At 43.5% G+C, this 72089-nt stretch overlaps 1 protein-coding gene and 2 pseudogenes across 1 annotated transcript; 2 read left to right on the forward strand and 1 right to left on the reverse strand.

The window, feature by feature from the left end:
- Positions 1 to 7672: 7672 nt before the first annotated feature.
- LOC106562679 (zymogen granule membrane protein 16-like) lies at positions 7673 to 10148 on the forward strand (annotated as a pseudogene).
- A 12855-nt stretch (positions 10149 to 23003) lies between these two features.
- LOC123739002 (zymogen granule membrane protein 16-like) lies at positions 23004 to 24280 on the forward strand (annotated as a pseudogene).
- A 12158-nt stretch (positions 24281 to 36438) lies between these two features.
- LOC106562683 (CKLF-like MARVEL transmembrane domain-containing protein 8) lies at positions 36439 to 38997 on the reverse strand. The gene is made up of 3 exons (XM_014127666.2): positions 38868 to 38997; positions 37260 to 37379; positions 36439 to 36999 (listed from the first exon to the last, which is right to left on the reverse strand). The coding sequence occupies exons 1-3, from the start codon at positions 38967 to 38969 to the stop codon at positions 36973 to 36975; spliced, it is 249 nt and encodes an 82-aa protein (XP_013983141.1). The 5' UTR covers positions 38970 to 38997; the 3' UTR covers positions 36439 to 36972.
- Between the last annotated feature and the right edge of the window lie 33092 nt (positions 38998 to 72089).

Genomic DNA, 72089 nt, shown 5'->3' on the forward strand with positions numbered 1-72089 from the left:
TTGAAGCTCCTCCTCCGGTCCCCCATCAGAGTTCTTGGGTATATGTTCATCATTGGCTGCACCGGTGGTTCCTCCTGGGATTTGCTGATATCTGCCAAAGAAATAAATATATAATTAAAAGTATATATTTGGGTAATTTTAGATATACAATTGCCTTTCAGGCAACTTCTCAAATCCATCTGATATCTATATCACAAGCCCAATAGCATGTTAATTAAGAATTCATTTCAATCACAAACTGACTCATTTCTATACACCATATAAACTGTCGTGTCTTTGGCTATGCCGGATTAAGTGATATGACATTCTATAAAATAATTTCTCTGTAATTAATATTACCTGTTTGAGCTAATCATGTAAATGTAATTAACTAGAAAGTCAGGGCACCACAAAAGACTGTTTATGGAGCTGTTATCTTCCGAATAAACTCTGAAAGACCTAGTAATATTTTACATCAATAGCAGTCAATATTAATCGTCACCTTATTTCAGTCTCATCTGAAAGTTGTAAATTCTTGGTTAACAACTTGGCTAACAAGTTGAATCAGCAATAGAAAATTGGGTTTAATTATTTATTTACTAAATACCTAACTAATCACACAGAATTACATATACACAGAATGCAAATTATGTCATACAGAAAATGTCCCTGGTGGACGGAACCTGTATGATGGCTTGTTACACAAAGAGAGGGGTTGGGCTTGAATGAAAGAGCGGGAAGACTGAGGAACAAAGGGAGAAGCTAAGCTTTCGTAAATACAGTATCTTATGCATTCTAAGTTACCGCCCATTTGGAAAAGGAAAAGGAAAATGCAATAAATATTTACTCTGAGCTGCGCTTCGGTAGGTTGGTCGTAGATGCTGGCCGTGTTGGCCAACAGAGATCTTCCTGTCCTCGGAAGAATGTCTCTGGTGGTAAATTGAATACGTTGTAGTATCTTCGTTGTGTGTTAGACTGGATACGTCGTCCGTCCTTTCCTAGCCCACGTTTACAGCTGCTGTTGCTAACTCAATGGCTAGGATGTCTCACTTCTTTAGTGAATAAGAGTTCAAAGTTCATACTGTTCACAACCAAAGCTCACGCTGAGGTTGGCTTAGTTCTATAGTTGACATGTTAGTCCTTTTTAACGTATGGACCGTCGTCCTATCGTACTCGGAACAGGAGGTTACATTTTCGTCAAGGGCTTATATAGTGGAGGGAGAGAAGGGTGTGTTTCATAGTTTATAACCCATGTCTCTTCACAGGGGCGAGCCACTGATTGAGCAGGGCTCTAACCTTATGAAAACCCAATTCTCTCATTTGGAAGCTAAAATTACATTTAATCTTATCACAAATAGTGTGCCTGTGTGCCTTACGGAACTGTTTCATCGTTGGTTTATTTTGTTTGAGTGTTCTCTCTAAATAAAGAAAGAAGATGAGCACTCTACCCGCTGCGCCTTGGTCTGTCCCTTACGATGAGTGTGACAGAAGCACCCACCAAAAGAAGACCAAGCAGCGGGGTAAGGAGCAAAAGAGGAGGTATCTCGAGTCATGGACGTGGGAGGAGATCCTCAATGGAAAGGGTCCATGGAGCCAGGCTGGGGAGTACCAGCACCCGAAGGAGGAGCTGGAGGAAGCGAAGAGGGAACGACGGAGGTACGAGGTGTTGTATCCTCCTATTCAGGAGTTGAGAGGCAGCCCCCAATTTTTTTTTTGGGGGGGGGGGCATAAGGGGAGTGTTGCTAGGTCAGGGGGGAACCCTGACCTAACTTCCCGGGCTATACGGAGGGAGCCATGGAGGAAACCAGAGCCAGTCGAGGAGTTAAGAGCGGATGACGACGCTGGATTCTGGAGAAAGGGACTGGTGGAGAGCGCCCAACGAAGCAGACGCACAGAGGGAGGAGCTAGGCAGCATGGCGGTATGTGCACTATGTCGCCCATAAGCACTCAGAGCCCGGTGCGGTCGATACAGGCTCTGTAACGTTGTCGGGGACAGCCAGCCGGCTGCCAGGAAAAAGTGCGCCGGTGCAGCGTATCTGGCCTCCAGTGCGGTCTCGGCCCAGGATATCTCACGCCTGCTCCACGCACGATACCCTGCATTCCCTAGCACAGCCCAGTTCGTCCTGTGCCAGCGCTTCGCCCTTGCCGGGCTAGAGTGAGCATTGAGCCAGGACGGGTTATGCTGGCTGTAAGTGTCAGACCTCCAGGGAGAATCCTGGGCCCAGGATATCCTACGCCTGCTCCAGGTATGGTGCTCCGCATTCCCCAGCACAGCCCAGTTCGTCCGGTGCCAGCGCTCCGCTCTTACCGGGCTATAGTCAGCATTGGGCCGGGACGGGTTGTGCCAGCCCTGAGCGCCAGACCTCCAGTGCGCCTCCAAGGCCTAGTACATCCTGTGCCTGCTCCACGCACTCTCCGTCCAGCGATGCTCCTCAGGCCGGAGCCTCCAGTGACGCTCCTCAGCCCGGAGCCTCCAGTGACGCTCCTCAGCCCAGAGCCTCCAGCTACGCTCCCCAGCCAGGAGCCTCCAGCGACGCTCCTCAGCCCAGAGCCTCCAGCGACGCCCCTCAGCCCGGAGCCTCCAGCGACGCCCCTCAGCCCGGAGTCTCCAGCGACACCCCTCAGCCCGGAGTCTCCAGCGATGCTCCTCAGGCCGGGGCCTCCAGCGACGCCTCTCAGCGCGGGGCCTCCAGCGACGCCTCTCAGCGCGGGGCCTCCGGCGACGCCTCTCAGTCCGGGGCCTCCAGCGACGCCTCTCAGCCTGGGGCCTCCAGCGACGCCTCTCAGCCCGGGGCCTCCAGCGATGCCTGCATCAATGCCTTCCTCTTGCAGGAACTGCTGACACACTCCAGCCACATGAGGTCTAGCATTGTCTTGCATGAGGAGGAACCCAGGGCCAACCGCACCAGCATATGGTCTCACAAGGGGTCTGAGGATCTCATCTCGGTACCTAATGACAGTCAGGCTACATCTGGCGAGCACATGGAGGGCTGTGTGGCCCCCCCAAAGAAATGCCACCCCACACCATGACTGACCCACCGCCAAACCGGTCATGCTGGAGGATGTTGCAGGCAGCAGAACGTTCTCCACGGCGTCTCCAGAGTCTGTCACGTCTGTCACATGTGCTCAGTGTGAACCTGCTTTCATCTGTGAAGAGCACAGGGCGCCAGTGGCGAATTTGCCAATCTTGGTGTTCTCTGGCAAATGCCAAACGTCCTGCACGGTGTTGGGCTGTAAGCACAACCCCCACCTGTGGACCTCGGACCCTCATACCACCCTCGTGGAGTCTGTTTCTGACCGTTTGAGCAGACACATGCACATTTGTGGCCTGCTGGAGGTTATTTTGCAGGGCTCTGGCAGTGCTCCTCCTGCTCCTCCTTGCACAAAGGCGGAGGTAGCGGTCCTGCTGCTGTGTTGTTGCCCTCCTACGGCCTCCTCCACGTCTCCTGATGTACTGGCCTGTCTCCTGGTAGCGCCTCCATGCTCTGGACACTACGCTGACAGACACAGCAAACCTTCTTGCCACAGCTCGCATTGATGTGCCATCCTGGATGAGCTGCACTACCTGAGCCACTTGTGTGGGTTGTAGACTCCGTCTCATGCTACCACTAGAGTGAAAGCACCGCCAGCTTACAAAAGTGACCAAAACATCAGCCAGGAAGCATAGGAACTGAGAAGTGGTCTGTGGTCACCCCCTGCAGAACCACTCCTTTATTGGGGGTGTCTTGCTTATTGCCTATAATTTCCACCTGTTGTCTATTCCATTTACACAACAGCATGTGAAATTTATTGTCAATCAGTGTTGCTTCCTAAGTGGACAGTTTGATTTCACAGAAGTGTGATTGACTTGGAGTTACATTGTGTTGTTTAAGTGTTCCCTTTATTTTTTGAGCAGTATAGATAACTCAACCTACTTACACAAAAGCAATTGTGCTTTACATTGGCATTTTATTTTTTATCAATAAGGTCCTACATTACATATTTGTATTACTATCAAATCAAATCAAATGTTATTGGTCACATACACATGGTTAGCAGATGTTAATGCGAGTGTAGCGAAATGCTTGTGCTTCTAGTTCCGACCATGCAGTAATATCCAACAAGTAATCTAACAATATGTTAATTGAACTATCACATTTTATAGATAGGTAGTAACAAGTGCCTCCGGGTATTTCACTTAGTAATGTGTATATAAACTTTTATTTATTTTCTCACTTTGTAACTTCTGCTGATATTTATCTGGTTAATCTGCAAAAAATGAAATCATATTGTTTTCCTGTAGTAACATGTACAGGTTGCCAGTGATTTAATGAAGATGTGAGTATTGTAACAGATTAAGAAAACGTCGGACAATAATGGAGACAAAAATGTTGGAATCTCATGTGCACATCTAGAATTAAATTGAAATACATGTACTGAAACAAATATTCTACAATAAAATACTGTAGGTATTTGAGCAAACCAATGAACTAACCATCCTGTTAATGACCAGATCCACTTGTCTTTTTCAGCGTGTTGATGTTTGAAGGGAAGGAGTACCTCTTGGTGTAATAAAACAACTGAAGATTGGGAGACTGATTTTGAGTGATTTTCGTACACATTCATACAATTTTGGTACATTCTTTTAATTGTTCGGTTGTTAGATTGTATATTTTTTTAATCCCTATTTCAGATCATTCATTTGTTACAATTCAAAAGAACACAATGAGTATTTTTCAAATCAAATCAAATTTTATTTGTCACATACACATGGTTAGCAGATGTTAATGCGAGTGTAGCGAAATGCTTGTGCTTCTAGTTCCGACAATGCAGTAATATCCTACGAGTAATCTATCCTAACAATTTCACAACAATTACCTTATACACACACAAGTGTAAAGGAATGAATAAGAATATGTACATTAAAAAAATATATGAATGAGTGATGGTATAGAACGGCATAGGCAAGATGCAGTTGATGGTATAGAGTACAGTATATACATATGAGATGAGTAATGTAGGGTATGTAAACATATAAAAGTGGCATTGTTTAAAGTGACTAGTGATACATTACATCAAGATGGCAAGATGCAGTAGATGGTATAGAGTACAGTATATACATATGAGATGAGTAATGAAGGGTATGTAAATGTTATATGAAGTGGCATTGTTTGAAGTGGGTAGTGATACATTTATTAGATCCATTTTCCATTATCAAAGTGGCTGGAGTTGAGTCAGTATGTTGGCAGCAGCCACTCAATGTTAGTGATGGCTGTTTAACAGTCTGATGGCCTTGAGATAGAAGCTGTTTTTCAGTCTCTCGGTCCCTGCTTTGCTGCACCTGTACTGACCTCGCCTTCTGGATGATAGCGGGGTGAACAGGCAGTGGCTTGGGTGGTTGTTGTCCTTGATGATCTTTTTGGCCTTCCTGTGACATCGGGTGGTGTATGTGTCCTGGAGGGCAGGTAGTTTGCCCCCGGTGATGCGTTGTGCAGACCTCACTACCCTCTGGAGAGCCTTACGGTTTTGGGCGGAGCAGTTGCCGTACCAGGCGGTGATACAGCCAGACAGGATGCTCTCGATTGTGCATCTGTAAAGGTTTGTGAGTGTTTTTGGTGACAAGCCAAATTTCTTTAGCCTCCTGAGGTTGAAGAGGCGCTGCTGCGCCTTCTTCACCACGCTGTCTGTGTGGTTGGACCATTTAAGTTTGTCCATGATGTGTATGCTGAGGAACTTAAAACTTTCTACCCTCTCCACTACTGTCCCATCGATGTGGATAGGGGGGTGCTCCTTCTGCTGTTTCCTGAAGTCCACGATCATCTCCTTTGTTTTGTTGACATTGAGTGTGAGGTTATTTTCCTGACACCACACTCCGAGGGCCCTCACCTCCTCCCTGTAGGCCGTCTCGTCGTTGTTGGTAATCAAGCCTACCACTGTAGTGTTGTCTGCAAACTTGATGATTGAGTTGGAGGCGTGCATGGCCACGCAGTCATGGGTGAAGAGGGAGGACAGGAGAGGGCTGAGAATGCACCCTTGTGGACCCCAGTGTTGAGGATCAGCGGGGTGGAGATGTTGTTACCTACCCTCACCACCTGATGGCGGCCCATCAGGAAGTCCAGGAGCCAGTTGCACAGGGCGGGGTCGAGACCCAGGGTCTCGAGCTTGATGACGAGTTTGGAGGGTACTATGGTGTTAAATGCTGAGCTGTAGTCGATGAACAGCATTCTCACATAGGTATTCCTCTTGTCCAGATGGGTTAGGGCAGTGTGCAGTGTGATTGCGATTGCGTCGTCTGTGGACCTATTGGGGCGGTAAGCAAATTGGAGTGGGTCTAGGGTGTCAGGGAGGGTGGAAGTGATATGGTCCTTGACTCGTCTCTCAAAGCACTTCATTATGACGGAAGTTTAGCTCAGTTACCTTAGCTTTCTTGGGAACAGGAACAATGGTGGCCCTCTTGAAGCATGTGGGGACAGCAGACTGGGATAAGGATTGATTGAATATGTCCGTAAACACACCAGCCAGCTGGTCTGCGCATGCTCTGAGGACGTAGCTGGGGATGCAGTCTGGGCCTGCAGCCCTGTGAGGGTTGACACGTTTAAATGTTTTGCTCACATCGGCTGCAGTGAAGGAGAGCCCGCAGGTTTTGGTAGCGGGCCATGTCAGTGGCACTGTATTGTCCTCAAAGTGAGCAAAGAAGTTGTTTAGGCTGTCTGGGAGCAAGACATCCTAGTCCGCGACGGGGCTGGTTTTCCTTTTATAGTCCGTGATTGACTGTAGACCCTGCCACATACCGCTCGTGTCTGAGCCGTTGAATTGCGACTCTACTTTGTCTCTATACTGACGCTTAGCTTGTTTGATTGCCTTGCGGAGGGAATAGCTACACTGTTTGTATTTGGTCATGTTTCCGGTCACCTTGCCCTGATTAAAAGCAGTGGTTCGCGCTTTCAGTTTTGCGCGAATGCTGCCATCAATCCACAGTTTCTGGTTTGGGAATGTTTTAATAGACGCTGTGGGTACGACATCACCGATGCACTTGCTAATAAACCCGCTCACCGACTCAGCGTATTCGTCAATGTTGTTGTTCGCCACAATGCGGAACATATCCCAGTCCACGTGATCGAAGCAATCTTGAAGCGTGGAATCCGATTGGTCGGACAAGTGTTGAACAGACCTGAGCGTGGGAGCTTCCTGTTTTAGTTTCTGTCTATAGGCTGGAAGCAACAAAATTGAGTCGTGGTCAGCTTTTCCGAAAGGAGGGCGGGGGAGGGCCTTATATGCGTCGCGGAAGTTAGAATAGCAATGATCTAGGGTTTTGCCAGCCCTGGTAGCGCAATCGACATGCTGATAGAATTTAGGGAGCCTTGTTTTCAGATTAGCCTTGTTAAAATCCCCATCTACAATAAATGCAGCCTATGTGGATTCCAGTTTACATAGTGTCAAATGAAGTTCATTCAGGGCCATCGATGTGTCTGCTTGGGGGGATATATGCGGCTGTGATTATAATCGAAGAGAATTCTCTAGGTAGATAATGCGGTCGGCATTTGATTGTGAGGAATTCTAAGTCGGGTGAAGAGAAGGACTTGAGTTCCTGTATGTTGTTATGATCACACCACGTCTCGTTAATCATAAGTCATACACCCCCGCCCTTTTTCTTAACAGAAATATGCTTGTTTCCTTATAGTATTTCCTTGATACTCCCTCCCAAAGTAGCCTAGACCAATTAGAAAACAATGTCTGACTTCTCTATAGTGACTGACTAAAGGTGTTCTTTGTCATGCTCCTTCCATCTAGAGCTGATGGAATGTTCAGCAGGTATAAATGCAGTTCTTAGAGGAAGCAGTAGACTAGAAGGACCTTGCAGAGACAGAGAGATAAGAAGCTTTCACAGGTTTTCACACACATCTCAAGATAGCACTGTGGGTAACTACATAACTAATTAAATTGAAAACTTGTATTCAATGTATGATACTAGTGTGGGAAATGTTATGAAGTTAATACTCATTATCTCTTGGTACTTGGGCACAAACATGTTGGCCCTTTTGCCTCTAAATTTAAATTCAATGATCTGACATTATTTTTAATAATTAGCTTAGCACTACAAGAGTGATTGTAGTAAACAAGAGTAGGTTCAACTTTTTAGATCTGTTTTATAACATTTCACATTCAAGAATGGTTTGTTGTTTGTTACGTCACAATTCAAAAGGTTATTTTCTTTTCCCTCCTAGAAAACACTGGTTGACCTGACAGGTAAAAGGACTTAGTTGTTTTGACAAACTACTATGAAAAACATTATTAACTACATTTTTTCAAGTTTTACCATTTAAAGTGAAATGGAGTGAGTGAAACTGACTGAAATTAAAGGTCTTAAGTATTGATGCCTCCCTTTTGCAGAATGTTCTCAATCCTGGTTGTCACAGTGTTCTTGGCTAGCTGCTTGGCAATGCGTGAGTAATAAAAATACAATTCTGAATGATAATGATAAAATAATAGCTTTTGTGCTTTCACCAACTTGTTTTTTCAGTTCGACTTAGGAGTTCTTCTTTGAGACAAAAGCTGATGGATTAAATCATTGCAGAATGTACTTTAGTTAATTCATCTGCACTTTATTCATAATGTGTAGATCTTTCAGAAATGTGTTGGTAAAATTAAAACGATGTATATAGAAATATGTATTATTAATATAGCAAATATAGTAAACATATTGCCCATGTTATTTTAGCCATCAAAGACCCGTACTCGTATTCCTCTGCGGTGGGTCAGGGAGGTGGGACCCCATTTGCTTCCTACGGTGAGGGACGCATCACAGCAGTCAGAGTGTGGGAGATCAACAACAACTACTACTACAACTACAACTACAACAGCAACGCCTACATCAGCGGGTGAGCAGAAACTGACACATGAACAGACAACACTGACTCAGTCCAACTACACTACCCAACACACACCACTGACTCAGTCCAACTACACTACCCAACAGAAACTCTTTCTTTCTTTCTTTCTGTATTTATTTATTTGTTGTGTTTATTACATATTCAGTACATGACCAAACAATAGTGTTATCGTATCTAACCCAGAGTACAATGTAAAATGTCATTCCTTGATATTCTCTGACGCTACATGCTCTCTCGGTCTGAATGTGCCTTATCAAAACACAACCAACGTGAAAAGCTTCCTCTGTTTTAGGTTCCAGCTGAGATACGGCTCCACCTGGTCCCCTGTGTTTGGTCGTGAAGGGGTGAAAAGCAGGAGATGGAGCTGTTTAATGATGAGTCCATCGTCGAGGTGTCTGGGAAGTACAACCCAGCAGACTACATCTGCAAGCTGGTGTTAACCACCAACATGGGGCGCACTCTGTCAGCCGGCCTGCCCAACCAAGTCTCCTTCAACTTCTACCCAGCCAACATGGGCAATGAGCTGAGGCTGCTCAGTGGTCGCTTCAACGGTGCCGGGATCACCTCCATTGGAGCCCACTGGGGATTGGTGTACATGGAAGGGGCTGGAAACAGTACTCTGGAAACAGCACTGGAAACAGTAACTCCTACTTCTTGAAAAAAAAGTATGTCTTGCTCTTTGGGATGGTATCCCGGATACAGATTAAGCCTTGTCCTGGACTAGTTACTTTCAATGGAGATTCTCCATTCAACATGCTTTTTAGTCCAGGAGTAACTTAATCTGGGTCCAGAAAACTGACCCTATATGTTTGGACGGATGATTGACATAGACGCTCACAGAACTGTTTTTCATATCACTATCTGATGGGTGCTTCATGAGAATTTAAACTGAATGAATTTAAATGTTTTGAATACTTTGGAAGTATTTTTGAGGTGATTCCTCACTTGAAGCAGTACAAAAATACTTCTAAACATTCAAATTCAATCAGTTCAAATTCTCATGAAGCGCCCATCAGATAGGGATATTAAAACAGTCCTGTCAGCGTGGGTCACAGACCACATGCGTTTTTACACATCATTTGAGGTTATCACAATTTATCACAACAAATTAAAGAATCATATGGGAATTAAAGGATTAATTATATCTTTGATTAATTGAACAATCAATTATTATGGGGAGATAATTGCGTCTCAGGGTGCTTCACCTTCACTATTTTATACACGCTGTATTAGTTATTTGTTGTTCCTTTTCTGCTACATCTGCTTATGGACATTTTAATAAAAAGCATTAACCCTTAACAGTGAAAAGAAGGTTTTTACATCAAACAGTTTGCAATGATTTCTCTCCTCATATGAATACAATGCATATTCCCCTTAATTACACCTGAAGCCTATGTGGTTTATGAACGCCTTATGAACCTGTCTTCGATAAAAATCAATCAGGCTACTGTGAGGTCTACCTGTGTCGATTCTAAGCTTCCTGGAGCAACCGGAAGTTGTTAAATACACCCTAAAGGTGTTTTGATATAACTAACATACAGATTGTGAAAATCACTCAATTCAACCCTGTGTAAATCCGTAAATTCTTGACGTAAAGACTTAAAGCTCAGGATTCTGTGAAAGCCTACCCCAATGACAAAATGTGTCGATTCTAACCTTCCTGTGCCAACCGGAAGTGCCTTAAATTGGGGTCAGAGTAGCTTTTTTGAAGGGTTAAAAAAGTCACATCTTTCAAAATCTTCATATGTGTGACTAGGCAACCCTCATGAATTGTAAATTAGTCATTTATCCCATCAGATGACAAAGAAAAGCTCTCCCCCCCCCACACACACACACACACACACACACGGACACACACACACACACGGACACACACACACACACACACACACACACACACACACACACACACACAGAGCAAGGATGGAGTGACAGTGTGCGGTGCTTAAAGACACAAAGAGCCTGCAATGGCATTAGCATTATCTCTAGGCTGTGCCGAGTTCAACGAGATGCCCCACTTGACCGTAGCTTGCTCGGTCTGAGCGCATCGACCTTAAATAAAAGTAGGCCCAAAATGAAGCCTGTCCCTAAATTTCAAGTGTTTTTGGGTGACAGCGAGAGAACAGTTAGGGTTACAAGCACAATTCCACCTCTGGAACGTTCCTGAGGTCCTCCCGATCTGTGCAAGCCTAACGGTGACCGTGTGGCATTAACCCTTAACAGTGATAAGAAGGTGTTTACATCAAACAGTTTGCAATGACTTCTCTCCTCATAGGAATACATTGCCTATTCCCCTTAATTCAACCTGAAGCCTATGTGGGTTATGAATGCTTTATGAACCTGTCTTCGATAACAATCCATCAGGCTACTGTGAGGTCTACCTGTGTCGATTCTAAGCTTCCTAGAGCAACCGGAAGTTGTTAAAAACACCCTAAAGGTGTTTATATATATCCAGCCTGCAGATTGTGAAAATCACTCAATTCAACCCTGTGTAAATCCGTCAATTCTTGATGTAAGGACTTAAAACTCAGGATTCTGTGAAAGCCTACCCAAATGACAACGTGTGTCCATTCTAAGCTTTCTACAACAACCGGAAGTTGTTAAAAACACCCTAAAGTTGTATTGATTTAACCAACCAACTGATTGTGAAAATCACTGAATTCAACCCAAGTGTAAATCAGTCAATTCTTGACGTAAAGACTTAAAACTCAGGATTCTGTGAAAGCCTACCCCATTGACAACATGTGTCGATTCTAAGCTTCCTGTGCCAACCGGAAGTGCCTTAAATTGGGGTCAGAGTAGCTGTTTTGAAGGGTTAAAAAAGTCACATCTTTCCAAAACTTCATATGTGTGACTAGGCAACCCTCATGAACTGTAAATCAGTCATTTATCCCATCAGCCTGGCCCTAAATTTCAAGTGCTTTTGGGTGACAGCGACGGAACCGTTAGCGTTAGAAGCACAATTCAACCTCAGGAATGTTCCTGAGGTCCTCCCGATTTGCGCAAGGCTAACCTATTCCCCTTAATTCAACCTGAAGCCTATGTGTTTTATGAATGCCTTATGAACCTGTCTTCGATGACATACCATCAGGCCACTATGAGGTCTACCTGTGTCAATTCTAAGCTTCCTGGAGCAACCTGAAGTGGTTAAAAACACCCTAAAGATGTTTTTCTATAACCAGCCTGCAGATTGTGAAAATCACTGCATTCAACCATATGTAGATCAGTCAATTCTTAACGTAAAGACTTTAAACTCAGGATGCTGTAAGAACATACCCCAATCAGGATATTTTTTTTACTTATAGCTTCCTGTGCCCACCAGAATTGCCTTAAATATGGGTCACAGTGGCTGTTTTGAAGGGTTAAAAAGTCTGATAATTTAAAAACTTCTTATGTGTGACTAGGTAACCCTCATGAACTGTTAATCAGTCATTTATACCATCAGATTTGCAAAAAAACTAACACACACACAGCTAGGACATAGTGACACAGTGTGGGGCTTAGAGACATACAGTGCCTGCAATAGTTACCTTTGTTCGAACGATCAAAGAACCGTCAGACCTAGAGCTCTGAAACTTTAGAAACCTGTTCTAGAGCTCAAGTAGATATTGCACGGTGAGTTATGTGGCTCTAGACGGTTCTCAGACCGAGAAACAGCCTCATACATTTGCAATATGTTGAATTCATTTTGACATCACGAAAATGGCAACATTTAGAAATATCCCAGAGTCGCAAGACTAGGTGCATTGAAACCGCTTCGGCCCATAGAGACGGACCCCAACGTTTCTGTCCGATAGCTCATTCAAGGACACCGTAGCAACGCCTGGAAAAAGTATATTTTCAGCAACAATTAAGGTCGTTGCTCGGGCACCGAATGACCTATCGAGCCGAAACTTGGGATTCGGGGTCGCCTCACATAGTCCAACACATACTGTCAGAGCTGGACTCACAGCTAGAACGTAACTATGTGTTTTACATTTTTATTATGGTTTAATCTGAAGGCGCTATGAATTATGGGCCTGCTCTGATATATGTGATAGTTGGCTTCTAAACAAGTTGGAAAAAGTGGGTTTGGTGTCAGATGGTATCAGTTTGGTGTCAGAATGATACCTAATTGACTGTTGGAGTCCCACTTCTCTCATGTCACCATCGAGTGATGGAGAGGAACCACTAGTTCATCGGGCCAGTCAATTTTGCATTTCTGCAGTATTTTTGAGCATGTCAAATTTGTGATGCTAAATGCCCATTGAAAAATATTGCAACAAATTGCAACATATTGTATATTTGCAAAATGATTCAATAGTGAAAAACATCACCAAATGGACATGATGAAAACATCACAACGAGCGATGGAGAGGAACCACAGTCACTGCCCGGCCATCCTGAGATCATCGGGCCAGTCAATTTTGCATTTCTGCAGTATTTTTGACCATGTCAAATTTGTGATGGTAAATGCCCATTGAAAAATATTGCACCAAATTGCAACATATTGTACATTTGCAATATGATTCAATAGTGAAAAACATCACCAAATGGACATGATGAAAACACCACAACAAGCGATGGAGAGGAACCACAGTCACTGCCCGGCCATCCTGAGTTCATCGGGCCAGTGAATTTTGCATTTCTGCAGTATTTTTGAGCATGTCAAATTCATGATGGTAATTCTCATTTTGGAAGTTTTTCAAAAAATCGTTAAAAAACATCAAAATCCCACTTCTCCCTCATCATACATGACAAATAGACCATCTAGGTTGATTAATGGCTTAACCTGTTATGGCTAGGGGGCAGTATTATCATGGCTGGATAAAAAACGTACCCGATTTAATCTGGTTACTACTTCTGCCCAGTAACTAGAATATGCATATAATTATTGGCTTTGGATAAGAAAACACTCCAAAGTTTCTAAAACGGTTTGAATGGTGTCTCTGAGTATAACAGAACTCAAATGGCAGGTCAAAACCTGAGAGATTCCTTTACAGGAAGTGGCCTGTCTGACCATTTCTTGAACTTCTTTGCCATCTCTATCTTTTACAAAGGATCTCTGCTCTAACGTGACAATTCCTACGTCTTCCATGGGCGCTCAGAGCCCGGGAAAAACCTGAATGTCGTCATCCCAGCCCCAGGCTGAAACACATTATCGCCTTTCTCAAGTGGCCGATCAAGGGACTGTGGGCTTAGGCGCGTGCCCTGGCCGCCCCCGTCTTTGTGATTTTTCCTCTGTTTGCCGAAAAGGAGATTCCCGGTCGGAATATTATTGCTTTTTTACGAGATAAATTGCATAAAAATTGATTTTAAACAGCGGTTGACATGCTTCGAAGTACGGTAATGGAATATTTAGATTTTTTTTGTCACGAATTGCGCCATGCGCGCGATCCTGATTTACCATTTCGGATAGTGTCTGGGACACACGAACAAAACGCCGCTATTCGGATATAACGATGGATTATTTTGAACCAAACCAACATTTGTTATTGAAGTAGCAGTCCTGGGAGTGCATTCTGATGAAGACAACAAAAGGTAATCAAACTTTTATAATAGTAAATCTGATTTTGGTGAAGGCTAAACTTGCCGGGTGTCTAAATAGCTAGCCCGTGATGCCTGGGCTATGTACTTAGAATATTTCAAAATGTGCTTTCACCAAAAGCTATTTTAAAATCGGACATATCGAGTGCATAGAGGAGTTCTGTATCTATAATTCTTAAAATAATTGTTATGCTTTTTGTGAACGTTTATCGTGAGTTATTTAGTAAATTGTTAGCAAATTCCCGGAAGTTTGCGGGGGTATGCTAGTTCTGAACGTCACATGCTAATGTAAAAAGCTGTTTTTTGATATAAATATGAACTTGATTGAACAAAACATGCATGTATTGTATAACATAATGTCCTAGGTGTGTCATCTGATGAAGATCATCAAAGGTTAGTGCTGCATTTAGCTGTCTTCTGGGTTTTTGTGACATTATATGCTAGCTTGAAAAATGGTTGTCTGATTATTTCTGGCTTGGTACTCTGCTGACATAATCTAATGTTTTGCTTTCGCTGTAAAGCCTTTTTGAAATCGGACAGTGTGGTTAGATAAAGGAGAGTCTTGTCTTTAAAATGCTGTGAAATAGTCATATGTTTGAAAAATTGAAGTTTTGGGATTTTTGAGGAGTTTGTAATTCGTGCCACGCTCTATCATTGGATATTGGCGAGGCGTTCCGCTAGCGGAACATCTAGATGTAAGTTAATAAAGGCCTGGAAGACTGAAGGAGCTTTATACAGGCCAAAAGATATTACGAGATACTCGTAAAAGCCTGTGGTCGTGGGAAAAGGCCGCTTTTACATTCTACAACTGCACGAATGCGCACCAGATTGTAGTCTCTCCTCAAGTTCAGTTTGTGAAGTACTGCACACCATGCATTTGTTTGATAATGGTTGAGATGAGGGGTAAAGGATAGCTGAACTTAACAGTGGCTTTTTTCAGAGTTCAAAATTCAAAGCAGGAGCGCAGTCCCCCCATCTTTCTTTTTAACAAAAACAAAGCTCGAGCAGGCTGTTGACGTAGAGGGGCGGATAAAACCCTACTGGAGGCTCTCCTGTACGTAGGTCTCCATGGCCTCGGTCTCTGCATAGGAGAGGGGATAGACGTGTCCTCCCGGGAGGGCTGCGTCAGACAGCAGATCAATGGCACAGTCCCCAGGGGCGATGAGGAGGCAGGCGTGTAGCCTGGGTCTTAGAGAAAACCCGATGCAGATCCTGGTATTCCTCTGGTAACTCCACTTGAGGTGTGTGGTCCAGACTTTCCACCGTAGTGGTGTTGACAGACACCACGAGACACCTTCCCTGACACTCCTGCAACCAACCCAGCAGTCTCCCCTCGGACCAGGAAATAACAGGGTTATGCCAGCTCAACCAGGGGAGACCTAACACAACGGGGTGCGTGGGGTTGTCTATAAACAAAAAGGTGATCTGTTCTAAATAAGTGTCATGGTTCAGCAGAGAAACGGGAACAGTGATGTGATGTACGAGCCCTGGCCCTATTGGACGATTATCCAGGGCTCGAACCGGAATGGGTGTCTAATCTAAAAGATTCCAGGCAGCTCCGGAAATCAGAGCTAACAATCAGAGCTAACGGGAGTGTGGGGCTAGGGTATTCAGGGAATTTAATGGGAAAACACTGTGGTTGAGCTGACAGAAAAGGAGGGGAGAACTTGCATCCCACCTGGGTTGGAGCAGGAGAATTCCCTAGCTTGTCACCTCCTCGCCTATTAGTGGATAGAGGGCAGGTTGGGGAGAAATTACCCCTTACTACACAATAGGAGCAGAGGCCCAGATTCCTCCTGCTCCTACGCTTTGCCTTAGGCAAACGTGCAGAGCCCACCTCCATCGGCTCCGGCCACAGAGCAGGTGTAGCCATGGGCTCCGGATTCCGTGCAGGTCTTTGGTCGGGACCGCAGGAGGTTGTCCAAATGAATCGCCATGCTGATGAGCTGGTCGAGTGACAGGTTGTCATCACGGCAACTCCACCTGTACCTCCTCCCGCAGTCCGCTGCTGAACACGGTGACCAGAGCCGACTCATTCCATCCGGTGGAGGCTGTGATATTCCAGAACTCCAGAGCGAACTTCGAGGCGGTCCTAGATCCCTAGCGTAGTCAGAGTAGGCGCTCACCCTCCTCTCGGCCCTGCACAGGATGACCAATCACCGAGTGGAAGAAGGTGAAGCGCTCGTAGGACTCGACCTCAGGTCCGCCATTTCACAGACCGCGGCACCCCAGTCCAGGGCCCTTTCGGTCAGTGCCGAGATGACGTTGGCAACCCTGTCTCTCCCAGAGACAGCCTCATTGTAGTGAGCGAGGTACAGGTCGCATTGCAGAAGGAATCCCTTGCATCTTGCTGGCGCGCCGTCAAAGCACTCCAGAAGGGACAGGGGTATTCCGGCTCAGATGGGATGGAGGCTGGCTCAGATGGGACAGAGGCAGGTAGTGGTGTGGTGGCTGGTGCTGGAACCGGTGCTGGAGACTGAAGGGACTGCACATTCCCCTCCAAACGCAGGATGGTTGCCAGAACCCTGTCCATGGCGCTGCCGAGTCTGGAGAGACAGTCCTTGATCCTGGACTGTCTCTATGATGGTTGACAGCTAGTCTCCATTTAGTAGGTTGGTTATTCTGTCACGCTGTATAAGGATAGGAGACAAGCACAAGAATACGTAATAGGGGGATTTATTTTATCCACCCAAAAGAGCGAGGTGTAAACCTCCAAATAATACATGGGACGAGACCCATAAAACAAGTGCACAATAACACGAAGCATGGAAGCCGATACAACAGCACAGGTGCTCACAAGACCAACGGACATGGTAACAATAACCAACAAGGACAATGGGGAACAAAGGGGGGACATACACTTCCGGTCTAAAGTTCTAGAACACCAACTCATTCAAGGTTTTTTTTTCTTTTACTATTTTCTATAATAATGTGTTTCTATAATAATAGTGAAGGCATCAAAACTATGAAATAACATATGGAATCATGTAGTAACTAAAAAAGTGTTAACAAATCTAAATGTATATTTGAGATTCTTCAAATAGCCACCCTTTGCCTTGATGACAGCTTTGCACCCTCTTGGCATTCTCTCAACCAGCTTCACCTGGAATCCTTTTCCAACAGTCTTGAAGGAGTTCCCATATATGCTGAGCACTTGTTGGCTGCTTTTCCTTCACTCTGCAGTCTGACTCATCCCAAACCATCTCAATTTGTTTGAGGTTGGGGGATTATGGAGGCCAGGTATTCTGATGCAGCAGTCCACTCTCCTTCTTGGTAAAATAGTCCTTACCAAGCCTGGAGGTGTGATGGGTTATTGTCCTGTTGAAAAACCAATGTATACGTCCATTGATTTCTGCAATTTTTTACCCATCTACCAATAGGTGCCCTTCTTTGCGAGGCATTGGAAAACCTCCCTAGTCTTTGTGGTTGAATCTGTGCTTGCAATTCACTGCTCGACTGAGGGACATTACAGATAATTGTATGTGTATATATGTATAATTGTATGTGTGGGGTACAGAGATGAGGTAGTCATTCAGAAATCATGTTAACCTCTAGGGGTGTGGGACGCTACCGTCCCACCAGGCCAACATCCAGTGAAATTGCAGAGCGCGAAATTCAAAAATACTAAATTCAAATATTTAACATTCTTGAAAATATATGTGTTATATATCAAAATAAATCTTAATTTCTTGTTAATCCGGCCGCCGTGTCAGATTTCAAAAAGGCTTTACGGCAAAAGCAAACCATGCGATTATCTGAGGACAGCACTCAGCACACAAAACATTATGTACAGTTACCAGCCAAGTAGATTAGTCACGAAAGTCAGAAATAGCAATAAAATTAATCACTTACCTTTGATGATCTTCGTATGGTTGCACTCACAAGACTCCATGTTAAACGAAAAATGTTTGTTTTGTTTGATAAAGTCCCTCTTTATATCCAAAAACCTCCATTTTGTTTGTGCGATTTGTTCAGTAATCCACTGGCTCAAATGTGATCGCAAGAGGCAGACGAAAATTCCAAATAGTATCCGTAAAGTTGATATAAACATGTCAAACGATATTTGTAATCAATCCTCGTGTTGTTTTTAGCCTAAATAATCAATATTATTTCAACCGGACAAAAGCTTCGTCAATATAAAAGGAAAACAAGAAAGGCGTGCTCTCAGTCGTTCGCAGTAACTAGCTCTGAGGACATCCCAGGGTCCACTCACTCAATGTTGTCAATCGCCCTCATTTTTCAGAATAAAGCCTGAAACAATGTCTAAAGACTGTTCACAACTACTGGAAGCCATAGGGAACGTAATCTGGGTCCTATCCCTTTAAATGGTGGATAGGCTTTCATTGGAAAAACAGCCATTTCAAGGTAATGGCACTCCCTGGATGGATTTTCCTCAGGTTTTCACCTGCCATTTCAGTTCTGTTATACTCACAGACATTATTTTAACAGTGTTAGAAACTTTGGAGTGTTTTCTATCCAAATCTACTAATATATGCATATCCTAGCTTCTGGGCCTGAGTAGCAGGCAGTTTACTTTGGGCACGCTTTTCATCCGGAGGTGAAAATAATCCCCCCTACCCTAGTGAGGTTAAACACTATTATTGCACACAGAGTCAGTCCATGCAACTTACTATATGACTTGTTAAGCAAATCTTTACCTCTGAACTTATTTAGGCTTGCCATAACAACTTATTGACTCAAGACATTTCAGCTTTTCATATTTAATTAATTTGTAAACATTTCAAAAAACCTAATTCCACTTTGACATTATGGGGTATTGTGTGTTGTCCAGTGACAAAAATCTCAATGTAATCAATTTTAAATTCTGGCTGTAACACACCAAAATAGGGGAAAAGTCAAGGGGTGTGACTACTTTCTGAAGGCATTGTATTTGTATTTTCCACTCCCTACCAAAGTAGCCTGACAAATTAAAAAACAACAGGGGTAGCCTGGGACAAGAATTTGGCATTGGCATTTTATCTACACCAGCCCACATCACTATGAGCGCTGCCAACTCCATACACACACACACACACACACACACACACACACACACACACACACACACACACACACACACACACACACACACACACACACACACACACACACACACACACACACACACACACACACACACACACACACAAAATCCCCAAACATACACCCTGACCCTACACCTCGTACTTACACACAGGCACTGGTGCTGACACGTAACACTGGCAGTACAGTACAGTGTTTCTTAACCATTTCTGTACCAGTGACTTACAAGACATGGTCCTCCTCCTCTTTCTTAGCCATCTGATGTTTAAAACAAATACAATATGAAAAACACCACTGGAGATACAACTCACCACTAGAACTGGGCTCTAGACATTTGGTTTGCCTCCCTGTTGTGCTGTCTATCTGTCTCAGCATCTTCTCTGCTGTCACTCTGTGCTTATTCTTGTTCTCTTTCTATCTGTCTGTCTGCTTCAGCCTTATACGTTATAAAAGCCAAGTTAACGACTTGGGCTATATTGTTCCCCTGAATGAACATCTCCCCTAAGTGTTACTATTACAGTGCTTTAAGCACCAGCTATCTGAGCAGCTCACAGATCACTGCACCTGTACATAGCCCATCTGTAAATAGCCCATCCAACTACCTCATCCCCATACAGTATTTATTTATTTATCTTGCTCCTTTGCACCCCTGTACCTTTTGTTTATTCCATGTGTAACTCTGTGTTGTTGCATGTATTGAACTCCTTTGCTTTATTCTTGGCCAGGTCGCAGTTGTAAATGAGAACTTGTTCTCAACTTGCCTAGCTAGCTAAATAAAGTTGAAATAAAAAAATTACAAAATAAACAGCGCTCCAGACTAACATTTTCCTCTGGTGTCACAACATTTTACAGTTGGGGGCACCAGCCCCAAGTAATCATCTTATAAAGTCATTATTATTGCTTTATTAAGAATTATAAATAATGAACTACTGAGGTATTCAAGTTGTTTCATCTAACATGTCCAAGCAGGAATGCGTGATGCAACCTAATCCAGTGATTGTCATGAACTTTGGGTTGACAACAGACTATAGTTCTTATATTTTACTGTCAAAGTAGGACTCCAGAATGTCCAGATTTTGTTCTTTTGTTGAATAGAGATGAATTACATACATCTTTATGTGAACTAACTACTGTACACTGACCAAAAAATATAAACGCAACATGTAAAATGTTGGTCCCATGTTTCATGTTTCGTGAGCTGAAATAAAAGATCCCAGAAATGTTCCATAAGCACAAAAAGCGTATTTCTCTAAAATGTGCACAAATTTGTTTGCATCCCTGTTAGTTAGCATTTCTCCTTTGCCAAGATAATCCATCCATGCGACAGGTATGGCATATCAAGAAGCTGATTAAACAGCATGATCATTATACAGATACACCTTGTGCTGGGGACAATCAAAGGCCCCTCTAAAATGTGCAGTTTTGTCACACAACACAATGTCACTGATCTCTCAGGTTTTGAGGGAGTGTGCCATTGGTATGCTAAATGCAGGAATGTCCACCAGAGCTGTTGACAGATCATTTAATGTTAATTTCTCTGGTATAAGCCGCCTCCAACTTCGTTTTTAGATAATTTGGCAGTACGTCCAACCGGCCTCACAACCACAGACCACGTGTGGGCGAGCGGTTTGCTGATGTAAACATTGTGAACAGAGTGCCCCATGGTGGCGGTGAAGTTATGGTATGGGCAGGCATAAGCTATGGACAACGAACACAATTGCATTTTATCGATGGCAATTTGAATGCACAGAGATACCATGACAAGATCCTGAGGCCCATAGTGGTGCCATTCATCCTCCGCCATCACCTCATGTTCCAGCATGATAATGCACAGCCCCATGTCGCAAGGATCTGTAAACAATTCCTGGAAGCAGAAAAGTCCAAGTTCTTCCATGACCTACATACTCACCAGACATGTCACCCACTGAGCATGTTTGGAATGATCCGGATCAATGTGTACGACAGCGTGTTCCAGTTCCCTCCAATATCCAGAAACTCCGCACAGCCATTGAAAAGAAGTGGGACAACATTCCACAGTCAACAGCCTGATCAACTCTGTCAAACCTGATCCTGACTGGTTTTATGATCCATACCGCTACTTAATGGTATCTGTGACCAACAGATGTATATCTGTATTCCCAATCATGTGAAATCCATAGATTAGGGCCTCATTTATTTATTTCAATTGATTGATTTCCTTATATGAACTGTAACTCAGTAAAATCTTTGTAATTGTTGTAAACTTTCACTTGTATTTATTGTGTGATACTGGTGTGGGAAATGGTATGAAGTTAATACTCAACATCTCTTGGTATTTGGACACAAACATTTTGGCCCTATTGCCTCTAAATGAAAATTCAATTATCTGACATTTTTATGTGACAGTAGCTTAGCACTACAAGAGTGATTGTAGTAAACAAGATTAGGTTAACATTTTTAGAGCTGTTTTATATTCAAGGATGGTTATATTCACATTCAAGAATGGTTTGTTGTTTGTTACTTCACATTTCACAATTCAAAAATGTGTATTATCTTTTCCTTCCTGGTTGACCTGACAGGTAAAATTCCTAACTTGTTTTTTGTGAACTACTATGAAAAACATTATTAACAAACTTACTTTAAGTTTTACCATTTGAAGTGAACTGAAATGAAATTACATGTAAACAACATTAATTCAACCAGTGTGTGCCCAATGGGTAGTTACTGAGATAAATTTGCATTCTTCCCCAGCAAAAGAAAATAGATAACTGAATTTACATACACAAAAGTTGTTAATATAGCAAATTTGATTTATATTGACCTTTTAGCTTATTTTGTATGTTTTTATCAATAAGGTCCTACATTATATATTTGCATTAATATGTTAATTGAACTATCAAATATTAAGGATTGGTAATAACAAGTGCCTCAGGGTATTTCATCTTACAAACTTTTATTTAATTTTCTCACTTTGTAACTTCTACTAATATTTATCTGGTTAATCTTCAGAAAATGAAATCAGATTGTTTTCCTGTAGTAACATGTACAGGTTGCCAGTAATTTAATGAAGATGTGAATATTGTAACAGACTAAAGAAAACGTTGGACGATAATGGAGACAAACATTTTTTTATCTCATCTGCCCCTCTAGAACTAAATGTAGTGAAACAAATATTTATACACATTGTGGCCCTTTTGCCACTAAATTTAAATTCAATGATCTGACATTAATTTGAATGTGACAGTAGCTTAGCACTACAAGAGTGATTGTAGTAGAACAAGAGTAGTTTCACGTTTTTAGAGCTGTTTTATAACATTTCACATTCAAGAATGGTTTGTTGTTTGTTATGTCACATTTCACAATTCAAAAGGTTATTTTCTTCTCCCTCCTAGGAAACACTGGTTGACCTGACAGGTAAAATGACTTAGTTGTTTTGACAAACTACTATGGAAAACATTAACTACATTTTTTCAAGTTTTACCATTTAAAGTGAAACGGAGTGAGAGTAAAATTGACTGAAATTAAAGGTCTTAAGTATTGACACCTCACTTTTGCAGAATGTTCTCAATCCTGTTTGTCACAGTGTTCTTGGATAGCTGCTTGGCAATGCGTGAGTAATAAAAATTAAATTCTGAATTATAATTATTAAATAATAGCTTTTATGCTTTCACCAACTTGTCTTTTCAATTAGACTTAGGAGTTCTTTTTGAGACAAAAGCTGATGGATTAAATCATTGCAGAATGTACTTTAGTTAATTAATCTGCACTTTATTCATAATGTAAAGATCTTTCAGAAATGTGTTGGTAAAATTAAAAGGATGTATATATAAATATGTATTATTAATATAGTAAATATAGTAAACATATTGCCCATGTTATTTTAGCCATCAAAGATCCGTACTCGTATTCCTCTGCGGTGGGTCAGGAGGTGGCACCCCATTTGCTTCCTACGGTGAGGGACGCATCACAGGAGTCAGAGTGTGGGAGACCAACAACAACAAACTACTACTACTACTACTACTACTACTACTACTACTACTACTACTACTACAACAGCATCGCCTACATCAGCGGGTGAGCAGACCCTGACCCATGAACAGGCACCACTGACTCAGTCCAACTACACGACCCAAAACACACCACTGACTCAGTACAACTACACTACCCAACAGACACCACTGTCTCAGTCCAACTACACTACCCAACAGACACCACTGACTCAGTCAAACTACACCACCCAACAGACACCATGACTCAGTCCAACTACACTACCCAACAGACACCATGACTCAGTCCAACTACACTACCCAACAGACACCACTGACTCAGTCCAACTACACTACCTAACAGACTCTTCTTTCTTTCTGTATTTATTTATTTGTTGTGTTTATTACATATTCAGTACATGACCAAACAATAGTGTTATCGTATCTAACCCAGAGTACAATGTAAAATGTCATTCCTTGATATTCTCTGACGCTACCTGCTCTCTCGGTCTGAATGTGCCTTATCAAAACACAACCAACGTGAAAAGCTTCCTCTGTTTTAGGTTCCAGCTGAGATACGGCTACACCTGGTCCCCTGTGTTTGGTCGTGAAGGGGGTGAAAAGCAGGAGATGGAGCTGTTTAATGATGAGGTCATCGTCAAGGTGTCTGGGAAGTACAACCCAGCAGACTACATCTGCTACCTGGTGTTAAGCACCAACATGGGGCGCACTCTGTCGGCCGGCCTGCCCAACCAAGTCTCCTTCAACTTCTACCCAGCCAACATGGGCAATGAGCTGAGGCTGCTCAGCGGTCACTTCAACGGTGCTGGGATCACCTCCATCGGAGCCTACTGGGGATTGGTGTACATGGAAGGGGCTGTAAATGTCACGTCCTGACCAGTATAAGGGTTATTGTAGTTTGGTCAAGACGTGGCAGAGGGTATTTGTTTTGTGGTTCGGGGCGGTGGTTTATTTAGTAGGGCGTTTGATTTATTATTTCCGGGTTTTGGGGTAATGTTCTATGTTTGTATTTCTATGTGGTCTCTGGTCTTTTGTATTTCTATGTCTGGTTTATTGGGGTTGGACTCTCAATTGGGGTTGGACTCTCAATTTCTCGTTGCCTCTGATTGGGAGTCCTATATATGGGTATGTGTTTGGTTTAGTGTTTGTGGGAGATTGTTTCTTGTTTTGCCTGTGTGAGCCTGACAAGATTGTTTTGTTGTTCGTGAGTTCTTTCTTAATTTTGTTATTTTGGTGTTCGCTTTATTTATAAATAAATACAAGATGAGCATCCACATTCCTGCTGCGTTTTGGTCCTCCATTCCCGACGACAACCGTTACAGAATCTCCCACCACAAATGGACCAAGCAGCGGAGTAAGGAGCAAGGGGAATTCAATATGGACTGGCGGGAGAAATGGACGTGGGAGCAGATTCTGGCCGGAGAGGGCCCATGGAGGAAGTCTGGTGAGGACCGGGAACGCTACCGGGGAACACGACTGGCGTTTAAGCCCGAGAGGCAGCCCCAATAAAAAAATTTGGGGGCACATGGGTAGTTTGGCTGGACGAGGTTTGAGCCCCAGGCCAAATCCCCGTACCTTTTCTGGGCAACCAGTGAATGGACAGGTCCCGTGCTTCGGGGTAATGGGTACTGTGGCGAGACCAAGTATTTTTTAGGCCGGTACGCGCAATACCAGCACCCCGCATTTGCCAGGAGGAAGTGGGCATCCAGCCAGTAAGAGCAATGCCAGTTCTGCGCTCGAGACCGCCAGTACGCCTCTGCGGTCCAGTGCGTCAGCCCAGTCCGACTAGTCCTGTTCCCGCTCCCCGCACTAGCCCTGAGGTGCGTGTTCCCAAGCTGATACCTCCAGTACCAGCACCACGCATCAGGCTTCCAGTGCGTCAACCCAGTCCGACTCGTCCTGTTCCCGCTCCCGCACTAGCCCTGAGGTGCGTGTTCCCAGGCTGATACCTCCAGTACCAGCATCACGCATCAGGCTTCCAGTGCGTCAACCCAGTCCGTCTCGGCCTGTTCCCGTTCCCGTTCCCGCACTAGCCCTGAGGTGCGTGTTCCCAGGCTGATACCTCCAGTACCAGCACCACGCATCAGGCTTCCAGTGCGTCAGCCCAGTCCGACTCGTCCTGTTCCCGCTCCCCGCACTAGCCCTGAGGTGCGTGTTCCCAGGCTGATACCTCCAGTACCAGCATCACGCATCAGGCTTCCAGTGCGTCAACCCAGTCCGACTCGGCCTGTTCCCGTTCCCGTTCCCCGCACTAGCCCTGAGGTGCGTGTTCCCAGGCTGATACCTCCAGTACCAGCACCACGCATCAGGCTTCCAGTGCGTCAGCCCAGTCCGACTCGTCCTGTTCCCGCTCCCCGCACTAGCCCTGAGGTGCGTGTTCCCAGGCTGATACCTCCAGTACCAGCACCACGCATCAGGCTTCCAGTGCGTCAACCCAGTCCGACTCGGCCTGTTCCCGCTCCCGCACTAGCCCTGAGGTGCGTGTCCCCAGACTGGCACATCCAGTACCAGTACCACGCATCAGGCTTCCAGTGCGTCAGCCCAGCCTCGAGAGTTCGGCAATAGTGTGCGGTCCAGAGTATCCGGCAACAGTGTGCGGTCCAGAGTATCCGGCAACAGTGTGCGGTCCAGAGTATCCGGCAACAGTGTGCGGTCCAAAGTATCCGGCAACAGTGTGCGGTCCAGAGTATCCGGCACCAGTGTGCGGTCCAGAGTATCCGGCACCAGTGTGCGGTCCGGAGTATCCGGCAACAGTGTCTAGTCCGGAACCGAGGGAGACTGCCTGTGACCCGGAACCGAGGGAGTCTGCCTGCGACCCGGAACCGAAGGGGTCTGCCTGCGACCCGGAACCGAAGGGGTCTGCCTGCGACCCGGAACCGAAGGGGTCTGCCTGCGACCCGGAACCGAAGGGGTCTGCCTGCGACCCGGAACCAAAGGGGTCTGCCTGCGACCCGGAACCAAAGGGGTCTGCCTGTGACCCAGAACCGGGTGAGTCTGCCTATGACCCGGAACCAAGGGGAGTCTATCAGCAACCCGGAACTGAGTAAGTCTATTGACGATCCAGAACTAAATATGAGTAACGGTGTATCAAATAAGTCTGCCTACAGTGTGGAACGGAAGAGGTCTGCCTACGATCTGGAACGAGGGAGTCTGCCTACGGCCCGAAACTGATCAAGTCTGTCTGCATTCTGGAGGACAGTAGGCCGGAGCCAGAACCACCTCCTGTATAGGTGGGTTGGGGAGGGGTGTAACACAAATGCCATCGGTGACGGCAGCCACCCTCCCTTCCCTCCCTTTAGTTTAGGGGGATTTTTTTGTTGTTGTTTTTAAAAAAAAATATTTATGAGGTGCATCTGGGGTCTGCACCTTTAGGGGGGGTACTGTCACGTCCTGACCAGTATAAGGGTTGTTGTAGTTTGGTCAGGACGTGGCAGAGGGTATTTGTTTTGTGGTTCGGGGTGGTGGTTTATTTAGTAGGGCGTTTGATTTATTATTTCCGGGTTTTGGGGTAATGTTCTATGTTTGTATTTCTGTGGTCTCTGGTCTTTTGTATTTCTATGTCTGGTTTATTGGGGTTGGACTCTCAATTGGGGTTGGACTCTCAATTTCTCGTTGCCTCTGATTGGGAGTCCTATATATGGGTATGTGTTTGGTTTAGTGTTTGTGGGAGATTGTTTCTTGTTTTGCCTGTGTGAGCCTGACAAGACTGTTTTGTTGTTCGTGAGTTCTTTCTTCATTTTGTTATTTTGGTGTTTGCTTTATTTATAAATAAATACAAGATGAGCATCCACATTCCTGCTGCGTTTTGGTCCTCCATTCCCGACGACAACCGTTAAAGTAAACAGTACTCTGGAAAGTACGGGAAACAGTACCTCCTCTTAATTGAAAAAAAAGTATCTCTTGCTCTTTGGTATGGTGTCCCAGATACAGATTAAGCCTAGTCCTGAACTAGTTACTTTCAATGGAGATTCTCCATTCAACATGATTTTTAGTCCAGGAGTAACTTAATCTGGGTCCAGGAAACTGACCCTATATGTTTGGACGGATGATTGACATAGACGCTGACAGAACTGTTTTTCATATCACTATCTGATGGGTGCTTCATGAGAATTTAAACTGAATGAATTTGAATGTTTAGAATATTTTGGAAGAATTTGAGGTGATCCCTGAATTGAAGCAGTACAAAAATACTTCTAAACATTCAAATTCATTCAGTTTATATTCCCATGAAGCGCCCATCAGATAGGAATATTAAAACAGTCCTGCCAGTGTGGGTCACAGACCACATGCTTTGTTACATATCATTTGAGGTTATCACAATTTATCACAATAAATGAAAGAATAATATGGGATTTAAATGATTAATTATATATTTGATTAATTGAACAATAAAATATTATGGGGAGATAATAGCGTCTCAGGGTACTTTACGTTCATTATTTTATACACGCTGCATTTGTTATTTGTTGTTTCTTCTTATAGACGTTTTAATAAAAAGCATATCATTAATCATATTTCATTGTATTCCTTTTGATAAGAAAATACATATAGTAGTGGCCAAAAGCTACAATAAGCTAATCTTAACAAACCCTACCTCAATGGTGTCAATAAGGAACTACATTTATAACTGCAAGACAGTTAAAACGCTTATCCAATAGTGATGAAGGAGAAAAAAATCAATAGTTACATATCGGGATTTTATTTTCCACGATATATCATGTCGTATCGCACAACAATATCGCACTATTATGTTTGTGCTAGTTGGCTGTCTCTGCACGAAAACTCTTATTTTCCTTCATAGACTGTTCTTCATTTTCATTTTAAATATAAAGCACATTTTTGGGGGGCAATTTCCATTACTTTCTCATGCTTTCTAGTCTCTCTGCCACAGACATATAGTGAGCAATATGTTTGGAACATCGTATCACAATAAAATCACAGTGTAGAATCGTAATACATGTAGAATCATGAGAATCGTAATACATATCATATCGTCACCTAAGTATTGTGATAATATCGTATCGTGAGGTCCCTGGCAATTCTCAGAGCTACTATCCAACACACCCATAATGTCTGGAACGTATATCTGCTTTACCCATTCATAACATCAAACATTTTGTCTATGAAGTCTGCTCTCCTTCTAGCCTGGCATTGCATGACAAGCTGCATAGTGTTTTAGTTAAAGCTACAGTCTGAGATTTGGGAAGCTGTTCAATGTTCAGCTGTATACCAAAACAAGTGGTGGGGAGGGACACCACTTTGTGGCGAATCACAGACTGTGTGGTTGGTCTAGATTAGACAGTTTGATAGATGGGGTTTATACAGTATATGAATGTTTCAACAGTCAAAGCTTCTTAACTAGTTTTGGTGAGATAAAAAACATTTCCTAATTTCATTCTATTGTCTTTGTTTTACAGAATAAGTCTTAGTCCCAGTAAATTCAAGTTAATTTGAGGAACAGCCACCGATTTAAAATGGGGCAAAAATTATATTGATTCTTTCTATTTGCATTTAGTGTAATGTGGATGATACTGCAATGGGATGGCTGCAAATCTTAAAGAAATGATGTGATTTTTTAAAAATATAGTTGCTAAACCATGAACAATGCTACATTATAGCTTAATCAATGAGCCTAAAATGTTAGCTTGACTACTGCTTCCCTACTGTATATTCAGACCAGAATCACTAAATAATCTGAGTAAATGTATCCCCTGTATTGAACCCTCAAGGCACCACAAAGCAAAACCTGGGCAGCATTTCAAATGATGTACAGTAGGTGTTTTTGAAGTTTTCATTGTATTTACACTGAACAACAACAAAAAAACACATGTAAAGTGTTGGTCCCATGTTTTCCAGAAACTTTCCACAGACACAAAAAGCTTATTTCTCAAATTTGTTTTGTTTACATTGGTTAGTGAGCATTCATCCTTTGCCAAGACAGGTGTGGCATTTCAAGAAGCTGATTAAACAGCATGATCATTACACAGGTGCACCTTGCACTGGGGACAATAAAAGGCCACTCTAAAATGTGCAGTTTTGTCACACAACACATTGCAACAGATGTCTCAAGTTTTGAGGGAGAGTGCAATTGGCATGCTGACTGCATGAATGTCCATGTGCGCTGTTGCCAGAGAAGTTAATTTCTCTACCATAACCGCCTCCAACGTCATTTTAAAGAATTTGGCAGTACTTCCATAACCGCAGACCACATGTAACCACGCCAGCCCAGGACCTCCACATCTGGCTTCTTCCCCTGCGGGATCGTCTGAGACCAGCCACCCAGATAGGTGATGGAACTGTGGGTTTGCACAACCAAATAATTTCTGCACAAACTTTCAGAAACCGTCTCAGGGAAGCTCATCTGCGTGCTCATCGTTCTCACCAGGGTCTTGACCTGACTGCACTTTAGGCGTCGTAACCGACTTCAGTGGGCAAATGCTCACCTTCGATGGCCACAGGCACGCTGGAGAAGTGTGATCTTCATGGATTAATCTCAGTTTCAACTATACCGGCCAGATGGAGACAGCGTGTATGATGTTGTGTGGATGAGTGGTGAACAGAGTGCTGCATGGTGGCAGTGGGGTTATGGTATGGGCAGGCATAAGCGGACAACAAACACAATTCCATTTTTATCAATGGCAATTTGAATGCACAGATATACCGTGACGAGATCCTGAGGACCATTTTTGTGCCATTCATCCACCGCCTTCAGCTCATGTTTCAGCATGATAATGCACGGCCCCATGTCGCAAGGATCTGTACACAATTCCTGGAAGCTGAAAATGTCCTAGTTCTTCCATGGTCTGCATACTCATCAGACATGTCACCCATTAAGCATGTTTGGAATGCTCTGGACCGGTGTGTACAACAGCGTGTTCCAGTTCCTGCCAATATCCAGAAACTTCACACAGACATTGAAGAGGAGTGGGACAACATTCCACAGGGCACAATCAACGGCCAGATCAACTCTATGCGAAGGAGATGTGTCGCGCAGCATGAGGCAAATGGTGGTCACACCAGATACTGACTGGTTTTCTGATATCCACCCCTACTTTTTTTACGTATTTGTGACCAACAGATGCATATCTGTATTCCCAGTCATGTAAAATCCATAGATTAGGGTCTAATTTATTTATTTAAATTGACTGAATTCCTTATATGAACTGTAACTCTGTAAAATCTTCTAAATTGTTGCATGTTGCATTTATATTTTTGTTCAGTGTAGCTGACTCAAAGCTAGCTAAACAATGAACCATAATCCCAACTCATGACGTTACTACCTTGCATGAATCTGCAGGTAGCTAACCAACCAGGTTCAATGTTTGCTAGCCAAGCAAATGGCTCTGAGATACAAATAATAAGATCATACATGTAATGTAAGCTAGCTAGCCAGCCAGCTAACATTAGCTAGCTAACAGTACACTTTAACTTGAAATTAAACCACATTCTTACCCATATACACGGACGCGTCTCCTGTCATGGATGCCATGGTTGCCCTAAATTTGAAGATGTAATCCAGAGACAGGTGTTTTCTCCATCACCTTGGCTATCATACTCGAATTCCACTTAACTCAGTCCTCCAGAAAGGGGAGAGCAACACGTATGCAGTTTTACTACGCGATACTTGAAAAGAAAAAGCTGCGTTAGACAGGATTACCAACACTTTAATCCAAGATGGCGTAGCAGTCAGACGTCTTTGTCCTTCGTCTTGTCGTGTCCCATGTATATATTTACATCTTTTCTTCGCATATCTTTTTATTTATTTTTTTCTAAAAACTCAACCTCAAAACAGTCTCCTGCAACCCGCCTCAACAATTTAAAAAGAAATTGGATTATTTACCTCAAATCTGAAATCCACAACAGAAGCTAGCCAGAGGTTAGCCAGAGGTTGGCCAGTTCACTAACGTTGGAGTTCAGCTAGCCACGGTTGACGGTCATCGGCTATCCCTTAGCCCGAAAAGCTATCGCCAGCTTTGTACAGCGAGACTCAGACCAGAGCATACCGGACCTATTTTCTCTCCATGTCCCTGGATTTCTACCGCAGGCTCTGGACATTTACACCTGGACCTTGCAGCTAGCTAGCTGCTACCCAAGTGACTGTTGGCTAACGTCGGTCCCGGAGCTAACATCAATTATTCCGGAGCTAGCCAGCTGAAGAGTTCCATCAGCTACTCCTGGGCTACAATCACCTATCCGGACCCGTTTTACTGCCGATCGCGGAGCCCCATCGGGCCTTCAGGACTGGACTACCGACGTTATCTGCCCGAAGGAGTTATCCAACTGGCCCCTCCGTCGCAACGTAACCTGAACGCCCATCTGCGGCCTGCTAACCGTTAGCTGTCTTATCGTCTGCTATCTGAATAGGTCTATCGGACAATTTTCTTGGGCCACTATAACTATAACTATTTTGCCAATTGGACTGGTCCCCCTACCACACGGAACCCCACTAATCTACAGACGGAAACGCACGAGGTGGCTAAAAACAGACCTCCCTCCATCTTCTGCGAGCTTGCTACCTATGACCCGGCTAGCTGTCTGAATCTCACGGGACCCTTATGATCACTCGGCTAAGCATGCCTCTCCTTAATGTCAATATGCCTTGTCCATTGCTGTTCTGGATAGTGTTTATTGGCTTATTTCACTGTAGAGCCTCTAGCCCTGCTCACTATACCTTATCCAACCTTTCAGTTCCACCACCCACACATGCTATGACATATTCTGGTTTCAATGATGTTTCTAGAGACAATATCTCTCTCATTCTCACTCAATGCCTAGGTTTACCTCCACTGTATTCACATTCTACCATACCTTTGTCTGTACATTATACCTTGAAGCTATTTTATCGCCCCCAGAAACCTGCTCCTTTTACTCTCTATTCTGGACGTCATAGACGACCAATTCTCATAGCTTTTAGCCGTACCCTTATCCTACTCCTCCTCTGTTCATCTGGTGATGTAGAGGTGAATCCAGTCCCTACAGTGCCTAGCTCCACTCCTATTCCCCAGGCGCTCTCTTTTGATGACTTCTGTAACCGTAATAGCCTTGGTTTCATGCATGTTAACATTAGAAGCCTTCTTCCTAAGTTTGTTTTATTCACTGCTTTAGCACACTCTGCCAACCCGGATGTCCTAGCCGTGTCTGAATCCTGGCTTAGGAAGTCCACCAAAAACTCTGAAATCTTCATCCCTAACTACAACTTTTTCAGACAATATAGAACGGCCAAAGGGGGCGGTGTTGCAATCTACTGCAGAGATAGCCTGCAGAGTTCTGTCCTACTATCCAGGTCTGTACCCAAACAATTTGAACTTCTACTTTTAAAAATCCATCGCTCTAAAAACAAGTCTCTCACGGTTGCCGCCTGCTATATACCACACTCTGCCCCCAGCTGTGCTCTGGACACCATATGTGAACTGATTGCCCCCCATCTATCTTCAGAGCTCGTGCTGCTAGGTGACCTAAACTGGGACATGCTTAATACCCCAGCCATCCTACAATCTAAGCTTGATGCCCTCAATCTCACACAAATGATCAATGAACCTACCAGGTACCACCCCAAAGCCGTAAACACGGGCACCCTCATAGATATCATCCTAACCAACTTGCCCTCTAATTACACCTCTGCTGTTTTCAACCAAGATCTAAGCGATCACTGCCTCATTGCATGCATCCGTAATGGGTCAGCGGTCAAACGACCTCCACTCATCACTGTCAAACGCTCCCTGAAATATTTCAGCGAGAAAGCCTTTTAATCGACCTGGCCCGGGTATCCTGGAAGGATATTGACCTCATCCCGTCAGTAGAGGATGCCTGGTTATTTTTTTTTAAATGCCTTCCTTACCATCTGAAATAAGCATGCCCCATTCAAGAAATTTAGAACCAGGAACAGAGATAACCCTTGGTTCTCTCCAGACCTGACTGCCCTTAACCAACACAAAAACATCCTGTGGCGTTCTGCATTAGCATTGAACAGCCCCGTGATATGCAACTTTTCAGGGAAGTTAGAAACCAATATACACAGGCAGTTAGAAAAGCCAAGGCTAGCTTTTCCAAGCAGAAATTAGCTTCCTCCAACACAAACTCAAAAAAGTTCTGGGACACTGTAAAGTCCATGGAGAATAAGAACACCTCCTCCCAGCTGCCCACTGCACTGAGGATAGGAAACTCTGTCACCTCCGATAAATCCACTATAATTGAGAATTACAATAAGCATTTTTCTACGGCTGGCCATGCTTTCCACCTGGCTACCCCTACCGTGGTCAACAGCACTGCACCCCCCACAGCAACTCGCCCAAGCCTTCCCCATTTATCCTTCTCCCAAATCCAGTCAGCTGATGTTCTGAAAGAGCTGCAAAATCTGGACCCCTACAAATCAGCTGGGCTAGACAATCTGGACCCTTTCTTTCTAAAATTATCTGCCGAAATTGTTGCAACCCCTATTACTAGCCTGTTCAACCTCTCTTTTGTGTCGTCTGAGATTCCCAAAGATTGAAAAGCAGCTGCTGTCATCCCCCTCTTCAAAGGGGAAATACTCTTGACCCAAACTGCTACAGACCTATATCTATCCTACCCTGCCTTTCTAAGGTCTTCGAAAGCCAAGTCAACAAACAAATTACCGACCATTTTGAATCCCACCGCACCTTCTCCGCTATGCAATCTGGTTTCAGAGCTGGTCATGGGTGCACCTCAGCCACGCTCAAGGTCCTAAACGATATCGTAACCGCCATCGATAAGAAACAATACTGTGCTACCATATTCATTGACCTGGCCAAGGCTTTCGACTCTGTTAATCACCACAACCTCATCGGCAGACTCAATAGCCTTGGTTTCTCAAATGATTGCCTCGCCTGGTTCACCAACTACTTCTCTGATAGAGTTCATTGTGTCAAATCGGATGGCCTGTTGTCCGGTCCTCTGGCAGTCTCTATGGGGGTGCCACAGGGTTCAATTCTTGGGCCAACTCTTTTCTCTGTATACATCAATGATGTCGCTCTTGCTGCTGGTGAGTCTCTGATCCACCTCGACGCATTCTGTATACTTCTGGCCCTTCTTTGGACACTGCGTTAACCTGTTATGGCAAGGGGCAGTATTTTCACGGCTGGATAAAAAACATACCCGATTTAATCTGGTTACCACTCCTACCCAGTAACTAGAATATGCATATACTTATTACATATGGATAGAAAACACTCCAAAGTTTCTAAAACTGTTTGAATGGTGTCTGTGAGTATAACAGAACTCATTTGGCAGGCAAAAACCTGACAAGGTTTCAGGCAGGAAGTGGCCTGTCTGACAAGGTGTCGTTCTTCTTGTCTCTGTTTATTGAAGAGTGAGGATCTTAGCTGTCCCGCGACACTTCCTACGGCTGCCATAGGGTCTCAGAAGGCGGTAAAAAGCTGAATCGTGGCTTTGCAGGCTCTGGCTGAAACAAAGTAGCGCGTTTGGGTAGTGGCTGGTTACAGTACTGTGAGACTCAGGCTCGTGCCCGCGTCGACCGAAAGCTTTGTTTACTTTCCTCAGTTTAGCTAAAAGGAGATTCCTGGTCGGAATATTATCGCTTTTTTACGAGAAAAATGGCATAAAAATGGATTTTAAACAGCGGTTGACATGCTTCGAAGTACGGTAATGGAATATTTAGATTTTTTTTGTCACGAATTGCGCCATGCGCGCGACCCTGATTTACCATTTCAGATAGTGTCTGGGACGCACGAACAAAACGTCGCTATTCGGATATAACGATGGATTATTTTGGACCAAACCAACATTTGTTATTGAAGTAGCAGTCCTGGGAGTGCATTCTGATGAAGTCAACAAAAGGTAATGAAACTTTTATAATAGTAAAGCTGATATTGGTGAGTGCTAAACTTGCCGGGTGTCTAAATAACTAGCCCGTGATGCCTGGGATATGTACTTAGAATATTGCAAAATGTGCTTTCACCAAAAAGCTATTTTAAAATCGGACATATCGAGTGCATAGAGGAGGTCTGTATCTATAATTCTTAAAATAATTGTTATACTTTTTGTGAACGTTTATCGTGAGTAATTTAGTAAAATGTTAGCGAATTCCCCGGAAGTTTGCTAGTTCTGAACGTCACATGCTAATGTAAAAAGCTGTTTTTTTATATAAATATGAACTTGATTGAACAAAACATGCATGTATTGTATAACATAATGTCCTAGGGTTGTCATCTGATGAAGATCATCAAAGGTTAGTGTTGCATTTAGCTGTCTTCTAGGTTTTTGTGACATTATATGCTAGCTTGAAAAATGGGTGTCTGATTATTTCTGGCTTGGTACTCTGCTGACATAATCTAATGTTTTGCTTTCGTTGTAAAGCCTTTTTGAAATCGGACAGTGTGGTTAGATAAAGGAGAGTCTTATCTTTAAAATGCTGTGAAATAGTCATATGTTTGAAAAATGGAAGTTTTTGTATTTTAGAGGAGTTTGTATTTCGCGCCACGCCCATCATTGGATAATGGAGCAGGTGTTCCGCTAGCGGAACGTCTAGATGTAAGAGGTTAACAACCCTCCAGACGAGCTTCAATGCCATACAACTCTCCTTCCGTGGCCTCCAACTGCTCTTAAATACAAGTAAAACTAAATGCATGCTCTTCAACCGATATCTGCCCGCACCTGCCCGCCCGTCCAGCATCACTACTCTGGACGGTTCTTACTTAGAATATGTGGACAACTACAAATACCTAGGTGTCTGGTTAGACTGTAAGCTCTCCTTCCAGACTTGCCTACCTGGTTAAATAAAGGTGAAGTAAATAAAAATAAACATACTGACCAGCTCAAATAGACAGACGCGTGCTAAATGGCAGACCAATCCAAACTCATCTCTTGGCATGTCCAGCCCACTCATTATCTCAGCCAATCATGGCTAGCAAGAAGGTTGCTGTCTTTTCTGTGGCTAAACCAACTAGGTTTGTAATTTAACATTTTTATTCGTATTTACAGATGGCATACAAGTTTGTTATTAAGGCACATGAAAGTTCACATGTTCAAGTAGGCATTTCCGCCAAAAACACCTTTTGAAAAAAAGAAATGTCTAATTGAAACGGTACTCCTGTGAAGTACGCCTAGTTTCCTGAAACTGGTCACATAATAATAATCAAAAAGAGAATTGACTGTAATGTTCTTCATACTCCCTGTTTCCTAGCCTTGTATTGTAGCACCATCTAGTGTGGGACAACATTACTGTCCAAACCATTTTAATATTGGAGTTAAAGCTTTGATCTCCAGCTTCAGAACAATAGAATAGCCACTTTATTAGCTTCAGTCATTTTCATCCAAATGTAATTTTTTTAAAACTCATGAGTGCATAAGAAGTAAAAACACCACTGAGGTTAAGGCTCTGTCATTCCAACAGATGAAACACACCATAACTCCAAAATAACAGAAATATAACAGATTAAATAATAGAGAAATGCATTCCAAAGGGAAGGAGTGGTTGTTGCATTCTTCATGTGTTCCATAATGGATATACTTTAGCTGTCCTTTATGATTGGTTATTGGTCCTCATCCCTTGATCTCCACGATTTAAAACTTAAATATGTACTTCCTGCATATTAGAGAGTGACCAGGAAGGCAAAGAACTGAAAAACAGATGGATGAAACATAAAAATTCAGTACAATACTGGGTATGAGTTGAGTACGCTTAAATGGACCAAATAGATATCATTCTGGATGGTACACAGTGGCATCATACCTCTCTTATCTGACTTGTAGGCATATATTTGTCATTTTAATACTGTATATTTTAATATCGCTCTAATCATAAATCATATTTGTGGTATATATTCACAGTTGGCATGATTTAAATGTCTGTCTGGGAGGTCTGAGGTGGTTTTCTTACTGTGGATGCGACCCAGCAGGTGTAGTTATGGCGCCCCTTAACAGCATGGCTGATTGAGGCTGCGTCCACTGCTGCTGCCACCACATACATCACTGTAGCACTACTGTTGAAGAACAGGCCCTGTAAAACATCACATACATCACTGTAGCACTACTATTGAAGAACAGGCCCTGTAGAACACCACATACATCACTGTAGCACTACTATTGAAGAACAGGCCCTGTAGAACACCACATACATCACTGTAGCACTACTGTTGAAAAACAGGCCCTGTACAACACCACATACATCACTGTAGCACTACTGTTGAAAAACAGGCCCTGTACAACACCACATACATCACTGTAGCACTACTGTTGAAAAACAGGCCCTGTAGAACACCAAATACATCACTGTAGCACTACTGTTGAAAAACAGGCCCTGTAGAACACCACATACATCACTGTAGCACTACTGTTGAAGAACAGGCCCTGTACAACACCACATACATCACTGTAGCACTACTGTTGAAGAACAGACCCTGTACAACACCACTTACATCACTGTAGCACTACTGTTGAAGAACAGGCCCTGTACAACACCACATACATCACTGTAGCACTACTGTTGAAGAACAGGCCCTGTAGAACACCACATACATCACTGTAGCACTACTGTTGAAAAACAGGCCCTGTAGAACACCACATACATCACTGTAGCACTACTGTTGAAAAACAGGCCCTGTAGAACACCACATACATCACTGTAGCACTACTGTTGAAGAACAGGCCCTGTAGAACACCACATACATCACCGTAGCACTACTGTTGAAGAACAGGCCCTGTACAACACCACATACATCACTGTAGCACTACTGTTGAAAAACAGGCCCTGTACAACACCACATACATCACTGTAGCACTACTGTTGAAGAACAGGCCCTGTAGAACACCACATACATCACTGTAGCACTACTGTTGAAAAACAGGCCCTGTAGAACACCACAAACATCACTGTAGCACTACTGTTGAAGAACAGGCCCTGTACAACACCACATACATCACTGTAGCACTACTGTTGAAGAACAGGCCCTGTAGAACATCACATACATCACTGTAGCACTAGTGTTGAATAACAGGCCCTGTACAACACCACATACATCACTGTAGCACTGCTGTTGAAGAACAGGCCCTGTACAACACCACAAACATCACTGTAGCACTACTGTTGAAGAACAGGCCCTGTACAACACCACATACATCACTGTAGCACTACTGTTGAAGAACAGGCCCTGTAGAACATCACATACATCACTGTAGCACTAGTGTTGAAGAACAGGCCCTGTACAACACCACATACATCACTGTAGCACTACTGTTGAAGAACAGGCCCTGTAGAACATCACATACATCACTGTAGCACTACTGTTGAAAAACAGGCCCTGTAGAATGACAACAACAGGATTCCTGGCTGGCTGGCTCAAATACTGTAGGGAAGTACACATTATAGAATGGCTTCATTTGATCACATTCATAAAGACATGGTCAGGAGCACACAGAAATCTTGGTTAATCTTTTTCCTCTTTCCCCTAAAACCATCAAGGCAGTTAACCCCATTGCTTTTGAGTACCACAGTTGTCCAGGGGACCTGAGGGATCCTGTTGTAAGCCATGGTCAGGTAGATGATGAGGAAGATGACCGTCAGGACCCAGTACAAGATGGCCACAAACATGACCCACCCAAAGGCAGACACACGGAAGTACTCTGCATATTGGCATATGCACAGGATCCAGTGCAGTGTAGAGTGAAAACAGTACAACAGCTATATGATTTTTCATAGTTTTTTTTCTGGAACAGAAATTGACCCCGCCGCTGACTGACACCTATCTTATCTGACAGCATTCTGAAAGAATGTCGTAACACATTGATCATGATAAATCTATAGATGCAGATTGTTATACTGCGTGCTACTGTAAATAATGGGATGTTTTGTCCTCTGTTGCACTGCAAACCTCCCTTCCTGTTATTAAAAGAAAATAATCTTTAATTGGTTGCTTCGTATCACAGGAAAAAAGAATGTCTGGCCTAAGTGGAAGAGGAGACTCTTTTGGTCACATTCTCCTCTGATGCTGGAAGGAAAAGGGACAATAAAACAGACCTTGTTTTTAAGCAACTTCACTTTCCAAAGAAAAATAAAACACTGTACTGAGAACCAATATCTGTCCAAACAGAAAGTAGTCTATATTACAGAAAGTAGTCTATATTACAGGAAGTATCTGATATTACAGAAAGTAGTCTATATTACAGAAGGTAGTCTACATTACAGAAGGTAGTCTACATTACAGAAAGTAGTCTGTATTACAGAAAGTTGTCGATATTACAGGAAGTAGTCAATATTACAGCAGGTAGTCTATGAAACAGGAAGTAGCCTATACTACAGAAAGTAGTCTATATTACAGAAGGTAGTCTATATTACAAAAAGTAGTCTATATTACAGAAAGTTGTCAAAATTACAGGAATTAGTCTATATTACAGAAGGTAGTCTATATTACAAAAAGTAGCCAATGTTACAGAAAGGAGGATATATTACAGAAAGCAGTCTATATAACAGAAAGTAGTCTATATTTCAGGAAGTAGCTTATATTACAGAAAGTAGTATAAATTACAGAAAGTAGTCTATTTTACAGGAAGTAGTCTATATTACAGAAAGTAGTCTATATTACAGAAAGTAGTCTATTTTACAGGAAGTAGCCTATACTACAGGAAGTAGTCAATATTACAGGAAGTGTCCTATTTTACAGGAAGTGTCCTTTTTTACAGAAAATAGTCTATATTTCAGAAAGTAGCCTGTGTTACAGGAAATAGCCTATATTACAGAAAGTAGCCTATATTACAGGAAGTAGGTTAAAATTATGTTCATTTTCTCCAGTTACATTTCCTTGAACAATGTTAAATAATTGAAACTTCATTCAGTGCAGTGTTCAGTACAATGTCACGTCACCATCTGTGAAAAAAACATCATACAGGTCATTAGCCTATGCAAAATGTGTATAAAATGCACATAAAATATTAAGGTCGAACAGAATGCTAATCTGTATAAAAGTAATGGGATTCAGCAAATGACAAACTCTTCCCTTTATCAGAACTAATTGTGCCCCTATGATAAGGGTACAATTAGTAATGTGATACAAGGTATGAACAATATAAAATGTCTCATCAAAATCATCATAATGTGTTTCATTTGTTTAATCAACAATGCAGTATTGATTCCCTCCATGAATTCTGATGGCAGCTATTGTGAGAAAGATGGTAAAAGACAATGCCATAGTGATTTCAATAAATGATTATATCGAACTTGGACACAAATATGTTTGTGTTGCAGTTAGGACATCACTCTCTGCAACTGGATCCTGGACTTCCTGACGCGTAGACCACAGGCTGTGAGGATTGGCAACAACACCTCCTCTACACTGACTCTTAACTCAGGGGCCCCCCAGGGTTGTCCTCAGTCCTCTGCTGTACTCCCTGTTCATCCACAACTGTGTGGCTTTGCACAACACCAACTCCCCCCATGAACGTTGCTAACGACAACACGGTTGTAGGCCTGATAACCAACAACAACGAGTCAGCCTATAGGGAGGAGGTAAGTGAACTGGCATTGTGGTGTCATGACAGCAACCTCTCCCTAAAAGTCAGCAAAACAAAGTAGTTGATTGCTAACTTCAGGAAGCAGAGGTGGGAACATGCCCCGATCCACATCAACCGGACTGCAGTAGAGAGAGTCACTAGTTTTAAGTTCCTCGGCATCCACATCACCGAGGATGTGACATGGACCAACACCACCACCACTGTTGTAGACGTTATCACAGTGCGCGTCGCTGCTCCTTCCATCTTCAATATCGAACTACTGCTTTTGGATCCTGGCCCACTGAATTAAGAAAAACTCGAATCAATGTGCAACTCTAATCAATGGAAGGTGGAAAACTCTAATCAATGGAAGGTGGACAAGATAGCCATGGTCTTTCCTGAGTAGGCAACAATACTTCTGTGGAACTCTGTGAATTTGTGAAACAACTCGTTTTTGTTTATTTTAGATAATAATGTCTAGGACCTGTCTGAATGTTATTCTGTCGTCAGTATAACAAAGCCTACTGTATGTAGGCAAAGTCACTGAGTTGAGAGAGGTTGCATAAAGAGGAACTTATTTTTGATGGTAGGTAAATCGGCCTGCCAGAAAATATTGCCTTTTCATGCTTGTATGGTTGGTAATGATTTGCATAGGGTGCTGTTTTTCAGAGGACCCAAGCAGGAGCAATATACAGCCAAAGACTGAAGAGAGACCTAGCCAGTAGAATGCTGATTGTAGTTTTGAAACTGAGGTAAAAGTGCAGTAACTGCAGTCGGCTGGGTTATTTCGGACACAATAATTGCTGCATACTGCAGTTATACTGAAGTTAAACTGCACTCTGACTGCAATCTTTTTTGTAAGGGCAATGACAGCAGGTGGAGTCTCACTTCTAAAGGAGTGCATAATGCAGGTTAGCTGTGGATTATTAATTTACTAAACTGTCGTTGCACCCTTGCTCAAACAGATACAGTATAGTGTGCCTTTTGGTCAAACAGAACAGTGTGTGTTCAGTTAACCACTTTCTGGACCTGCTGGGGCATGTCCTATAAGGACCATAGTCCTGGCCTAATGTACCTTCGCTAAATCAGACAGTTGTTGATGTAGTTTTCAATCATTGATTAGTTACTACTCTCTCCAGTTAGAAACGTGATATCCATCACCATGTCCTCAGTGTGACAGCAATAAATGTATTCTGTGGTGGTGTCTAAACTGTACCAGCAGATGGCAGCATATAGACAGACAAAGATCATGGGGAAAGGCAAAGGAAAATGTGAAAACAGCTTGAGGCTTAAAACTACAACTTGTGTATAGTCTTAACAACCAATGTAACAGGCGATGTAATTACATCAAAACAAAATATTATACACGTGTTAATACTGCTAAGAAATGTAGGTATGGACACTTAAGTTCACCCTGTAACAAACTGAAGGGGATTGCATGGCTAGGGACAGGTTGAGAGAGCAGTGGGGAGAGGCATTGTGTGTTAATACTAGGCTCCTATCTGGGAACCCTCCTTTAGGGTTCATCACGAATAAATGCAAAACAGGACTTAATCAATTAATTCATAAGTGACTTGTGTTTGACTACGCTACATCTTGTGACCTTGTTATTTAAAATATTCATAATGATATTTTTTTGTTTTAAGTCCGCTATACACCCAAATGGTATGGAGGCCAAAATATCACTGGGACACTCCATAGTAACCTTCATCAAACACACATCCACTTTGTTGTTTGCATTGTTAATTTATGGTTATACAATGGGTGGGTCTAATTCTGAATGCTGATTGGTTAAAACCGCATTCCAGCCGGTGTCTATTCCACAAGTTACCACCGGCTAAATCTATAACGTTAAAATGCCTATTTACTCTGTTACATTTGCCTGCGCAATCCACTGTTTCATCAGACCAGCCAGGCAATTTATAAACTTGATCTCCACTATAAAAAGCATCTAGACATTATCACACATTTCTTTTAGACTAACATTTAGTTTTCAACAGCGGAGATTTGCATAAACCTTGGGGTCTGTCTCTCCGACATTTGCAACATTGTTTCAATATTCAAATTCAATATCCAGCTGTCCCATAGTAATGAACGTGTCGGAAGAAGACAGACAGGCAGGCAGCGTTTCTCATCCAGTCAAAATCATGAATCAGCTGGCATAATTTGTATGAATATATACAAAGAAATGTCAATAAAAAGCAGGTCAAACAAAACAAGGTGCAGCTAGTATGTAGTTTTTCCAGCTTCAGTTTAATGTGATTGTGTTAGCTGTGTTGTTGGCTAGCTCCTCTGAACAACAATGTCCTGACAAGAGAGCACATTTCCTATGCCAGGTGAAATCGCGGCTTATTAGCTCATTGTTATGGATGTATCCAAATGTCACTAGAAAACTGAGTTATCAAATGCAAATACAGGTACTTTGTTGTTTTCTGGCTGCACTGTTTGATGTGACTGAAAGTTAGCCGTAGTTGGCTAGCTAGCAAGCAAGGGATGAGAATGTTGCCAGCCTGTATGGTTGGGGTGGCAGGGTAGCCTAGTGGATAGAGTGTTGGACTTATAATCAAAAGGTTGCAAGTTCAAATTCCCGAGCTGACAAGGTACAAATCTGTCGTTGTGCCCCTGAACAAGGCAGTTAACCCACTGTTCCTAGGCTGTCATTAAAATAAGAATTTGTTCTTAACTGATCTGCCTAGTCAAAAAAAACAAACATGGTAATAGAACATTTCGAACGACTGGGTTGCGTCCATAGATACTGAACAAACAGACTGAATCGATAGAATGAACGACTACTCATATTCAGATTCAGATTAATACTATAAAGCCTTGGTAGAATCACAGCGGTCCAGAGGAACGTAAAGGTTTAAAAAACGTTTTTAACCATTATCCTGATTTCCTTTTTGCTGAGCAAAAGGCATCTTGATGATGCCTGGATTACGTGCTAAACTTGCATTATCATGGTGCATTGTAGAATAGGTTATAGTTATAAGATGTAATGTACAAGGCCCGGGATAAAAACAGTGTTTTATCTAATCATACTAAAACAATAGCAACCCCATAGTACAGACAATACCCCTGTTTCCCTAGAACTTCAGTTTGGATCATTATTGGTTATTAATTATTGACATTTACATTAACATTTTAGTAATTTAGCAGACGCTCTTAAGAGCAGACGCTCTTATCCAGAGCGACTTACATTAGTGAGTGCATACATTTCATTTTTGTACTGGCCCCCGTGGAATCGGACCCACAACCCTGGTGTTGCACACACCATGCTGGCGTTGCAAACACCATGCTCTACCAACTGAGCCACACAATATAATTGTTTAGCTATTCATCACTCACTATATAACTATATATCAAACATGTATTATCCTTCTCCACAATGAAACAATGATATGTTTCATGATGCGTGCATTGTTGACATTAGTTCTTACTTTACATGTGTTGGTATAAGGCTATACTTGTATGTAAGGCAATGAACATGAATTTTAGTGACGTGTGATTTGCATCAACAGAAGGAAGGAGCGTCACAGAGTACATGTACGTGCTCCTCTTTCACTTCTCAAACATGGAAATTATAATCATGGAACAGTAAAGTCTTTGGAACGGAACAATAACATTTTTGAAGCATTTATATAATTTTTTATTTAACCTTTGTTTAAATAGGCAAGCCAGTTAAAAACAAATTCTTATATACAATGACGGCCTACACCTGCCAAACCCGGACTACGCTGGGCCAATTGTGCGCCACCCTATGGGACTCCCAATCATGGCCGGTTGTGATACAGCCTGGATGATAGAAAAAGAAAATTAAACTAGCAGAATTATATATTTTTTAAGGTCTTTTATGGTCTCTGGAGCGGCTGATTTAGAAGAGAGGAGGATGGAGAGAAAGGATGGGTCTGGAATCGTTGTTATTTCCTCTTTCTCTGGAACACGCCCAGATCCCCGTAATTTGCTTGAAGAAAAGAGGCAGGAAAAGTGGCCGCAGATCGGGCTGCCTTCTGAGAATCCGTAGGTGAGTGATAAAACTCCCACTGCCATCCGTTGTTCTTGCTAACGTGCAACCATTGGAAAATAAAATTGATCACCGACGATTAACCTGTTAGGGCTAGGGGGCAGCATTGACACGGCTGGATAAAAAACATACCCGATTTAATCTGGTTACCACTCCTACTCAGTAACTAGAATATGCATATACTTATTACATATGGATAGAAAACACCCTAAATTTTCTAAAACTGTTTGAATGGTGTCTGTGAGTATAACAGAACTCAAATGGCAGGTCAAAACCTGAGAGATTCCTTTACAGGAAGTGGCCTGTCTGACCATTTGTTGAACTTCTTTTCCATCTCTATCATTTACTAAGGATCTCTGCTCTAACGTGACACTTCCCACGTCTTCCATAGGCTCTCAGAGCCCGGGAAAAAACAGAATGTCGTCATTCCAGCCCCAGGCTGAAACACATTATCGCCTTTCTCAAGTGGCCCATCAAGAGACACTAGCTTATGCGCGTGACCCCGACCGCCCCCGCCTTTGGGATTTTTTTCCTCTGTTTGCCGAAAAGGAGATTCCCTGTCGGAATATTATCGCTTTTCTACGAGAAAAATGACGTAAAAATTGATTTTAAACAGCGGTTGACATGCTTCGACGTACGGTAATGGAATACTTTGAATTTTATTGTCAGGAATTGCGCCAAGCGCGTGACACTTCTTTACTATTTCGGATAGTGTCTGGAACGCATCGAACAAAACGCCGCTATTCGGATATAACGATGGATTATTTTGGACCAAACCAACATTTGTTATTGAAGTAGCTGTCCTGGGTGTGCATTCTGACGAAGACAACAAAAGGTAATGACATTTTTATAATAGTAAATATGATTATGGTGAGTGCTAAACTTGCCGGGTGTCTATATAGCGAGCCCGTGATGCCTGGGCTATGTACTTAGAATATTGCAAAATGTGCTTTCACCAAAAAGCTATTTTAAAATCGGACATATCGAGTGCATAGAGGAGGTCTGTATCTATAATTCTTAAAATAATTGTTATGCTTTTTGTGAACGTTTATCGTGAGTAATTTAGTAAAATGTTAGCGAATTCCCCGGAAGTTTGCGGGGGGTATGCTAGTTCTGAACGTCACATGCTAATGTAAAAAGCTGGTTTTTGATATAAATATGAACTTGATTGAACAAAACATGCATGTATTGTATAACATAATGTCCTAGGGTTGTCATCTGATGAAGATCATCAAAGGTGAGTGCTGCATTTAGCTGTCTTCTGGGTTTTGGTGACATTATATGCTGGCTTGAAAAATGGGTGTCTGATTATTTCTGGCTTGGTACTCTGCTGACATAATCTAATGTTTTGCTTTCGTTGTAAAGCCTTTTTGAAATCGGACAGTGTGGTTAGATTAACGAGAGTCTTATCTTTAAATGGCTGTAAAATAGTCATATGTTTGAGAAATTGAAGTAATAGGATTTTTAAGATTATCCTACCAACGGGACATTAAAAACTCTAATATCTTATGTTTCACCGAGACATGGCTGAATAATGATATGGATAATATAGAGCTGGAGGGATTTTCCATGCACCAACAGAACAGAGAAGCTGGTCTTATGATACCTTATGATAAGCTGTAGACCACACTATCTACCAAGAGAGTTCTCATCTATATTATTCGTAGCCGTCTATTTACCACCACAGAACGAAGCTGGTACTAAGACAGCTCTCAACCAACTCTATAAGGCCATAAGTAAAGAAGAAAATGCTCACCCAGAAGTGGTGCTCCTACTGTTTGGGGACTTTAATGCAGGCAAACTTATATCAGTTTCACCAAATTGTTACCAGAATGTCACGTGCAACCAGAGGAAAGAAAATCCTAGACCACCTTTACTCCACACACAGCGATGCATACAAAGCTCTCCCCCACCCTTCATTTGGCAAATCTGACCATAATTATATCCTCCTGATTCTTGCTTACAAGCAAAAACTAAAGCAGGAAGTACCAGTGACTCGCTTAATACAGAAGTGGTCAGATGACGCAGATGCTACACTACAGGACTGTTTTGCTAGCACATACTGGAATATGTTCCGGGATTCATCCAATGGCATTGAGGAGTACACCACCTCAGTCATCGGCTTCGTCAATAAGTGCATCGACGACATCATCCCCACAGTGACCGTACGTATATATCCCATAACCAGAAGCCATGGATTACAGGCAACATCCACACCGAGCTAAATGCTAGAGCTTCTGCTTTCAAGGAGCGGGACACGAAACCAGATGCTTATAAGAAATCCCGTTATGCCCTCAGATGAACCATCAAACAGCCAAAGCGTCAATCCAGGATTAAGATTGAATCCTACTACACTGGCTCTTTGGATGTGGCAGGGCTTGAACACTATTATGGACTGCAAAGGGAAACTCAGATGCGAGCTGCCCAGTGACGCGAGCCTACCAGACGAGCTAAAAGCCTTTTATGCACGCTTCAAGGCAAGCAACACTGAAGCATGCACAAGAGCACCAGCTGTTCTGGATGACTGTGCGATAACGCTCTCGGTAGCCGATGTGAACAAAACCTTTAACCTGTTAGGGCTAGGGGGCAGTATTGACACGGCCGGATAAAAAACGTATCCGATTTAATCTGGTTACTACTCCTGCGCAGTAACTAGAATATGCATATAATTATTGGCTTTGGATAGAAAACACCCTAACGTTTCTAAAACTGTTTGAATGGTGTCTGTGAGTATAACAGAACTCATATGGCAGGCCAAAACCTGAGAAGATTCCATGCAGGAAGTGGCCTGTCTGACAAGTTGTGTTTCATCTTGGCTCTTTTTATTGAATACTGAGAATCTTTGCTATAACGTGACACTTCCTACAGCTCCCATAGGCTCTCAGAGCCTGGGAAAAAGCTGAACGATATCGAGGCAGCCTCTGGCTGAAACACTATCGCGTTTGGCAAGTGGCCGATCAGAGTACTATGGGCTTAGGCGCGTGCCCGAGTCGACCCCATGCTTTATTTTCTTTCGTCTGTTTACCTAAACGCAGATTCCCGGTCAGAAGATTATCGCTTTTTTATGAGAAAAATGGCATAAAAATTGATTTTAAACAGCGGTTGACATGCTTCGAAGTACGGTAAGGGAATATTTAGAATTTTTTTGTCACGAATTGCGCCATGCTCGTCACCCTTATTTACCCTTTCGGATAGTGTCTTGAACGCATGAACAAAACGCCGCTATTTGGATATAACTATGGATTATTTGGGACCAAACCAACATTTGTTATTGAAGTAGAAGTCCTGGGAGTGCATTCTGACGAAGACAGCAAAGGTAATAACATTTTTCTTATAGTAAATCTGACTTTGGTGAGTGCTAACATCTACTGAGAATATTGCAAAATGTGCTTTCACCGAAAAGCTATTTTAAAATCGGACATATCGAGTGCATAGAGGAGTTCTCTATCTATAATTCTTAAAATAATTGTTATGCTTTTTGTGAACGTTTATCGTGAGTAATTTAGTAAATTCACCGGCAGTGTTCGGTGGGAATGCTAGTCACATGTTAGTCACATGCTAATGTAAAAAGCTGGTTTTTGATATAAATATGAACTTGATTGAAGAAAACATGCATGTATTGTATAACATAATGTCCTAGGGTTGTCATCTGATGAAGATCATCAAAGGTTAGTGCTACATTTAGCTGTGGTTTGGGTTTATGTGACATTATATGCTAGCTTGAAAAATGGGTGTCTGATTATTTCTGGCTGGGTACTCTGCTGACATAATCTAATGTTTTGCTTTCGTTGTAAAGCCTTTTTGAAATCGGACAGTGCGGTTAGATTAACGAGAGTCTTGTCTTTAAAATGGTGTAAAATAGTCATATGTTTGAAAAACTGAAGTTTTTGCATTTTTTTGGAATTTGAATAACGCGCCACGGGATTACACTGGCTGTTGAGTAGGTGGGACGCAAGCGTCCCACCTAGCCCATAGAGGTTAAACAGGTCAACATTCACAAAGCCGCTGGGCCAGACGGATTACCAGGACGTGTATTCAAAGCATGCGCAGACCAACTGTCAAGTGTCTTCACTGACATTTTCAACCTCTCCCTGACGGAGTCTGTAATACCTACATGTTTCAAGCCGACCACCATAGTCCCTGTGCCCAAGGAAGTGAAGGTAACCTGCGTAAATGATTACTGCCTCGTAGCACTCACGTCGGTAGCCATGAAGTGCATTGAAAGGCTGGTCATGGCTCACATCAACAGCATCCTCCCCGACACCCTAGAGCAACTCCAATTCGCATTCCGCCCCAACAGATCCACAGATGACGCAAGCTCAATCGCACTCCACACTGCCCTTTCCCACCAGGACAAAAGAAACAGTTATGTGAGAATGCTGTTCATTGACTACAGCTCAATCAGTCAGGTCTCAAGACTGGTCATTCAACTGAGACTGCTCTTCTCTATGTCACGGAGGCTCTCCGCACTGCTAAAGCTAACTCTCTCTCCTCTGCTCTCATCCTTCTAGACCTATCTGCTGCCTTTGATACGGTGAACCACCAGATCCTCCTCTCCACCCTCTCCGAGTTGGGCATCTCCGGCGCGGCCCACGCTTGGATTGCGTCCTACCTGACAGGTCGCTCCTACCAGGTGGCGTGGCGAGAATCTGTCTCTGCACCACGTGCTCTCACCACTGGTGTCCCCCAGGGCTCTGTTCTAGGCCCTCTCCTATTCTCGCTATACACCAAGTCACTTGGCTCTGTCATATCCTCACATGGTCTCTCCTATCATTGCTATGCAGACGACACAATTAATCTTCTCCTTTCCCCCTTCTGATAACCAGGTGGCGAATCGCATCTCTGCATGTCTGGCAGACATATCAGTGTGGATGACGGATCACCACCTCAAGCTGAACCTCGGCAAGACGGAGCTGCTTTTCCTCCCGGGGAAGGACTGCCCGTTCCATGATCTCGCCATCACGGTTGACAACTCCATTGTGTCCTCCGCCCAGAGTGCTAAGAACCTTGGCGTGACCCTGGACAACACCGTCATTCTCCACTAACATCAAGGCGGTGACCCGATCCTGTAGGTTCATGCTCTACAACATTCGCAGAGTACGACCCTGCCTCACATAGGAAGCGGCGCAGGTCCTAATCCAGGCACTTGTCATCTCCCGTCTGGATTACTGCAACTCGCTGTTGGCTGGGCTCCCTGCCTGTGCCATTAAACCCCTACAACTCATCCAGAACGCCGCAGCCCGTCTGGTGTTCAACCTTACCAAGTTCTCTCACGTCACCCCGCTCCTCCGCTCTCTCCACTGGCTTCCAGTTGAAGCTCGCATCCGCTACAAGACCATGGTGCTTGCCTACGGAGCCGTGAGGGGAACGGCACCTCCGTACCTTCAGGCTCTGATCAGTCCCTACACCCAAACGAGGGCACTGCGCTCATCTACCTCTGGCCTGCTGGCCCCCCTACCTCTGAGGAAGCACAGTTCCCGCTCAGCCCAGTCAAAACTGTTCGCTGCTCTGGCACCCCTATGGTGGAACAAGCTCCCTCATGACGCCAGGACAGCGGAGTCAATCACCACCTTCCGGAGACACCTGAAACCCCACCTCTTTAAGGAATACCTGGGATAGGATAAAGTAATCCTTCTAACCCCCCCTAAAAGATTTAGATGCACTATTGTAAAGTGGTTGTTCCACTGGATATCATAAGGTGAATGCACCAATTTGTAAGTCGCTCTGGATAAGAGCGTCTGCTACATGACTTAAATGTAAATGTAAATAGAGCCCACAAAGCTCATCACTAAGCTAAGGACTCTGCAACTAAACACCTTCCTCTGCATCTGGATCCTGAACTTCCCGAAGGGCCGCCCCCAGGTGGTAAGAGTAGGCAACAACACGTCTGCCACGCTGATCCTTAACACTGGGGCCCCTCAGGGGTGTGTACTTAGTCCCCTCCTGTACACCCTGTTCACCCACGACTGTGTGGCCAAACATGACTCCAACACCATCATTAAGTTTGCTGACGACACAACCTGATCACTGACAACAATGAGACGGCCTATAGGTAGGGGGCATAGAATGGGCAGTGTGGTGCCAGGACAACAACCGCTACCTCAATTTGAGCAAGACAAATGAGCTGATCGTGGACTACAGGAAAAGACGGGCTCAACAGGCCCCCATTTAACATCGCCGATTTACATTGACCCCCCCCGCCCTTTAGTACACTGCCGCTACTCATTGTTTATCCTGTCTGGGCTAGGGGGCAGTATTTTCACGGCAGGATGAAAAATGTACCCAATTTAAACAGGTTACTACTCTGGACCAGAAACTAGAATATGCATGTTATAAGTAGATTTGGATAGAAAACACTCTGAAGTTTCTAAAACTGTTTGAATGGTGTCTGTGAGTATAACAGAACTCATATGGCAGGCAAAAACCTGAGAAAAATTAAACCAGGAAGTGGAGGATCTGAGAATTGTAGTTCTTCTTTCTAGTCCCTTTCGAAACTACAGTATCTACTTCCTAAGGCTTCCATTGGCTGTCAAAAGCCTTCAGAAAGTTGTTTCAGCATTCTCCTGTCACTGGGCAGATAATAGGAGCTCAGTTACTGAGTGGACTGCCTGGCAACAAAGGGATTGGATATGCTCGATCCCGCGAGCACGCCGTTCCTTCTTTTTCTCCTTGAATGAATACGCTATTGTCCGGTTGGAATATTATCGCAATTTTACGTTAAAAATACCATGAAGATTGATTTTAAACAGCGTTTGACATGCTTCTAAGTACGGTAATGGAACATTTTGACTTTTCATCTCTGGTACCGCTGCTCGTGCGTTATGCCTTTGGATAGTGCTCTGAACGCATACGAACAAAACAGAGGTATTTGGACATAAATATGGATTATTTCGAACAAAAACAACATTTATTGTGGAAGTAGCAGTCCTGGGAGTGCATTCTGATGAAGATCAGCAAAGGTAAAGAGAATATTTCTAATACTAATTCTGAGTTTAGGTGGCCCCGAACTTGGCGGGTGTCTGTATAGCTTGCTGTGATGGCTGAGCTATGTACTCAGAATATTGGAAAATGTGCTTTCTCCGTAAAGCTATTTTAAAATCTGACACAGCGGTTGCATCCAGGAGTAGTCTATCTATAATTTTTAAACAATTGTTATATATTTTGTCAACGTTTATGATGAGTATTTTTGTAAATTGATGTGCACATTTACCAGGGGTCTTGGTGGGAATACATTTTCTGAACGTCACGCCAATGTAAAATGCTGTTTTTGGATATAAATATGAACTTTATCGAACAAAACATACATGTATTGTGTAACGTAATGTCCTAGGAGTGTCATCTGATGAAGATCGTCAAAGGTTAGTGCTTCATTTAGCTGTCTTTTGCGTTTCATTGACACATGTCCTTGCTTGGAAAATGGCTGTGTGATTATTTTTGTCTATGTACTCTCCTAACATAATCTAATGTTTTGCTTTCACTGTAAAGCCTTTTTGAAATCGGACAATGTGGTTAGATTAACGAGAAGTGTATGTTTGAGAAAGTTGAATTATGACATTTTGTTTTTGAATTTGCCGCCCTGATATTTCACTGGCTGTGTCCCGCAGCTAGCGTCCCACGTAGCCCATAGAAGTTATTATCTATGCATGTCACTTCACCCCTAGCTACATGATGATGTTTTTATATTGTTGTGATTGGTGTTTTTATGTTGTCAATGTGTCTTTGTATAAAACTTTATGTGGTGCTGTTTTGGCCAGGTCTTTCTCTTAATATTGTTTTATTTTTATTTCAATAAGACTAATTTGGTAAAATAAAAATATGAACAAATGGGAATTTCGAATTAATCTGGATTTTGGCATATTCATGTAACTGGTATTTAGTTTAGTGTAAATCTTTTTCAATTCCTATCAGTGGTGCGCATTCATGGATGCCAAGGGCAACCAGGCTTTCCACAAAAAACATCCAAGAAAGAAAGATGTAAAATAATGAATCTTTCTGTGTTTCACAATTTTGATAGTTTTGCTGATAGTGTATCATCATCAAGACTAAAAACAATTTTCTTTGAAGGGGAAGACGTGGTGCTTTTGAAATACTTTAATTGGTCTCTTTCATTATTCTCTTTTCATTTCTCTGTTTTCATTTGTCTCTGTTGTGTGTTGTTCTTGTATGAGTAAGGTATTCCTTTGCAATCTGTTAACACATTGCAAATCAGTCTACTGCTCTCTTAGTCTGCACAGTGGGCAGAGAAGCCTGATGCCTAGTCTGGAAACACTTCAGAACAATTGTTGTTCTTTTCTTCCTGTACCACTTTGAAACACCATGCAGACAATGTTACGCGTATCATTCCTGTGTGTGTGTGTGTGTGTGTGTGTGTGTGTGTGTGTGTGTGTGTGTGTGTGTGTGTGTGTGTGTGTGGAGTGTACTGTGTTTTAAATCATTATGTTTAAGGCAAGGTTTCTAAGTGTGTCTCACCACACTGTAATATTTAATAGAGATAAAGTATGTCTTATACCCCTTCTAGATTTGGACTAATATGCAGCATCTATTGGGGCCTTTGTTGAACTTTGCGTCGATGACAAAAGTACTGTTTTTGGGGGCCGATCAAAATATTCTCCCTAAAAGCAATGCCAATAATTTTTCTGGTCCATAAAGTAGTCAAACAGGCTAGACACTGCAGTGAGTTCATGAACTTAGGTGACACTTTCTGGCTTCTGGGTTGGACTTCCCTGTTGGACTTCAGTTGGTAGAGCATGGTGTTTGCAACACCCGGGTTGTGGGTTTGATTCCCACGGGGGGCCAGCACAGAAAAAAAATGTATGATATGTATGAAATTGTATGAAATGTATGCATTCACTACTGTAAGTCGCTCAGGATAAGAGCGTCTGCTAAATGACTAAAATGTAAAATGTAAATGTAATAAAGCTCAGTGACAGACAGATATATCCTCATTCTATTCAGCAGGCAGGCAGGCTGTGGGAAACTGTTCTAATTGTCAGTATCTGTTACTCTTGCCAGACAGGAGACAGATATATCTCCACACACAGGTGTGTTTTAGAGTTATGAAACATTCACATTAAATGTTAGAGATAGCAGAAAAGTGCTGCCATCTGTCAGTTAAACATCAGTTTTGCAACCAAGTCAATAACAGTGCATAACTGTTTCTGTCTGCCTCTTCTACTTCTGTCTTTAGAATAAAACATGCATGACATCTGGGGTTGCAAAGGGTTGGAAACTTCCCGGTAAATTTCCGTACATTTTCCCAAAAATTTCCATGGGAAGTTAAGCCCGGGAATTTGGGGATTTTTGCTTAAATTCATCAAAAAAGTGAGCTTACAACAGTGAACATTTTTGTGGGACACACATAAGGCAATTCTAGGTCTTTTGGCATATTTTGGTTAAACTATCCCCAATTCAATGGAATTGCAACCCTCTGCATGCACAGTGCACTCTTCCATCACATGTACAGCTGATTTTCAAAATCCTGCACACTAATGAGATGCTCTTGAGCCCACACTACTACACTGTCTGAGCCAAGGACTACATGCCTTCTGGTAAATTTTGATTACAATACTGGGTGGAGTGAATATATTTTATATGACATAGATGATTTTTTGTTAACTAGTAAATAGTTGCCTACAGCAAAGTGTGTTTAAATCATTTCTAACTTAACAATTTCTGCTAGTTAGTTTTTGCTACCATGTGGGTTTCTAGCTTGCTTGTCTCATTTTAAAACATTTATCTTACAAAGGAGTTGTTTAATCTAACTGCTTAACTATTTATCTGTACATGGAATTGTATTTGTTGTTTTTTTTTACAAATGTTTTTCTATTCTTTACAGGAAAATGCACTATCTGATGTGTGGAGACATTTCACTGCAGCTAATGTAGAAGGAAAAGCTGTGGACATTTGCAAATACTGTGCCAAATCATATGTGAAGAATGCAACAAAGATGCAGAATCATCTGGCCAAGTGCATAAATTTCCCTCAGCGCTCACAACAAGCAACCTCTGAGAAAAGTCCCTCTACCTCTATTCGAGGTGAAAATTATGAATCAGAAAGCTTATCGATAGCAACAGATCATGGTCCTCCTGGAATCAGAAGTTTTTTTGAGTCAATGGAGGAACGTAGTCAGAGAAATGCTGCTGAATGTCTTGCTCGAGCTGTGTATGCAACTAGTTCACCTCTGATGCTGTATCGCTCTGGCCATAGAGAGGGGTTTTTGTTCTTTATTTTGGTTAGGCCAGGGTGTTACATTGGGTGGGCGTTCTATGTTCCTTTTTCTATGTTTTTGTATTTCTTTGTTTTGGGCCGAGTAGGGTTCCTAATCAGAGGCAGCTGTCTATCATTGTCTCTGATTAGGAATCATATTTAGGCGGCCTGTTTCCTTTGGGGTTTTGTGGGTAGTTGTTTCTGTTGTGTGGTTAGCACCGACAGAACTGTTGGCTTTCATTTTCCCTGTTTGTTTTTCGAAGTGTATCATTAAAAATCATTATGACCACTTACCACGCTGCATCTTGGTCCCCTCTTCCAGACGATCGTTACAGAACTACCCACCACAACTGGATCAAGCAGCGTGCTCGGGAGGAGATGGACACCTGGTCTCATCAGGAGTGGATTGGGAGGAGAGACTGGACTTGGGGCCAGGTGATCGACAGATATCGAGCCTACCCGGGAAGAACGAGAGGCAGCCCCAAACATTTTTTGGGAGGGGGCACACGGGTAGTTCGACTGGACCAGGGGTAAGGCCTGAGTCAACTACCCATGCTTTTCAGGTGCCTGCCTCTCGCACTCTCTCTCCAGTACGTCCTGTTCCTGCTCCCCGCAATAGCCTGAAGGTGTGTGTTACTAGTCTGGCATCTCCAAAGCCAGTCCCACGCATCAGGCCTACAGTGCGCATTCCCTGTCCAGAGCCGTCAGAGCCGCCCGCCTGTCCGGAGCCGCCAGAGCCGCACGCCTGTCCGGAGCCGCCAGAGCCGCCCGCCTGTCCGGAGCCGCCAGAGCCGCCCGCCTGTCCGGAGCAGCCAGAGCCACCTGCCTGTCCGGAGCCGCCAGAGCCACCCGCCAGCCTGGTGAGTCCTGTGCCTGCGCCCAGGGCCAGGCCTCCTTCATGTCTCCCCAGCCTGGTGAGTCCTGTGCCTGCGCCCAGGGCCAGGCCACCTTCATGTCTTCCCCAGCCTGGTGAATCCTGGGCCAGAGCCGCCAGAGCCGCCCGCCAGCCCGGGAGCCGCCAGAGCTGCCCGCCAGCCCGGAGCCACCAGGGCCATCCGCCAGCCCGGAGCCACCAGGGCCATCCGCCAGCCCGGAGCCGCCCGCCAGCCCAGAGCCGCCGGAGCTGCCAGCGTCACCCGCCAGCCGGGCGCAGCTAGGGGACGCCCGCCGGCCGGGCGCAACAAGAATCGCCCGCCAGCCGGGCACAGCCAGGGTCGCCCACCAGTCCTCCGGCGCAGCTAGGGGTGCCACCTAAGTGGCCTAAGCCAAGGGTGGAGCGGGGTCCACGTCCCGCACCCGAGCCGCCGCCGTAGGAATGCCCACTCGGACCCTCCCCTTCAGAGTCACATTTTGCAGCCGGAGTCCGCACCTTTGGGGGTACTGTAACGCCCTGGCCATAGAGAGGGTTTTTTGTTCTTTATTTTGGTTAGGCCAGGGTGTTACATTGGGTGGGCGTTCTATGTTCCTTTTTCTATGTTTTTGTATTTCTTTGTTTTGGGCCGAGTAGGGTTCCTAATCAGAGGCAGCTGTCTATCGTTGTCTCTGATTAGGAATCATACTTAAGCAGCCTGTTTCCTTTGGGGTTTTGTGGGTAGTTGTTTCTGTTGTGTGGTTTGCACCGACAGAACTGTTGGCTTTCATTTTCCCAGTTTTTTTTTTAAGTGTATCATAAAAAATCATTATGACCACTTACAACGCTGCATCTTGGTCCCCTCTTCCAGACGATCGTTACAGATGCTCACAGGCAATGTGTATTGGAAGAGGCATTTCTGAATGTTCTTCGCCCAGCATACACCCCTCCTACCAGATATGCTTTATCTACTCATTTGCTAGATGCAGAGTTCAACAGAGTTCAAGTGAAGGTCAAGCAAATTATAGAGAAAGCAGACTGTATTGCAATCATCTCTGATGGGTGGTCGAATGTTCGTGGGCAAGGAATAATTAGCTACATCATCTCCACCCCTCAACCAGTATTCTACAAGAGCACAGACACAAGGGACAACAGACACACCGGTGTCTACATTGCAGATGAGCTGAAGGCAGTCATCAATGACCTTGGACCACAGAAGGTATTTGCACTGTGGACAGACAATGCTGCGAACATGAAGGCTGCTTGGTCTAAAGTGGTGGAGTCCTACCCTCACATCACACCCATTGGCTTTGCTGCTCATGCATTGAATCTGCTCCTCAAGGACATCATGGCACTGAAAACAATGTATACACTCTACAAGAGAGCCAAGGAAATGGTTAGGTATGTGAAGGGTCATCAAGTTATCCTGTTAGGGCTAGGGGGCAGTATTTGCACGGCTGGATAAAAAAATGTACCCGATTTAATCTGGTTACTAATCCTACCCAGTAACTAGAATATGCATATACTTATTATATATGGATAGAAAACACTCTAAAGTTTCTAAAACTGTTTGAATGGTGTCTGTGAGTATAACAGAACTCATTTGGCAGGCAAAACCCTGAGACATTTTCTGACAGGAAGTGGATACCTGATGTGTTGTATTACCTTTAAACCTATGCCATTGAAAAAAAACAGGGGCTGAGGAATATTTTGGCACTTCCTATTGCTTCCACTAGATGTCACCAGCCTTTACAAAGTGTTTTGAGTCTTCTGGAGGGAGATCTGACCGAACAAGAGCCATGGAACGATGATGGCCCATTAGACACCTGGCGCGCGAGTTCATGTTGGGTACCCTCGTTCCAATACGTTATAAAAGAGTATGCATTCGTCCACCTTGAATATTATTCATGTTCTGGTTAAAAAGGCCCTAATGATTTATGCTATACAACGTTTGACATGTTTGAACGAACGTAAATATATTTTTTCCCCTCGTTCATGAAGTGAAGTCAACGGCGGGCTTAGATCATGTGCTAACAAGACGGAGATTTTTGGACATAAATGATGAGCTTTTTTGAACAAAACTACATTCGTTATGGACCTGTGATACCTGGAAGTGACATCTGATGAAGAGAATCAAAGGTAATGGATTATTTACATAGTATTTTCGATTTTAGATCTCCCCAACATGACGACTAGTCTGTATCGCAACGCGTATTTTTCTGGGCGCAGTGCTCAGATTATTGCAAAGTGTGATTTCCCAGTAAGGTTATTTTTAAATCTGGCAAGTTGATTGCGTTCAAGAGATGTAAATCTATAATTCTTTAAATGACAATATAATATTTTACCAATGTTTTCTAATTTTAATTATTTAATTTGTGATGCTGACTTGACTGCCGGTTATTGGAGGGAAACGATTTCCTCAACATCAATGCCATAGTAAAACGCTGTTTTTGGATATAAATATGAATTTGATAGAACTAAAAATGCATGCATTGTCTAACGTAATGTCCTAGGAGTGTCATCTGATGGAGATTGTAAAAGGTTAGTGCATCATTTTAGCTGGTTTTATGGTTTTGGTGACCCTGTCTTTGAATTGACAAAACATTACACACAACTCTTGTAAATGTACTGTCCTAACATACTCTAAATTTATGCTTTCGCCGTAAAACCTTTTTGAAATCGTAAAACGTGGTTAGATTAAGGAGATGTTTATCTTTCAAAGGGTGTAAAATAGTTGTATGTTTGAAAAATTGGAATTTGGACATTTATTTGGATTCAAATTTGCCGCTCTTGAAATGCACCTGCTGTTGATGGAGTGCACTCACGGGTGGGACGCCTGCGTCCCACCTAGCCCATAGAGGTTATAGCAGCAATATACCTCACCAAGCAAAATTAGAAGAATAAGAGCATCACATTGAAGCTGCCCAGCAACATTTGTTGGGGTGGTGTTGTCATCATGTTTGACAGTCTCCTGGAGGGGAAGGAGTCTCTCTAAGAAATTGCCATATCACAGTCTGCCGATATGGACAGCCCCATCAAGAGGATCCTCCTGGATAATGTATTTTGGGAGAGAGGGGTAAGCAGCCTGAAACTCCTGAAACCTATAGCAGTAGCCATTGCACAGATTGAGGGAGACAATGCCATCCTGTCTGATGTTTAGACTCTGCTTGCAGATGTAAGAGAAGAAATCCGTACTGCCCTGTTACTCCAAGCAGAGGAAACTGCAGTTCTGAAATACATCAAAAAACATGAAGACTTCTGCCTGAAGCCCATACACGCCACAGCGTACATGTTGGACCCCAAGTATGCTGGCAAGAGCATCCTGTCTGGTACAGAGGTCAACAAGACCTATGGTGTCATCACTACCGTGTCTCGCCACCTTGGCCTGGATGAGGGAAAGGTTCTTGTCAGTCTGGCAAAGTACACTTCCAAGCAAGGGCTTTGGGATGGAGATGCAATATGGCAGTAGTGCCAGCTTATCTCATCACCCACCTGCTGGAAGGGACATTAGGATCTGAGGCTCAGAAACAGAAACAGAACTAGCAGCAGCAACAGGGACAGAACTAGCAGCAGCAGAAACAGAAACAGAACTAGCAGCAGCAGCAACAGAAACAGAACTAGCAACAGCAGTAACAGAAACAGAACTAGCAGCAGCAGCAACAGAAACAGAAACAGCAGCAGCAGCAGAAACAGAACTAGCAGCAGCAGAAACAGAACTAGCAGCAGTAGAAACAGAAACAGCAGCAGTAGAAACAGAAACAGAACTAGCAGCAGCAGCAGCAGAAACAGAACTAGCAGCAGTAGAAACAGAAACAGAACTAGCAGCAGCAGCAGTAACAGAAACAGAACTAGCAGCAGCAGCAACAGAAACAGAACTAGCAGCAGCAGCAATAGAAACAGAACTAGCAGCAGCAGCAACAGAAACAGAACTAGCAGCAGCAGCAGTAACAGAAACAGAACTAGCAGCAGCAGCAGTAACAGAAACAGAACTAGCAGCAGCAGCAACAGAAACAGAACTAGCAGCAGCAGCAACAGAAACAGAACTAGCAGCAGCAGCAGCAGAAACAGAACTAGCAGCAGCAGCAGCAGAAACAGAACTAGCAGCAGCAACAGAAACAGAACTAGCAGCAACAGCAGCAGCAACAGAAACAGAACTAGCAACAGCAGCAACAGAAACAGAACTAGCAGCAGCAGCAACAACAGAAACAGAACTAGCAGCAGCAACAGAAACAGAACTAGCAGCAGCAGTAGAAACAGAAACAGAACTAGCAGAAGCAACAGAAACAGAACTAGCAGCAGCAACAGAAACAGAACTAGCAGCAGCAGTAGAAACAGAAACAGAACTAGCAGCAGCAACAGAAACAGAACTAGCAGCAGCAGCAGCAACAGAAACAGCAGCGGTGGCAGTTGCTCTACTCTCTCCCTGGATACCAGTATCTATCATGAGTCCTGGTGCTTTAGAAAAGCCAGAACAGAATAACACTGGGGACGTCTTCCCTTCTGTCATCATCTATTTAGAGGCTCTGGCTCCCCTTCAAACTGCATCCTCCAGGGGTAGTGTAAACGCAGCATATATTAAACCCAGGCAAAGCCTTGATGTATTTTTTTTGAGGGGGCTGGATAGTTCTGTGTGAGCTGGTACAGTAGGCAGAGGATGAGAGGAAAGGAAGCTTTAATCCAGGGAGGAAGCAGCAACTCCAGCAATAGCAGGTCTTAATGAGGATGTAGGAGTGTAGAGCAGAGCCGTGGGACTGAGGGAGAGAGTCAGTGGGAATCCGCTTGGGTCCCCACAGACTATAGGATAGATACTGGATGCGTTCTAATTGTAACCCTATTCCCTATAGAGTGCAGTACTTTTGACCAGGGCTCATATGTGCACTATGTAGGGAATAGGGTGCTATTTGGGACATGGCCATACAGGCTCCAGAGGCAACAGGTGTTGTACCCTGAGCACTAACTCCACAGTAAAGGATGGTGATGGTGAAGGTATGGTGCTCCATGTACTGGACATGACATGATCAGTTCTACTGTACTGTAGAAGCAGGGGTTTTGTTTGAGCCCTTGGTTCATGGTAATGCCATTGGGGCCAAATGGATCAAATCAGATTTTGTACTGTGACTCACTTGTCCCCACACACGCATGCGCACACACACACACACACCCCCCACCCTCAATCAGTGACACTGATCTGTGGTATTTGTTTAACAATTCTTGGTCAAAGCAAGAGATTTCAAAGCCATTAAAAGTTAAGGCTTAGTTTTCAGCTGGAGGAATGTTGTGGTCAATGAAAGATGTGAGATGCAACAGCATTAAAGGACACACACAGCAAGCCAGTCACTCAGTCTCCTCAGGATCATCACATTGCTCCTCACAATGCCCAGCCTGGCTCCCTGTATGGTATGGACTTTACCCTCGTCTCCTTCTAGTACCACAGCTCACAGAGACCACCCGGGGAACTATGGAGGGTAGATGTAGCCTGTAGGGGGGAAATATAGGCTACTGTGTTGCTACAGGGCCTTGTTGTCACGGAATCTAGGAGTGGTGGTTGGAGTCAGGCGCAGAGAGCAGAGGTAAAGTATATCGTCTTTATTTTCTCCAGCACAAAACGGTCACGCCAAACAGAAGGGCGCGTAAATATAATGACCAACCCAAAACACAGGGCAAAACGGTCCGGATAGAAAAATAAGACGTCAGCCAGCACAGCCAAAAATACAAACAGCGAAATAATCCCGCACAAACCTGGGCGGGCTAAACAGGCTTAAATAAACACAAATCAAGAAACAAAACAGGGAACAGGTGCAACAAATAAGACCAAACAAACAGAAAAGGGAAAAAGGATCAGCGGTGGCTAGTAGGCCGGCAACGACGACCGCTGAGCGCCGCCCGAACAGGCAGGGGAGCCACCTTCGGTGGGATTCGTGACACTTTGTAACGGCTGTCTTCATAAATGGACCAAGGCGCAGCAGGTATGTGAATAATCATCTTTAATTAAAATTAAGGAGTAAAGCATCCACTTAACCTGTTATGGCTAGGGGGCAGTATTTTCACGGCTGGATAAAAAACGTACCCGATTTAATCTGGTTACCACTCCTACCCAGTAACGAGAATATGCATATACTTATTACATATGGATAGAAAACACCCTAACGTTTCTAAAACTGTTTGAATGGTGTCTGTGAGTATAACAGAACTCATTTGGCAGGCAAAAACCTGACAAGGTTTCAGGCAGGAAGTGGCCTGTCTGACAAGGTGTCGTTCTTCTTGTCTCTGTTTATTGAAGAGTGAGGATCTTAGCTGTCCCGTGACACTTCCTACGGCTGCCATAGGGTCTCAGAAGGCGGTAAAAAGCTGAATCGTGGCTTTGCAGGCTCTGGCTGAAAAAAAGTAGCGCGTTTGGGTAGTGGCTGGTTACAGTACTGTGAGACTCAGGCTCGTGCCTGCGTCGACCAAAAGCTTTGTTTACTTTCCTCTGTTTAGCTAAAAGGAGATTCCCGGTCGGAATATTATCGCTTTTTACGAGAAAAATGGCATAAAAATTGATTTTAAACAGCGGTTGACATGCTTCGAAGTACGGTAATGGAATATTTAGATTTTTTTTGTCACGAATTGCGCCATGCGCACGACCCTGATTTACCATTTCAGATAGTGTCTGGGACACACGAACAAAACGCCGTTATTCGGATATAACGATGGATTATTTTGGACCAAACCAACATTTGTTATTGAAGTAGCAGTCCTGGGAGTGCATTCTGACGAAGACAACAAAAGGTAATCAAACTTTTATAATAGTAAACCTGATATTGGTGAGTGCTAAACTTGCCGGGTGTCTAAATAGCTAGCCCGTGATGCCTGGGCTATGTACTTAGAATATTGCAAAATGTGCTTTCACCAAAAAGCTATTTTAAAATCGGACATATCGAGTGCATAGAGGAGTTCTGTATCTATAATTCTTTAAATAATTGTTATGCTTTTTGTGAATGTTTATCGTGAGTAATTTAGTAAATTCTCAGTGAATTCGCCGGAAGTTTGCGGGGGGTATGCTAGTTCTGAACGTCACATGCTAATGTAAAAGCTGGTTTTTGATATAAATATGAACTTGATTGAACAAAACATGCATGTATTGTATAACATAATGTCCTAGGGTTGTCATCTGATGAAGATCATCAAAGGTTAGTGCTGCATTTAGCTGTCTTCTGGGTTTTTGTGACATTATATGCTAGCTTGAAAAATGGGTGTCTGATTATTTCTGGCTTGGTACTCTGCTGACATAATCTAATGTTTTGCTTTCGTTGTAAAGCCTTTTTGAAATCGGACAGTGTGGTTAGATAACCTGTTGGGTCTAGGGGGCAGCATTTGCACGTCTGGATAAAAAAAATGTACCCGATTTAATCTGGTTACTAATCCTACCCAGTAACTAGAATATGCATATACTTATTATATATGGATAGAAAACACTCTAAAGTTTCCAAAACTGTTTGAATGGTGTCTGTGAGTATAACAGAACTCATTTGGCAGGCAAAACCCTGAGACATTTTCTGACAGGAAGTGGATACCTGATGTGTTGTATTGACTTTAAACCTCTCCCATTGAAAAACACAGGGGTTTAGGAATATTTTGGCACTTCCTATTGCTTCCACTAGATGTCACCAGCCTTTACAAAGTGTTTTGAGTCTTCTGGAGGGAGATCTGACCGAACAAGAGCCATGGAACGGTGATGTCCCATTAGACACCTGGCGCGCTACTTCATGTTGGGTACCCTCGTTCCAATACGTTATAAAAGGCTATGCATTCGTCCACCTTGAATATTATTCATGTTCTGGTTAAAAAAGGCCCTAATGATTTATGCTATACAACGTTTGACATGTTTGAACGAACGGAAATATATTTTTTCCCCTCGTTCATGACGAGAAGTCCGGCTGGCTTACATCATGTGCTAACGAGACGGAGATTTTTGGACATAAATGATGAGCTTTTTTTGAACAAAACTACATTCGTTATGGACCTGTGATACCTGGAAGTGACATCTGATGAAGAGAATCAAAGGTAATGGATTATTTACATAGTATTTTCGATTTTAGATCTCCCCAACATGACGTCTAGTCTGTATCGCAACGCGTATTTTTCTGGGCACAGTGCTCAGATTATTGCAAAGTGTGATTTCCCAGTAAGGTTATTTTTAAATCTGGCAAGTTGATTGCGTTCAAAAGATGTAAATCTATAATTCTTTAAATGACAATATAATATTTTACCAATGTTTTCTAATTTTAATTATTTAATTTCTGACGCTGACTTGACTGCCGGTTATTGGAGGGAAACGATTTCCTCAACATCAATGCCATAGTAAAACGCTGTTTTTGTATATAAATATGAACTTGATAGAACTAAAAATGCATGCATTGTCTAACATAATGTCCTAGGAGTGTCATCTGATGGAGATTGTAAAAGGTTAGTGTATCATTTTAGCTGGTTTTATGGTTTTGGTGACCCTGTCTTTGACTTGACAAAACATTACACACAACTCTTGTAAATGTACTGTCCTAACATACTCTAAATTTATGCTTTCGCCGTAAAACCTTTTTGAAATCGTAAAACGTGGTTAGATTAAGGAGATGTTTATCTTTCAAATGGTGTAACATAGTTGTATTTTTGAAAAATTTGAATTTTGACATTTATTTGGATTCAAATTTGCCGCTCTTGAAATGCACCTGCTGTTGATGGAGTGCACCACAGGTGGCACGCTAGCGTCCCACCTAGCCCCAAGAGGATAAAGGAGAGTCTTATCTTTAAAATGCTGTGAAATAGTCATATGTTTGAAAAATTGAAGTTTTTGTATTTTTGAGGAATTTGTAATTCGCGCCACGCCTATCATTGGATATTGGAGCAGGTGTTCCGCTAGCGGAACGTCTAGATGTAAGAGGTTATTAACACAAAAGGTGACAACAGTGACAGTTCTGCAGGCTATAAACGCAGTGCAAAAACAACCACCCACAAACCCCAGTGACACACATACTCCTACATATATGACTCCCAATCAGGAACAACGATCCCCAGCTGTTCCTGATCAGGAGTCACAAGACACACAGAACATTCAAACACACACACAAGACTGCCACGTCCTGACCCCCAAACTACTACAACAGCTCCATCTGCTGGTCAGGACGTGACACACTTGTAGTCCAAACAAGGAGCATGACGCAAAAGGCCAGCCCTCATGTTTTTGTTCAACCTGGAATATAACTTTATTGTCCATATTATTATTATTACCGTATATATTATTGTCCACGTGTTACAGCGAACAACGGAAATGTGTCTTCTGCTCCGTTCTCAACCCCCCTCCAAGCAGTGGGGCGGCCACTGGAGTTTCAGCGGCTGTAAATTGCCCCTTTAAAATAGATGTGCAAGAGACCCCCTCAGAGCTCAATGGCAGTTCAATAGAAAATGCCTCTTTAGTTTTAATCTGAAATATGATATATGCCTTTATCATGGTGCTTACACCCTCTCCTTGTCCTAGTCTGTCATCCCCACATGTTTTAAACTGACCACCATCACTCCTGTTTCCAAGAACTCTAAGGCTTCACGCCACAATGACTACCGCCCTGTAGCACATACTTCATTATTAAAGAAGTGCTTTGAGAGGCTGGTTATGGCACACATTAACTCCATCATCCCAGACACCCTAGACCTACTCCCAATTTGCATACTGCCCCAACAGATCCATACACAATGAAGTGCATAAAGTTCCCTCAGCGCTCACAACAAGCAACCTCTGACAAAAGTCCCTCTACTTCTATTCGAGGTGGAAATGATGAATCAGACACCTTATCGATAGCAACAGCTCATAGTCCTCCTGGAATCAGAAGTTTTTTGATTCAATGGAGGAACATAGTCAGAGAAATGCTGATGAATGTCTTGCTCGAGCTGTGAATGCAACTGGTTCATCTCTGATGCTCACAGGCAATGTGTATTGGAAGAGATTTCTGAATGTTCTTCGCCCAGCATACACCCCTCCAACCAGACATGCTTTATCTACTCATTTGCTGGATGCAGAGTTAAAGTGAAGGTCAAGCAAATCATAGAGAAAGCAGACTGTATTGCAATCATCTCTGATGGGTGGTCGAATGTTCTTGGGCAAGGAATAACTAACTACATCATCTCCACCCCTCAACCAGTATTCTACAAGAGCACAGACACAAGGGACAACAGACACACCGGTCTCTACATTGCAGATGAGCTGAAGGCAGTCAACAATGACATTGGACCACAAAAGGTATTTGCACTGGTGACAGACAATGCTGCGAACATGAAGGCTGCTTGGTCTAAAGTGGAGGAGTCCTACGCTCACATCACACCCATTGGCTGTGCTGCTTGTGCATTGAATCTGCTCCTCAAGGACATCTTGGCACTGAAAACAATGGATACACTACAAGAGAGCCAAGGAAATGGTTAGGTATGTGAAGGGCCATCAAGTTATAGCAGCAATCTACCTCACCAAGCAAAGTGAAAAGAATAACTGCACCACATTGAAGCTGCCCAGCAGCACCCGTTGGGGTGGTGTTGTCATCATGTTTGACACTCTCCTGGAGGGAAGGAGTCTCTCCAAGAAATGGCCATATCACAGTCTGCCAATATGGACACCCCCTTCAAGAGGATCCTCCGGGATAATGTATTTTGGGAGAGAGTGGTAAGCAGCCTGAAACTCCTGAAACCTATAGCAGTAGCCATTGCACGGATTGAGGGAGACAATGCCATCCTGTCTGATGTTCAGACTCTGCTTGCAGATGTAAGAGAAGAAATCCGTACTGCCCTGCCCACTTCACTGTTGCTCCAAGCAGAGGAAACTGCAGTTCTGAAATACATCAAAAAGCGTAAAGACGCCCATACACGCCGCAGCGTACATGTTGGACCCCAAGTATGCTGGCAAGAGCATCCTGTCTGGTACAGAGGTCAACAAGACCTATGGTGTCATCACTACCGTGTCTCGCCACCTTGGCCTGGATGAGGGCAAGGTTCTTGGCAGTCTGATGAAGTACAAGTCCAAGCAAGGGCTTTGGGATGGAGATGCAATATGGCAGTCGTGTCAACATATCTCATCATCCACTTGGTGGAAGGGACTATGTGGATCTGAGGCTCTTTCCCCTGTTGCCTCCATCATCCTCCAAATCCCACCAACATCAGCCGTCTCAGAGCGCAACTGGTTCTTGTTTGGGAACACACATACCAAAGCACATAACAGGCTGACAAAGACAAGTTCAATTCGTAACTAAATATATATATTTTTATTTCGATTGGAAAGATTTAATCATTTGCAATTATGTCTACTTATGATAAGGTAAAGGTTTATGTTTCTGTCTCCATATGATACGGTAAATATATTCAATGCATATTACTTGTAATGCGATGCTACTGGTGGCAGAGAAATCAGGCGCAGGAGAGCGAAAACTGGTTTACAACGGTTGTGTTTAATAACCATAAACCACCGTCAACAGAACAATACAATAAATGGGTCAAACAAAACCCGGTAAATACCAGCATACCGTGCACAAGCACTACAACAAACAATTACGGACAAGGACATGGGGGAACAGAGGGTTAAATACAAGACAAAACCAATGGAAAATGAAAAGTGGATCAGCGATGGCTAGAAGGTCGGCGACGTCGACCGCGAACGCCGCCCAAACAAGGAGAGGGACCAACTTCGGGGGAAGTCGTGACATTACTTTACATATATTTCTGTTAATTCCCATATATTCCCGTTAATTCCCACGGAAAGTTTCCACCTCTGAATATTCCCCAAAAGGTGCAACCCTAGTGACATAATTTGCTCATTTAGGAAAGCCTTGAGGAAGTAATGGCAGTCCCTGGTACATGTGTTTTTATAGCGACCAACCAGGTGAAGTTGAAAGAGTAACAATCATCTGTCTTCTTCTTTGAATGATGGCTAGATAATGTGTTGTCAGATGCTGTCACGCCCTGACCTGAGAGAGAGGGTTTGTTTCTCTATGTGGTTAGGTCAGGGTGTGGGGTGGGCATTCTATGTGTTGTATTTCTTTCTGTTGGACTGAGTATGGTTCCTAACCAGAGGCAGCTGTCTACCGTTGTCTCTGATTAGGAACCATACTTAGGCTGCCTGTTTTTCCTTTGGGTTTTGTGGGTAGTTGTGTTCTGTTTTGTTCCTTGTAACCTGACGGAAATGTTGACGGTCGTTTTTGTTGTTTTTGATTTAGTGTTTTCATGAAAGTAAAATATGAGCACTTTACACGCCGCGCCATGGTCCCCTTTGTACGACCCTCGTTACAGAACTACCCACCATGACTGGATCAAGCAGCGTGCCCAGGCAGAGATGGACACCTGGTCACACATGGAATGGATGGAGAGGAGAAACTGGATTTGGGGGCAAGTCATTGACAGATATCGGAGCCTACCGGGGAAGAACGAGAGGCAGCCCCCCAAATTTTTGGGGGAGGGGGCACACGGTGTTTGGCTGGGCCAGGGGTGAACCCTGAGCCAAGTCCCCGTACTTATTGTGGTGAGCATGTGCCTGCCTCTCGCACTCTCTCTCCGCTACGCCTCCATAATCCAGTACGTCCAGTGCCTGCTCCTCGCACTCTCCCTCCAGTGCGCCTCCAGAATCCAGGAAGTCCTGTGCCTGCTTCCCTCACTCTCCCTCCAGTTCGCCTCAATAGCCCAGTAAGGCCTGTGCCTGCTTTGAGCACTCGGTCCTCAGTGTGTCTCCCCAGTCCGGTGAGACCGGTTCCAGCTCCCCGTAGGAAGCCTCCAGTGATGATCAGTGGTCTGAAGCATCCAGTGATAATCCATGGCACGAAGCCTCCAGTGATGATCCATGGCCCGGAGCATGTAGGGATGATCCATGGCACGAAGCCTCCAGTGATGATCCATGGCCCGGAGCCTGTAGGGATGATCCATGGCACGAAGCCTCCAGTGATGATGCATGGCCCGGAGCCTGTAGGGATGATCCATGGCATGAAGCCTCCAGCAATAATCCATGGCCCGGAGCCTCCAGTGATGATCCGTGGCACAAAGCCTCCAGTGATGATCCATGGCGCGGAACCAGTAGTGAGGATCCATGGCACGGAACCTACAGAGACGCTCCCCAGTCCGGAGCCTCTAGTGATGCTCCTCAGCCCGGAGCCTCCAGAGATGCTCCTCAGCCCGGAGCCTCCAGCGACGCTCCTCAGCCCGGAGCCTCCAGCGATGCTCCCCAGTCGACGGTCTGCAGACCTGAGTCTTCAGCGACGGTCTGCAGCCTGGAGTCTTCAGCGACGGTTGGCAGTTCAGAGCCTCCGGCACTGATCCACGGTCGGGTTCCTCTGGCGACACAGAAGCAGGGGGATCAGCGGGCGGTGTGGGGGCTACGCCCGAACCAGAGCCGCCGCCTAGTATAGATGCCCGCCCGGACCGTCCCCTATAGGTTCAGGTTTGCGGCCGGGAGTCCGCACCTTTTGGGGCGGGGTACTGTCACGCCCTGACCTGAGAGAGAGGGTTTGTTTCTCTATGTGGTTAGGTCAGGGTGTGGGGTGGGCATTCTATGTGCTGTATTTCTTTGTGTTGGGCCAGTATGGTTCCTAACCAGAGGCAGCTGTCTATCGTTGTCTCTGATTAGGAACCATACTTAGGCAGCCTGTTTTTCCTTTGGGTTTTGTGGGTAGTTGTTTTCTGTTTTGTTCCTTGTAACCTGACGGAACTGTTGACGGTCGTTTTTGTTGTTTTTGATTGAGTGTTTTCATTAACCTCTTGATGGTCGCCTAGGATAGGGGGCGCCACAGCGCATTTTGAAAAGAATTCGTGCCCATTTTAAACGGCCTACTACTCAAACTCAGAAGCTAGGATATGCATATAATTAACACTTGTGGATAGAAAACACCCTAAAGTTTCTAAAACTGTTTGAATGGTGTCTGTGAGTATAACAGAACTCATATGGCAGTCAAAACCCCGAGACAGATCGAAACAGGAAGTGGAATTCTGAATTGCGAACTCAACTTCATCACGTTGCCTATTAATCACACCGTGAGCTATGGTTCATTGAGCACTTCCTATTGCTTCCACTAGATGTCCCCAGTCTTTACAAAGTGATTTGAGTCTCCTACTGTGAAAACTGACAGAATGACACGCTGTGGAACGTGGTCACACGGAGAGGGCCATCACCATTATGACGCCGGCGCCCCTGGTTACCCTCCCCTTTCGAAACGTTTTGAAACACAATGCAATCGTCCCCCTTGAATCTTATTGGAGCTCTCGTTGAAAAAGGCCCTACAGATTTATGTTATACAACGTTTGACATGTTTGAACGAACCTAAATAAGAAAAAAAAGCATTTTGTTGAAAGAGTAGCCCCACGCACGTCGGAACTTTTGGTGAAGCCTTCAGAAGCGCTAACAAGAACAAGCTATTGGGACGTAAAGGATTAACTTTTTTCGAACGAAAATACATTTGTTGTGGACCTGGGATTCCTGGAAGTGCCTAAGGATGAAGATAATCAAAGGTAAGGGATTATTGACAGTAGTATACAAGACTAGATGTGATATGCGATTGTTCCAAGATGGCTAGCCTATTGCTATTGCTAGCCTATTGTTCTGAGTATCGCATCCCTTTTATCGCAAAGTGTGATTACGCAGTAAAGTTATTTTTAAATCTGGCATTACAGGTGCTTTCAAGAGATATTCATCTATAAATCTTAGAATGACAATATTACATTTTAAAAATGTTTTCGAATAGTAATTTAGTAAATTGTGGCACTGTTTCACCGGATGCATTTGAGGGAAAATAGTTAGTCAACGTTAAGCGCCGATGTAAAATGCTGTTTTTATATATAAATATGAAATTTATCGAACAAAAGAATGCATGTATTGTGTAACATGATGTCCTAGGAGTGTCATCTGATGAAGTTTGTAAAAGGTTAGTGCTGCATTTAGCTGTTTTTTGGTTATTTGTGATGCATGTGGTTGGTCGGAAAATGGCTATGTGGCTACTTTTACGATATACTCCTCTAACATAATCTAATGTTTTGCTTTTGCTGTAAAGCCTTTTTGAAATCGGACAACGTGGTTCGATTCAGGAGAGGTGTATCTATAAAACGATATCATTTGAAAAAAAAAGAGATTTTTTTTAAAAATTTAATTACGGGACGGAGGCCGCACAGGGGTTAAAGTAAAATATGAGCACTTTACACGCCGCGCATTGGTCCCCCTTTGTACGACCCTCGTTACAGATGCTGAATGTCATGTTTTTCTTGAGACTAGTTGGGCAATAAGTTTAACTGGGGTTGGCTAAGATAATCCTTCCAAAATATGTCAAACCAGTAAATGGTTCATGTAAGACAGTTCAAAATATTGTTTTGGGAATCTTGTAGGTACTGTTCATCTACAGATAGGAGGGCTTACGAGGCAGGGTGCAATAGTACGTAGGATTACTTTAAGAATATACATATGTGGAGGTATAATCATAACTCACTCTCATCTCAAATGGAAGAGCGGCTACAGACTCATCATCAGAGTTGACTCACAAGACTAAAGGTGACTATTTTATTTTTCACATTCTAACATTACACTATCATAAGCAGCATGAGTCCATGTACCCATCCTGCCTGGTGTCAACGGTACAGGCTGGTGGCAGTGGAGTATCGCTGTCTAATCTGCAGCAACTGCGTGATGCCATGTTGGTCCATGCCAGCATGGGCCAACATCCCTGTGGAATATTTCCGATTTGTAGAATCCATTCCCTAAAGAATTCAGGCTATTGTAGGGCAAAGGGGGATCCAACCCGGAACTAGATGGGGGTGCCTAATAAACTGGCCATTAACCTCTATGGGTCAGGCGGGACGAATTCGTCCCACCTACGTAACAGCCAGTTGAATCCTGTGGCACAATTTTCAAATACCTTAAAAATCCTATTACTTCAATTTCTCAAACATATGACTATTTTACAGCTATTTAAAGACAAGACTCTCGTTAATCTAACCACACTGTCCGATTTCAAAAGGCTTTACAACGAAAACAAAACATTAGATTATGTCAGCAGAGTACCAAGCCAGAAATAATCAGACACCCATTTTTCAAGCTAGCATATAATGTCACAAAAAACAAAACCACAGCTAAATGCAGCACTAACCTTTGATGATCTTCATCAGATGAC

Source organism: Salmo salar, unplaced genomic scaffold (assembly GCF_905237065.1).
Source record: "Salmo salar unplaced genomic scaffold, Ssal_v3.1, whole genome shotgun sequence".
Taxonomy (NCBI): Eukaryota; Metazoa; Chordata; class Actinopteri; order Salmoniformes; family Salmonidae; genus Salmo; species Salmo salar.

Coding starts and splice junctions, on each gene's coding strand:
- LOC106562683 (XM_014127666.2), bottom strand. CDS start 38,969: ATGTTTGTGGCCATCTTGTACTGGGTCCTGACGGTCATCTTCCTCATC. Junction 37,380..38,867: donor AGGTCCCCTGGACAACTGTG/GTACTCAAAAGC, acceptor GATGTTTTACAG/GGCCTGTTCTTCAACAGTAG. Junction 37,000..37,259: donor CCTGCTGGGTCGCATCCACA/GTAAGAAAACCA, acceptor TCTGTTTTTCAG/TTCTTTGCCTTCCTGGTCAC.